Source organism: Garra rufa, chromosome 5, assembly GCF_049309525.1.
Source record: "Garra rufa chromosome 5, GarRuf1.0, whole genome shotgun sequence".
Classification (NCBI taxonomy): domain Eukaryota; kingdom Metazoa; phylum Chordata; class Actinopteri; order Cypriniformes; family Cyprinidae; genus Garra; species Garra rufa.
In genome coordinates, this window is record NC_133365.1 from 54,941,743 (window position 1) to 55,013,831 (window position 72,089).

At 30.7% G+C, this 72,089-nt stretch overlaps 2 protein-coding genes across 2 annotated transcripts; one reads left to right on the forward strand and one right to left on the reverse strand.

Moving 5' to 3' along the window:
• The first annotated feature begins 313 nt into the window (after positions 1-313).
• On the forward strand, positions 314-19,436 carry LOC141335422 (vitamin K epoxide reductase complex subunit 1-like protein 1). Its single transcript, XM_073840873.1, has 3 exons — positions 314-580; positions 14,055-14,164; positions 19,014-19,436. Exons 1-3 carry the CDS (start codon positions 390-392, stop codon positions 19,238-19,240), a joined length of 528 nt encoding a protein of 175 aa, XP_073696974.1. The 5' UTR covers positions 314-389; the 3' UTR covers positions 19,241-19,436.
• Positions 19,437-29,190: 9,754 nt separating this feature from the next.
• On the reverse strand, positions 29,191-54,295 carry LOC141334935 (beta-glucuronidase-like). Its single transcript, XM_073840159.1, has 12 exons — positions 54,080-54,295; positions 51,850-52,035; positions 51,574-51,755; positions 48,465-48,607; positions 48,110-48,297; positions 46,843-46,986; positions 44,329-44,507; positions 42,303-42,449; positions 40,269-40,353; positions 38,013-38,189; positions 33,962-34,097; positions 29,191-31,624 (listed from the first exon to the last, which is right to left on the reverse strand). The coding sequence occupies exons 1-12, from the start codon at positions 54,293-54,295 to the stop codon at positions 31,476-31,478; spliced, it is 1,932 nt and encodes a 643-aa protein (XP_073696260.1). The 3' UTR covers positions 29,191-31,475.
• Between the last annotated feature and the right edge of the window lie 17,794 nt (positions 54,296-72,089).

The following is a 72,089-nucleotide window of genomic DNA, read 5'->3' on the forward strand; positions in this document are numbered from 1 at the left end:
CAAAAACACTGTATATGACCTAACAGCTTTCTTATTCGTATCAGGAAATGGAGGAGATGTATTGTTTTACATTAACAGAAAGTTCAATAAAGGTAGGTTTCTTATTCTGGAATTTCGATTTATGAATGTAAAACTTGGTCAAAACAAAGGGTAAGAATCTGTACCACAATATTGGCCCCCACTGACACAAGAATGGCGAGACGCCCTTTGGACACGCCCCCGTCAAACAGAACACGCCCTTGCCAAAAATCAAAAACGTTAGCCACGCCCCCTCGTGGTGTGACACGTCCCGACGCTATTCCACGTCGCCCGCCTAGCCCAGCTCCCGCCGCGCGCCCAACGGTTGAGGCAGGGGAGGCTGCGCGCGCTCGTGCAAAGGCCGGGAAAAAATGGCGGCGCCCGTCTTGCGAGTGTCCACCCCTCGCTGGGAACGGATAGTCCGGCTGCTTGTGTGCCTCTCAGGAATTCTGATATCCCTGTACGCATTCCATGTGGAGAGGGAGAAGACCCGCGACGCCAATTACCGCGCCATGTGCGACCTGAGCAGCTCCATCAGCTGTTCCAAAGTCTTCACGTCCAGGTGAGAGAGAGTGTCAAAACCTAGTGAGCTCCCTACATAGACAACATCCGCGGCTGTCAGAGGCGCGTCCGAACGCTCGAAAACAACGTTTTGACCTCTTTTGAACGCTTTAGAACATTTTAAGATCGTTCCAGAATTTAAATACGCTTGTAACTAACAGAAAGTACTGTCTAGTTAGGGGGTTCCCTACGGTTTGACACAGAGCCGGAGAGTCGCTCCGGGCCGCTGTCTGACTGAAAATGAACAAAATAAAACATCCGTTATACATTTATAGACTTTTACATGAACGCCGCTTTGTTTGGCACAAGTACAAACATAGAAATGAATGAAACCACGTAGTTTTGAAGCTGTTTTTGAACGTTGCTTTTGTCTTACGAGCAAAAACAGTGCGATAGCAGCTAATGCTAACAGTGCTAATGAGTGAATGAGCTCCATACCAGTGCGCTGTATGTCGTATACGAATACGTAAAATAATAACGCACATATGTGTTTGTTTTCTAATGTACTGGACTGGACTTTTGCTCTCGAGGTGAAATCAAAGCCACTTGTTTATTAGCATCTTCGGCTAGCTGACAGTGACAGCTCATCCCTTATGTGAGTACAACAGGCTGTTTCATACCTGTCAGATTGTTTGGTTTTCTTCTTGTTTTGTGTTTTGAGTTTACCAGCCACTTTGAATGCAGGAGTCTAATACTGTATTGATGGATGAGTCTGAGAGGTGAGCTGAAAAGGGAATTTAAGGAGTTTTGATCAGCGAGGGTTCAACTTTGTTGTAGTAACCTTTGAAATCAGTGTGGTTTATTTGAGACGTCAGTTCCTGATTTTATTACTGAAGGATCCACCCTTTACACATCATCAGATCATTAATGGAGTAATTCAGCAGTTATTTTTAGTACGCAAATTGTCCTGGTGATGTTTAGTAGGCTATATATGAATATATATGTAAACGCACACATGTATGTATTTAAATATAAATTCATATATACATGCATACACCATCTGAAAGCTGAATAAACAAGCTTTACATTGATGTATGGTTTGTTAGTATAGGACAATATGACAACTATTTGAAAATCTGGAATCTGAGGGTGCAGAATAAAAAAAAAATCTAAATATTGAGAAAATCGCCTTTAAAGTTGTCCAGATTAAGTTCTTAGCGATGCATATTACTAATCAAAAATTAAGTTTTCATATATTTACAGAAGGAAATGTACAAAATATCTTCATGAAACATCTTTATTTAACATCCCAATGATTTTTGGCATAAAATTTTTTATAATTTTGATCCAAACAATGTATTTTTGGCTATTGCTACAAATGTAATGTATGTAAATGTTTAATTGTTTTTTACTTGTATTATACGCTATATTAACTTTTGGTTATTTAAATGCATTAGTGAATATATATAGAGTAAAATACGTTACGATGTCCACTTCAAAAGAAATTAATTTACAAAAGTGATTTTATGTCTATAGAAAGCTTATTAAATGTTAGTAATGTGTCTACTATTAAGGTTTCAAATAAGTTTTTGGAGAATAAAATGTCAAAATTTGGTTTAAATAGTGTTGCATTGTCATTCAGTGTAACACAATAATTGTGTAAAAATGCAAACATTTTTATTCTGACTTGTACGTATTAAATTGTATAAAAGAATAAAGGAGCATATTAAATTTGATTGTTTTAAATGAGTAAAAATTCTTACTGACAAGTGGGCAAAACCTAGGATAGTGGCATATTTAAAAAATGTAGAACAACTAATTAGTATTTGGGGTGAAAGCAATTCGTTTTTTAAAAATGTCATAAATTGTCTTTTGTTGTAAATATGCCTGACAAGATTGTTACCCTGAATATCATTTTAGTGGGTGTCTTCTGTAAATAAGGGAAAATGTATAATATTTATTTTTTTGCTCAGAAAAACAAAAACAAAAATGCAGTTAAATTAAACAGAACTTTTAAATATTTTTTTTTGGATTATTTATTTTTGCTTACACCTTAAAAACACATACACACACACACACACACACACACACACACACACACACACACACACACACACACACACACACACACCTATAATAAATAATAATGTAAATCTACAGTTTAAAAGTCCAGTATCTGGTTTGCTTTTGTTTGTTAAAGAACTATTTTTCTCTCTTGAATCGGCAATAACAAACACTTTCACGCAGCTTGTTTTGTTAAAGTGCTTTGAGGGGAAAAAAGAGGTTGATATGGTTTTCAGGACAGTCATGTGAAGTGGAGAACATCATTTAAAGTAGGGATGCTCATATTGACCGTTTAACCGTTAACCGTCAGTAAGAATTTTAACCGATTATTACTATCAGTTAAACGGTTAAAAAAAAAATAATAATAATAATAATAAAATTATATAATATATTTATATAGTTTGCTGCATGGTGAAAGAAAAAATAATGTTTACTCGCGGGCGCGTGTAAAAGTGCGGCTGTCCAGAAATATTTCGTTGAGTAAGCACCTGCTTTACCTTCTCTTAGTTTGTGTAACTCATGTAAGTAGCCTATGCAACATGATGGCAAGTGGCGATATTGGGTTATCAGAGAGTGAATCCATGAATAAATGTATTCAAATTCTGAATGAATTATAGTCTAAAAAGTGCGCGCTCCCCTTACAATCACTGGAAAGCTGTCACTCATACATTACTGTAGTTAATCGCAATCTCACAAAGTTAATAAAAAGTAATAAAATAACCTTTACTCTGTACAATGAATCTCTTATTTACATCATGTCTACACTTTCTTTGTTTTGATGAGAGAGTTCGTGGAGGTATAGAATTCAGCAGAACTGAAACCGGCACTTTGAGTGGTGAGAGGATCGTAACATAGCCGCCTCTGATTGGCCATTGCTATAATGTAATCAACAGAAATGTCTGTGATTGGCTATTGAACGCTGTGAAAACACGTTTCTCCAGATATGACTAGTGGATGAAAAGACCCGAACCGCAAATTGAAAGGATTTTTGTTAAGTGTTTTTATCATGGATCTAAGCGTTAACAGACAGCGTCCCAGTCTATCCGTACAGCATGTCCACATGTTAAAAACTGAGGTATAGGCTGGCCTGCTATATGTTTTTATGTCCGACGAGAAGAACAAGACCGGTACAGTTCTTCAAAGCGCATAGAAGGATTCAGTGTGTTTTAGTTTTGTCATCTTAATTAGGTAGTTATTTAATTTATACATATTTAGTGTAGGCCTATTTATATTATTCCTTTTTTTATTTTATTCTGATTTTCTCTGTTCTCAGAAGCGCTGCTGATGCGTGATAATTTGAGTATATGAATGCAGTTTTTGTAGTTGCTCTGTATGCTGCTGTTTGCACGTTAAAATAAAACATTTGCTTGTATTTTTATGTATCATCACAGATACTCGTGCATTCTATTTTTATTTTAAACGAATTTATTATTCTAATTTTATCAGTTAACGGTTAATGATCGGATAACGAGCAGCGGTTGTCGGTCAGGAAAATTAACCCAAATGAGCATCCCTAATTTAAAGTAATGCTGATGGAAATCAAATCATATGCTTACTGAGATCATATAAGCATAGATCATCTGTGCTAAGGGATGATGTTTAATATTCTAATTCAAGATTATTGAGAAGGAAGGATACAGACGTATGTGTCTTGCAGATCTGGTATTAATAGAGTCTTTATCTGAATCTGTGAATGTGCCCACTCATCATGAAATAAATAGGACAGCGCCATATATCGCACTCACTTATGTTATTACCATTTAAGCGTAGATAAAAAGGCTGTGCATTTGCATGTTTGAGTCTATCAAATTGCTCCGGAAAGCTGCTGATTGCGTTGTTTTCTCACAGAGGGCCGTCTGATAAAGCGGGCGGTCTGCAGGGAAAACAACCAAACAAAACTCCAGCCGGGTGAAGGTTTTCAGGAACGTTGCATAATCAGGCTTAAGGTCTCGCTCTTAAAGGGAACCAACATTTATAAGACTTAACCGTGGAGTAGAACCGACCTCAGATAATCAGACGCTTGAGGTGATCGAGATCCTTTGCTATGGGTTTCTATCTAATTCGCTTACGAACGGTCACTCCATTGGGAAACTGCACGCTACTGATCTTTGAGTCTTGTCTGCGCTGCTGTCTAAAGGTTTGTGAATGATTTCTGAGTGTGTTTTCTGCCCTGTGGAGGAGAGAGATGTTATTTTGTGCTGTAAAACATAAGAGAGTGTTGGTATGTGTGTGTGTGTATATATACAGTAGTCAACATTCGAAGTGGATCAAAACCTTTCATCAAATTTGTCCTAAAACCAAAAAGAATACCCGTTCTTATCTTAGGACAAATTTTGATTAACTTTTTTGATCCACTTCGAATGTTGACTACTGTATATCTCATCTCATCTTGTTTGGAGTTGCCAGACAAACCAAAGATAGAGTCAAGATTCATGCCAGCATCTTGCTGCACGTATGCAGCTTGTTTGATACTGTTTCATAACTTATATTTAAGGCATAATGACATTTTAAATTAAGTATAGAAAGCTTGAAGAAATGCAGACATGCTGACAGTAAAACATAGACAAATACATGGACAAATATTATTTTGGTGCATGTATTGGTATCAGAAATTGAGTTTACTACATTAAAGAGAGCAAAAATCTGGTTCTGAAAGTAAAAGTCACATTTATTTACTTCATTTTATTAATAATGTTTGATTACAAGCAGATATACAATGAGCGCCAAGGCCATTCTATCACACTGCTGATGTTAGAACTGCAAATTAGAGTGATTTTAATGTTCAGAAATCATATTTATAATAGTTCCCCAAAGAAGAACTACATTTCCCATAATCCTGCACAATCGCTGTTACCATGGCATTTAAAATCACTTTAAAAAGCTTTAAAGACCATGCAGTCTTTAATTCTTAGCCTCTCCAGTTAGTTATGCATACTGATTATATGGTTTATATTTGTCTATTTTATATTGCATGGTTTCATATTATTACTTTGCATTTTTTAGAGCTGCAAAATGATTCAAAATAAAAGTTTGTTTACGGACTATATTTGTGTGTACTGTGTATATTTATTATGTATATATATTTGACCGTAGACCACAAAAAAAGTAAAATGTAGTATGGGTATATTTTTGTAGCAATACCAAAAAATACATTGTATGAAATACATTTTTCTTTTGTGGCAAAAATCATTAGGATATTAAATAAAGATCATGTTCAATGAAGATATTTGGTAAATTTTCAGCTGTAAATGTATCAAAAACTTTAATTCATAAGATTTTTTAATTTTATATATATATATATATATATATGTGTATATATATATATATATATATATATATATATATATATATATATAGAGATAAGGAAAAATGTTAGATTCATATTTTACATTTTTTATATATATTATATAATATATAAATTATATACAAGTGATTACATACAAATACATAAAATATATTTATACATATGTGTGTATTTATATATACCTAATATACACAATACACACCTATAGTATGTAAACAAACTTATTTTTTTTAATCAATTAATCAGGACTAATAGTTTAGCAGCTCTAAAATTGTTACAGTATTTCTATACTGTTGATTTTTATTTAGCATTTTTTTTATTGTATGGTTTAATTAAATATACGTTTGCCGGATTTGCATATTGTTTCTGATCAACATTGAGATGTTGTGATTCATATCTGAGCTGGTTGGTTTAGTTGTTGGATGCTTACAACCTAATTATTGAAATGCCAGCAGTGAATGAACAAGAAAATGTTATTGTTCTAGTTATTCTCCCACAGTCCTTTCTTCTTCTTTTTTTTTTTTTTCATGTGTTGCAAGCACCATATATGTCTCGTGAGGTGTTTCTCATAAAAGAGAAGAATTTATTGTGCATGTCAAAATAAGTTTTTGTAGCAACATCATAGAAGAACTGTTTTTGGGTTCCCTTAGTGTAACGAACATTTTAATAATCTAAAGGAACCTTTTGTGAAATGGAAAGATTCCATAGATGTTAAAGGTTCTTTATGCAACCATTGATGGCAATAAAGATACTTTATTTATTTTGTTTGTCATTCAGAAGTCAAACATGGTCATTCCATGTCAACCAGAGGTCCCCGTCTCAAATGTTTGATTATACTAATATTTTTTTCTGAAGAAAGATAGACATGTATAGCGATGAAAGCCAAAATATTAAATGTCATGGATGAATATTTACTGAGTAATGTCTTAATGCCCTTTTAGATATTGGGTCTTAACAAACTGTCCTTTTGGTATCTTTATTTTTAAGGCGCTATATGGTTCAGTTCCAGAGATTTTGGAGTTTCAATATGGCTGCAGGAAGAAGTTGTTAAATTGTACACATTTTCAGTGGTAAAAAACCAAATGTGGGTCACTTTGCAAAAATATCTTTCTTTATCTTTCTTTTAAAGTTGAAAACTGCAATCTACAATTCATACATGGCATTTTAATATTTTGGCTTTCTAATCGTTATACTACAACACAGTTTTAGTGCCACATTAAAAAATATAAAAAGAGTCAATACCACAAGAATAAAGTTGAAGTACTCCAAGAATAGTCAAAATATTTTGAGAATTAATTTGTAGCAATTACGAGATTAAAGTTATAATATTTTGAGAGTATATTAGCTTATTGTGCATGCAAATGGCCCAGATTGGGTGCAGTAGATATTCCAAAGTCTCAGCAACATTTCGACTTTAATTCTCAAAATATTTCGACTTCATTCTCGTAGTATTTCGACTTCATTCTCGTAGTATTTTGACTTTATTCTTGTGGTATTTCGACTTCATTCTCGTAGTATTTTGACTTTATTCTTGTGGTATTTCGACTTCATTCTCGTAGTATTTTGACTTTGTTCTCGTAGTATTTTGACTTTATTCTTGTGGTATTTCGACTTCATTCTCGTAGTATTTCGACTTCGTTCTCGTAGTATTTTGACTTTGTTCTCGTAGTATTTTGACTTTATTCTGGTAGTATTTCGGCTTCATTCTCGTAGTATTTCGACTTTATTCTTGTGGTATTTCGACTTCATTCTCGTAGTATTTTGACTTTATTCTTGTGGTATTTCGACTTCATTCTCGTAGTATTTTGACTTTGTTCTCGTAGTATTTTGACTTTATTCTTGTGGTATTTCGACTTCATTCTCGTAGTATTTCGACTTCGTTCTCGTAGTATTTTGACTTTGTTCTCGTAGTATTTTGACTTTATTCTGGTAGTATTTCGACTTCATTCTCGTAGTATTTCGACTATTCTCGTAGTATTTTGACTTTGTTCTCATAGTATTTCGACTTCATTCTCGTAGTATTTCGACTTCATTCTCGTAGTATTTCGACTATTCTCGTAGTATTTCGACTTTGTTCTCGTAGTATTTTGACTTTATTCTCGTAGTATTTCGACTTCATTCTCGTAGTATTTCGACTATTCTCGTAGTATTATGACTTTGTTCTCGTAGTATTTTGACTTTATTCTCGTGGTATTTTGACTTCATTCTCGTAGTATTTTGACTTTGTTCTCGTAGTATTTTGACTTTATTCTTGTGGTATTTCGACTTCATTCTCGTAGTATTTCGACTTCGTTCTCGTAGTATTTTGACTTTGTTCTCGTAGTATTTTGACTTTATTCTGGTAGTATTTCGGCTTCATTCTCGTAGTATTTCGACTTCATTCTCGTAGTATTTTGACTTTGTTCTCGTAGTATTTTGACTTTATTCTTGTGGTATTTCGACTTCATTCTCGTAGTATTTCGACTTCGTTCTCGTAGTATTTTGACTTTGTTCTCGTAGTATTTCGACTTCATTCTCGTAGTATTTCGACTATTCTCGTAGTATTTTGACTTTGTTCTCATAGTATTTCGACTTCATTCTCGTAGTATTTCGACTTCATTCTCGTAGTATTTCGACTATTCTCGTAGTATTTCGACTTTGTTCTCGTAGTATTTTGACTTTATTCTCGTGGTATTTCGACTTCATTCTCGTAGTATTTCGACTTCATTCTCGTAGTATTTCGACTTCATTCTCGTAGTATTTCAACTTCATTCTCGTAGTATTTCGACTTCATTCTCGTAGTATTTCGACTATTCTCGTAGTATTTCGACTATTCTCGTAGTATTATGACTTTGTTCTCGTAGTATTTTGACTTTATTCTTGTGGTATTTCGACTTCATTCTCGTAGTATTTCGACTTCATTCTCGTAGTATTTCGACTTCATTCTCGTAGTATTATGACTTTGTTCTCGTAGTATTTTGACTTTATTCTCGTGGTATTTCGACTTCATTCTCGTAGTATTTCGACTATTCTCGTAGTATTATGACTTTGTTCTCGTAGTATTATGACTTTGTTCTCGTAGTATTTTGACTTTATTCTCGTGGTATTTCGACTTCATTCTCGTAGTATTTCGACTTCATTCTCGTAGTATTTCGACTATTCTCGTAGTATTTCGACTATTCTCGTAGTATTTTGACTTCATTCTCGTAGTATTTCGACTATTCTCGTAGTATTTCGACTATTCTCGTAGTATTTCGACTATTCTCGTAGTATTTCGACTTCATTCTCGTAGTATTTCGACTTCATTCTCGTAGTATTTCGACTATTCTCGTAGTATTTTGACTTTGTTCTCGTAGTATTTCGACTTCATTCTCGTAGTATTTCGACTATTCTCGTAGTATTTCGACTTCATTCTCGTAGTATTTCGACTTCATTCTCGTAGTATTTCGACTATTCTCGTAGTATTTTGACTTTGTTCTCGTAGTATTTAGACTATTCTCGTAGTATTTCGACTTCATTCTCGTAGTATTTCGACTATTCTCGTAGTATTATGACTTTGTTCTCGTAGTATTTTGACTTTATTCTTGTGGTATTTCGACTTCATTCTCGTAGTATTTCGACTTCATTCTCGTAGTATTTCGACTTCATTCTCGTAGTATTTCGACTTCATTCTCGTAGTATTTCGACTTCATTCTCGTAGTATTTCGACTATTCTCGTAGTATTTCGACTATTCTCGTAGTATTATGACTTTGTTCTCGTAGTATTTTGACTTTATTCTTGTGGTATTTCGACTTCATTCTCGTAGTATTTCGACTTCATTCTCGTAGTATTTCGACTATTCTCGTAGTATTATGACTTTGTTCTCGTAGTATTTTGACTTTATTCTCGTGGTATTTCGACTTCATTCTCGTAGTATTTCGACTTCATTCTCGTAGTATTTCGACTATTCTCGTAGTATTTCGACTATTCTCGTAGTATTATGACTTTGTTCTCGTAGTATTTTGACTTTATTCTTGTGCTATTTCGACTTCATTCTCGTAGTATTTCGACTTTGTTCTCATAGTAATTTGACTTTATTCTTGTGGTATTTCGACTTCATTTTAGTATTTCGACTTTATTCTCATAGTATTTTGACTTGGTTCTCGTAGTATTTTGACCTTATTCTGGTAGTATTTCAACTTTATTTTAGTACTATTTAGTACTTTATTTTAGTACTATATTATTCTGGAAATAATTTGCCTTGTTTCTTCTAATATTTTGGCTTTATTCTCAAAATATTGCGACTTAAGTATTTTGAATTTGTTCTCGTAGTGTTTTGACTTTGTTCGCGTAGTATTTTGACCTTATTCTTGTAGTATTTCAACTTTATTTTCATAGTATTTTGACTTTATTCTGGAAATAATTTGACTTGTTTCTTCTAGTATTTTAACTTTATTCTCAAAATATTGCGATTTTATTCTGGTAATCATAGATTTTTTTTTTTTTTTTTTAATGTGGCATTAAAACACTGTCATACTATTTATGTCTGTCTTTCTTCAGAAAAAAATATTAGCAAAATCTATTTTTCTAATTTGGTTGATTTGACACCGAGTGAGTAAAAATGCGTATTATAAACAACTGATTAACTTCATGATTACATGTTCTAAAGAAAATATGAGTGCAGTTTTTTTGCTTTACTTTTGTCTGGTGCAAAATCTCATTAAAAGGAACGCTGTGTTCAATCATGTTTATTTAGACAACCTGCTGCTTTATTAATTGAACTGTAGCTAGTGAAATGAATGAACATATAATTAAGATAATATCAATACAAGAACCTGAAAATTTGATTCAATACTGTTAGAAACAGAATCATGCATTGTTGGATTATTATTTATTTAATGCACATGTTTTCTGAGCCGAAATGATTTCATTGTGAATGCTAGGACATATGGTGGAGACTGGGCATGACCTCAGGTGTTTGGCAGCATTAGATCTTTGACACATCCATTGGCAGGAAGTTATGAAACGGAAGCTGCTCTCTAGTGTTGGGTTACACACTTTTTCCTCTGCAGGGTTAGTTTAGAAAAGGTTCAGGCTTTCCAAACACTTAGAGACTGATGTAGAAATCTGATTCTAGCTCTACATAAACCATAACTGAAATCTGACAGCTGAATTATATCATTAATTTAATTCATTTAAAAGGCTGCTTCATTCAGGAATAAAGCAAGTGACTTTATGACATTGACTTTATGACATTGTTTAAAAATACATGTTCATTCATAAACGAAACACCGCTGTGTTTGAATGGAGATGTGCAGCGGCTCAGTTGTGACTTGTTTCAGACCATTTTTGACAGTGAAATAGAGCAAATTCAGGCCATAGTGTTATAGTCTGACAATGTAAGTCCTTAATAATAACTTTTTGTTTATTCAACTGTTGTATTAAATAGGGATGGGACAATACACCTACCTCCCGATTCAATACTATCACGATACTTGGGTGCCGATATGATATGTATTGGATGTATTGGCATGATATGTATTGAATGATTCTCACTAGATCTAACTGTGTTGCAAAATCAATTTGGCTTCAGAGTAAAGCTGTTTTGAGCTCGGACAAGTTTGGTTGCTTTGCGGTCCGCGCTGCGCAGCTAAAACGTAGCTCGGTTTAGTTTTACTTTCTTTTAGTTTTGTCGTTAGACGTTTCTCATATGCAAAAGAAATGGCAGTGCTCATAAGTTGAACAACGCAGTGGTCGAGCCAGTGCGACCGCTCACAAAAATTAGTCCCACCGTCAAAAAATAAAAAATGGTCGCAAAACATCTGGAGGGTTAAGAGAGCAGATGGCTCTGCATGCTTTCAGATCACTCTCGCAGTACTTTGAAATCAATATCTCATTTACAAACTCATTGATAATCATTGAAAGCTGTCACTCATCTTAGTTTATGGCGATCTCACAAAGTTCCATTATAATCAGCGCTGCTTTCTGTACTGCACATTCATTCTCTTATTTGCACTCTCTCTCTACGCTTTGTTTATGAAAGGATTTGTGAGATGTGTCCATGATACAGTCGTGGCCAAAAGTTTTTAGAATTACATAAATATTGGAAATGGGAAAAGTTGCTGCTTAAGTTTTTTTTTTAATAGCAATTTGCATATACTCCAGAATGTTATGAAGAGTGATCAGATGAATTGCACAGTCCTTCTTTGCCATGAAAATTAACTTAATCCCGAAAAAAAACTTTCCACTGCATTTCATTGCTGTCATTAAAGGACCTGCTGAGATCATTTCAGCAATCGTCTTGTTAACTCAGGTGAGAATGTTGACCAGCACAAGGCTGGAGATCATTATGTCAGGCTGATTGGGTTAGAATGGCAGACTTGACATGTTAAAAGGAGGGTGATGCTTGAAATCATTGTTCTTCCATTGTTAACCATGGTGACCTGCAAAGAAACGCGTGCGGCCATCATTGCGTTGCATAAAAATGACTTCACAGGCAAGGATATTGTGGCTACTAAGATTGCACCTAAATCAACAATTTATAGGATCATCAAGAACTTCAAGGAAAGAGGTTCAATTCTTGTTAAGAAGGCATCAGGGCGTCCAAGAAAGTCCAGCAAGAGCCAGGATGGTCTCCTAAAGAGGATTGAGCTGCGGGATCGGAGTGGCACCAGTGCAGAGCTTGCTCAGGAATGGCAGCAGGCAGGTGTGAGCGCATCTGAACACACAGTGAGGCCAAGACTTTTGGAAGATGGCCTGGTGTCAAGAAGGGCAGCAAAGAAGCCACTTCTCTCCAAAAAATCAGGGACAGATTGATCTTCTGCAAAAAGTATGGCGAATGGACTGCTGAGGACTGGGGCAAAGTCATAGTCACTTTCCGATTGTTTGGGGCATCTGGAAAAAGGCTTGTCCGGAGAAGAAAAGGTGAGCGCTACCATCAGTCCTGTGTCATGCCAACAGTAAAGCATCCTGAGACCATTCATGTGTGGGGTTGCTTCTCATCCAAGGGAGTGGGCTCACTCACAGTTTTGCCCAAAAACACAGCCATGAATAAAGAACGGTACCAAAACACCCTCCAACAGCAACTTCTTCCAACTTTCCAACAACAGTTTGGTGAAGAACAATGCATTTTCCAGCACGATGGAGCACCGTGCCATAAGGCAAAAGTGATAACTAAGTGGCTCGGGACCAAAACGTTGAAATTTTGGGTCCATGGCCTGGAAACTCCCCAGATCTTAATCCCATTGAGAACTTGTGGTCAATCCTCAAGAGGTGGGTGGACAAATAAAAACCCACTAATCCTGACAAACTCCAAGAAGTGATTATGAAAGAATGGGTTGCTATCAGTCAGGATTTGGCCCAGAAGTTGATTGAGAGCATGCCCAGTCGAATTGTAGAGGTCCTGAAAAAGAAGGGCCAACACTGCAAATACTGACTCTTTGTATAAATGTCATGTAATTGTCGATAAAAGCCTTTGAAACGTATGAAGTGCTTGTAATTATATTTCAGTACATCACAGAAACAACTGAAACAAAGATCTAAAAGCAGTTTAGCAGCAAACTTTGTGAAAACTAATATTTGTGTCATTCTCAAAACTTTTGGCCACGACTGTACACTACTCAACATTTGCAAAAACACGTAGAAACCATTGAAACTACCCTCAGTGCAAATACAAAAATGCTGATCAGGTCAGTCGCACTGGTGCTCCTAAATAATTTTTCATAGTCGCAAATGCTGAAATGTTCATACTGTAGAGCCCTGAACGTCATAAATGGTGTTGCAATGGATTAAATGTTTAGCAGATAAATTGAAATGAAAATTGTCCATTTTACTGTTTAATTCTATTTTAATACTGATCATTTGATCTAATATTTATGTGTGCTGTTTATGTTCATATGCTGGAGTTGGATGTGACTGGAAACCACCGCATCTCTTCTGTGTTATTATAACTTCAAACAATTCGGGTCAGAAATCTCCATTTGCACTGATGAAAGGAAACTGCTTTTTATAAGCTGCTGTCTTGATCATTGTATGATTTGATTCAGGCCAAATATTCTGTCATAATGTGCTTGTTTCCCTCGAGAAACCCAGAGCACTCGCACATAATATTAGTGTTTATTTTTAGTTCCAGTTTCTCATGTTGTCCAATATTTTTTATTTTTTTTTTTTTACCATTTTTCTCTGTTTGTGTTTTCATCTTTTCTGTAGATGGGGTCGAGGATTTGGACTGTTGGGAACCATTTTTGGGAACGACAGTGCAGTAAACCAGCCAAACAGTGTCTATGGAATCTTGTTTTATATCTTTCAGCTGTTACTAGGTAAGAACGGCATCAACCAACCACATTGATCTGCAGATAATGACAGTTTTACAAAGATTGACATTGACAAATGTAAACATGATTATGATTTTAGAATAATGCCTAAGCCCTAATACAGCCTCTCAATCTACATTTACTAATGAGTGAATTATTTTAAAACTGTAAGGTGATAAACTGTTTTCATTTCTGTCTCCATGCAAGTTTATTTGTAAAACACCTGATTGTTCACATCAGTTTGTGCAGTGTACCTTGTCTGGCATTCGCCAGAGATAAATATTAACACGTATCATTTCCTGAGATGGATACTGTAAGGGAGGTGTGAGCGTATTCGGTTATAGTAGGAACATTACTGTCTGTAATCTAAAGCGATCTCGTAGACCTCTGAATTATCACCCTCACTTGTTCATGTCTGTCATCGCTGACAGCTGGAATCTCTTAGCGTTTCAGTGCGATAAAGGCATAGGTCAAACATTCGCAACCTTAGTTTAACCTCATGACTCTCATATCTTCTCTGGACAGTGTTTGAGTTACTGCTGTATCAGATTCTTTTATGTTTGCCATTCCCTACATCTGAGTTATTATTGTTAAAACTATACACTTTTTTTTCTATTTAAATAAAGCTAAAGTGAAAAGTTTAAGTGAAAAACAAGCTAAATCAAAATAAGAAACATCTTGGCAATTAAACTGGAAAAAAAAAAACTAAAATGAAACTGAAATAAATATAAATGAAACCTAAAAAGAAATATAAAAAAGACAAAAACAGAAAAATTACTACAAATTAAACAATTAAAATGAAAACTGAAAATATAAAAATAAACACCAAGTCAAAATATTGTAGTAGTATATTATAAATACTAAAATAACAATAGTCTATAGAAGTAGATGTTTTCAATATTGACTAGTTGTTTTATTTTTTATAAACTAGATCAATATTTTAGGAAGCCCTGTATAATTTATGTTCTTGATCATATGGATGTTAAATGCAACCCTTTAATTTTCAGCCCAAAAGACAAAAGCTTTTGAATTGTGATGTTTATTTTCATGATAATTATGAAATAATTTTAATTCTTATTTCTGTTATGTGAATAAAATATTAAATGTTGAAGCATTTATAAATAATAGTAGTAAATGTGTTTAAGTAAATATATTACAATTTATTATTAAAATGACTTTTTTTGTGTGGTAATTTCAGTATTGCAAATTTGGGGGAAAATATGCTTAATTGTTATTAAAATGATGTCTGTTTTTGATGAAATTTTACACTGAAATAACTACAACCTGGTTTGGCACAAATCTTTAATAGTCTTAATAATTTATCACATTTATTTTAACCTATGTTTCTGTATGGCAAATAAAGTGTGTTGTTTAGGGTTTAAAGCATTTATAAATTGTATAAGCATTTGATGTATTACTTCAAATAAAGTTTTAAATAAAAAAATCATTGTAGTAGTAGTATTTTGTAAAAACAGAATTATAGAGGAAATAACTCACAATTAAAACATCCAAACACATTTCAATAATGAGAATTTGGTGGAAATTTGCTTAATTGTTATGAAAATGACAATGATCCTAATAATCTAATAATAATAATCTTTTTTTTTTTTTTTTTTTTTTCTCCATAAAATGTGACCAGGACATGTTTTTGTGAGATCCACTGAAATAACTACAACCTGATTTTACACAAAAATAAGTCCTCACAAACCAAAAGATGTGCGTGTTATGTTTGATAATAAGAGCATGAAATGTACTTTGTAAATTCTTCCTCCTCATGACACAACCAAATAAGAATTAGGCTAAATACACATTTATAGAAACTACTCAATCTCCGTAACTGGTTTGACTGGTCAACCATCCTGACCTATCCCTGCATGCATATCTGCCTCAGAATTTCCCCCTGCTTCGTTCCTCAGCGGTCATGTAGGCTTTGCTGACTCAAGTTCTTCTGCGTGTTTGGCTCTGCTGATCTGTCCTCAGGTTCATTGTGCTTCTAAAGCTGGACACAGTCAAGTCTTTCTTCACACTATTGCAGCACATTTGCATAATGCCAGCGTGCAGTTCGCTCTCAGAGCGATGGACGGCTGAACCCATGGAACCGTTTTGCACTTCCTATAATCTGTTTTACATTTTACTGTGCAGATTCTCAGCTAATTTCCTTATCCATGCTTGAATGAATGGACATGCTCTTTATTTTATTACTCCAGTGAAAGGCTCTGGTCTTTTATCAACCTATTGAGCTGCGTTCTAAGGTGGCGGTTTAAGATGGCATTGTTGCACTTCTAATGTGATATGGCCAGTAAGGTCATAAAGTCAGTCCCTGATTCTGTGTTTTCTGTTTACATTTTTCTGGCCAATTCACTGGTCAATTTTCAGATTTTCCTTTCATAAATTATCTTCCTTCATGCTAGTGGAATGCAAATGTACAAAATACACATTTAAGTGTTTATTTGAATACACTTTAACAATTTGAATTTAAATTTCAATTATAATACATCTTTTAGAGTTTTTTTCTCTACTTAAGCAGTACTTACTTGCACCAAAATTTACAGTTTTATTTCTAGCTATATTCTAAAGGTTTTCTCTGAAGGGTTTGTTCATATGTAATTCATCTGATTTTATTATTGCGTTCTTTTATCAGTTCGCGTCTAGATTTCAATTACAATACATATCTTTAAAGAGTTTTTTCTCCAATTAAGCAGCACTTACGTACACCAAAATTTGCAGATTAATTTCTAGCTATATTCTAAAGGTTTTCTCTGAAGGGTTTGTTCATATGTAATTCATCTGATTTTATTATTGCGTTCTTTTATCAGTTCACGTCTAGATTTCAATTACAATACATATCTTTAAAGAGTTTTTTCTCCAATTAAGCAGCACTTACTTACACCAAAATTTGCAGATTAATTTCTAGCTATATTCTGAAGGTTTTCTCTGAAGGGTTTGTTCATATGTAATTCATCTGATTTTATTATTGTGCTTTATCAATTTGCGTCTGTAGATTTCAACTACAATACATGCCTTCAAAGAGTTTTTTTTCTCCACTAAAGCAGCATTTACATCTAAATTTAGAATTTTATTCCTATTTATATTCTGAAGGTTTTTACTGAAGGGTTTGTTTACATGTCATTCATCTGATTTCATTATTGCACACTTTTATCAATATGCGTCTGTAGATTTCAATTACAGTACATATCTTTAAAGAGTTTTTTCTTTACTTAAGCAGCACTTATATACACCAAAATTTACAGTTTTATTTCTAGCTATATTCTGAAGGTTTTTACTGAAGGGTTTGTTTACATGTCATCTTTTTTTATTATTATTGTACTTTATCAATTTGCGTCTGTAGATTTGAATTACACTACATATCTTTAAAGAGTTTTTTCTCCACTAAATCAGCACATATATACACCAAAATTTAGTTTTATTTCTAGCTATATTCTGAAGGTTTTTACTGAAGGGTTTGTTTACATCATTCTTCTGAGTTTGTTATTGTACTTTATCAATTTGCGTCTGTAGATTTTTAAGTACAATACATATCTTTAAAGAGTTTTTTGCCACTAAAGCAGCATTTATATACACCTAAATTTACAGTTTAATTTCTAGCTCTATTCTGAAGGTTTTTAATGAATGGTTTGTTCATTTGTCATTTGTCTGAGTTTGTTATTGTACTTTATCAATTTGCGTCTATAGATTTGAATTACAATACATATCTTTAAAAAGGTTTTTCTCCACTAAAGAAGCACTTATATACACCAAAATTTACAGTTTTATTTCTAGCTATATTCTGAAGGTTTTTACTGAAGGGTTTGTTTCCATGTCATCTTTTTTTATTATTATTGTGCTTTATCAATTTGCGTCTGTAGATTTCAATTACAATACTTATCTTTAAAGACCATTTTCTCAAAATTTAGAGTTTTATTTCTATCTATATTCGGAAGGTTTTTACCAAAGGTTTTACCAAACTTTTTTTGGTGAGTTTTTGTGTATTTTCCATCAAACATGTTCTGTGTATTTATTGTCAAAAACAGTGGTAATCTTTTTTTTTTTTTAAGTAAAAATATAGCAATTTCTTTACAACAAACAAAAAAACAACAACTACTGCACACCATAAGTTCACTTTATGAATTAAAACATTTCAATATATTATTATTAGTAGTGTGGTGGTAGTATGAAAATAATAAACAATAGTTTTTAAATACACTTAATCTCAAACTATTATTACTACTACTAATAATATAAAATTAAATAATACTAAAATGTAATTTCGAGCTTAACCAAACTTGTTTGGTGTCTGTAGAGTTTTTGTGTGTATTTTACTATATATTTTTGATCAAATAAAATAGTAAAATGTTCATGAACAGTCATGGCCTTTAAAGGCTGCCGTCTGTGTAGACTGCACTAGGTATTGGAATGGATCCCTGTCAAGCCTTGAACCAACAGACACTCAAAGATGTTTTTAATTTCAGAAACCTTGGCGTATTGCTCGTTTATGTTATTTATCTCCATGACCCGAATCTCAGATCTGTCCTTGTCTGCACCGTTAAGTGTGTGGTTTGTTTGTCCCGCTCTGGCCTAATGAAATTTCATGACTATCAATAGCAAGACTGTGCCAGCGTGTGTTGAATGCCCTCTGTTCTGAAGAAACGCTCCCTTTTCTGAAGGGCTCGAGCGAGTGATGAGTAGAGGAAAGGTCAAGCCTGAGTCAAGCTCCGCCCCCTGTACAAGCCACGCCCACCTGCCATTTCTACACTGCTGCTCGTTTCATCATGTCTGAAGTGTATTCATGTATATTTAATGTAGTGAACTCTTGGCAGTTTCTTCAGTGCATTAACCGCTGTGTGTGTGTGCGCAGGTTTGACGGCCAGTGCGATGGCTGCTCTGATTCTAATGACCACCTCCATCGCGTCAGTGATGGGCTCCCTCTACCTGGGCTACATCCTGTACTTCGTCCTTAAGGACTTCTGCTTCATCTGCGTCACCACGTACGCACTGAACTTCATCCTGTTTGTGCTCAACTACAAGCGACTGGTTTACTTGAACGAGGCCTGGAAGCAGCAGCTCCAAGCCAAGCGGGACTAGACACACATAAAAACAACAACAGCAGCAACAAAAGCATAGAAGGATAACAAATCATCCAACACGTGGGGAAAATGTGACCTCTGAAAAATTTGTGACTTGCCACCAGGAGACCTTGCTTCCAAACAAATGTTCATTCTGTTGTGTGTGTGTGTGTGTAAAACGAAACAAAAAATTAAACAACGAACGAAAACATGTATCTTTAGGGGCCACAGATCACAGGTTTATTGCATTGCGTTGCAAGGAAGGATTGGAAAACAGAAACACGAATCTTTGTCCGCTTTGATTTCTCGTTGGTTTTCTTTGTTCCCCCCGAGATGAAAATGAGGTTTGCGCTTTGGTCGTGAGAGGGAGAGAGCAGGCAGAAAGCACTTATGAAACAAACAGAAGAGGGTGTCCTTTCCCTGAGGAATAAAATAATGGAGCAAACAATGTGAGAAATTCTGTTTACTTGAATCCACTGGGAAAGTCGCCGCTCTTTCGGAGCAGCTGATTCCAGCGGGACTGAATTTAAGGGTTTATAAAGGGTAAACACGAATGATCATGAAGCAGAGATGATTCCACGAAAATGACGGATTGCTATCATTGAAAACACAAATAAAGTGTAATTTTTTTTTTTATGTTTACAGTTTTTTTTTTTTTTTTTTTTTTTATTGTTGTTTTGGAAGAGGACCACTCATAAAACAGAAGAATGTAAGCTGTATGTGTGTAGATCAGATTTGTCTGTGACTACTTTTTTTATTTGTTTGTTTTGCAGTTCTGTAAATAGCTGCCGCAAAGCAATATTCCAGACTAGTTTGTGTTTTACCGTTGAAACATTAAAAAAAAGTCCCAATCTACGGCATGTCCGTCACTTCCAATGAGTGATTTCAACAGCGATTGTGCGAGTTGTTCTTCGTGCAAGTGTTTTAGCGTTTTACTCATCTTATGGGGGTCTTGATCCAGATTAAATGCTGCATTTGTCTTGTTGGAATTACTGGAATTGAGATGAAGTTGTAATGTTGTCAGACTCAAGAATTATTTATTTCTACATCAGCGCTCACCAATTCAGGAGTTGTTCTTCAAGGAATATAATTTGTTTCTTCATTAGATTTGGAGACATGTTTCATTCCATCGCTTGCTCACCAATGGATTCTTTGGAGTGAATGGGTGCCGTCAGAATGAGAGTACAAACAGCTTATTAAAAACATTACAATAATCCACAATGCCACATCACTCCAGTCCATCAGTTTTTACATCTTGAGAAGACAAAAGCTGTGTGTTTGTAAGAAACAAATTCATCATTAAGACGTTTTTAACTCTGTGCATATTTCTTTCCTGATTCAGACCACTTTTTTACTGGAGAAAGCAATGTTATGTATGGAGTAAAACTTGTATTTAGCTGGAAGCAGCGGTTTGACGTTAAAAACGTTTCAATGATGATTTGGTTTCCTGCAAACACAGTTTTTCGCTTCTCAAGATATTGATTGATGGACTGGAGTGAAGGATTTCTTGTTGATGATTATTGTGATGTTTAATCCGCTGTCATTCTGATGGCACACATTCACTTAACATCTTGAGAAGACATATTTGTTTACAACTGTTTTGAAAAGTTTTCAGTATTTGATCTGTGCAAATGTCTTTCCTGATTCAGACCAAAAAAACTTTTACACTGGAGAAAGAAATATTATGAAGAGAGAAAACTCGTTTTTAGCCGGAAGCAAGGACTTGACATTAAAACGTTTCAATGGTGATTTGGTTTCTTGCAAACACAGTTTTTTGCTTCTCAAGATGTTAATTGATGAACTGGAGTAAAAGATTTCTTGTTGATGATTATTGTGATGTTTTTCCAGCTGTTTGGACTCTCATTCTGACGGCACCCATTCACTTAACATCTTGAGAAGACAAAAGCTGTGTGTTTGTAAGAAACAAATCCATCATTAAGATGTCTTTAGCTAAAATATGAGTCCATAATCCATAATAAGACTTCCTCCAGTGAAAAAAACATCTCACATTAACCCACATATTTGTTTACAACTGTTTTAAAACATTTTCAGTTGTAAACCGTGTTTGATCTGTGCATATTTCTCTCCTGATTCAGACCAAAGGACTTTTCTCTGGAGAAAGCAATATTATGAAAAGAGAAACTTCGTATTTAGCCAGAAGCAGTGGTTTGACGTTAAAAAAACGTTTCAATGATGATTTGATTTCTTGCAAACACAGTTTCTCGCTTCTCAAGATGTTAATTGATGGACTGGAGTGAAGGATTTCTTATTGATGATTATTGTCATGTTTTTATCAGCTGTTTGGACTCTCATTCTGACGGCACCCATTCACTTAACATCTTGAGAAGGCAAAAGCTGTGTGTTTGTAAGAATCAAATCCATCATTAAGACATTTTTAACTAAAATACGAGTCCACCTCCAGCGAAAAAGTCCATCTCACATCAACCCACATATTTGTTTACAACTGTTTTAAAGTGTTTTCAGTTGTAAACAGTGTTTGATCTGTGCATATTTCCCTCCTGATTCAGACCAAAGGACTTTTTCACTGGAGAAAGCAACATTATGGATGGAGTAAAACTCATATTTAGCCGGAAGCAACGGTTTGATGTTAAAAATGTTTCAATGATGACTTGGTTTTCATGCAAACTCACAGTTTTTTGCTTCTCAAGACGTTAACTGGTAAACTGGAGTGGTGTGGATTATTGTGATGTTTTTATCAGCTGTTTGGACTCTCATTCTGACGGCACCCATTCACTCCAATGGTGAGCAACTAATGGAAAGACACATTTCTCCATGAAGAAGCAAACTTATTGTTAACAAACTCATGATTTTGGTAATTCCAACAAACCCTGATTGAAAGGACCATTTGAGATGTTTGTCAGTGTGTTTCTGGATATGTCAAACGTCACCTTTAGACTGTTTTTATTGTTAGTTTCACACGTAAACTGAGAGGTTTCACCCTCTCCCAGGTTTCCACACTTTGTTCTTGAGTTTTTAGATTCATGTTGTCTTTGTGTCAAGTCCACCATACTCAAAACTACAGTTTCTTAGCATTTTTATGTTTAGCTAGTGATTTTCACGTGAATAGTACGAGAGACATTACATGAGCTGCATCTACTGTATTACATCTGTTACCCAAAAACCCTCAACCGCTTTGACCTTCCCATGAAATTTACAAGTACCCACAATTCTTGTTCCCCTTCACCTCTACCTCTCAGTATTGTCTCTAGCTGTTATAATGTCAACGGATGCAACAGAAAAGTCCAAACCTGCCAGTTTCAGTCTCTTTAAGTTTTATTTCAGTGCATGCATTTGGATTCACAATCTAGGTTTTTATTGGCATTGGTGGTTTCTTAAAGAACCTTTAACGTCTATAGAATCTTTCCATTCCACAAAAGGTACTTTGAAATATTACAATGTTCTTCTTTTATTTTTTGAAAGGTTCTTTGGGGAACCCAAAAATGGTTCTTCTTTGCTGTGAAAACCCCCATTTGAAATCTTTATTTTTACGAATCAGTCGTATTAGACATTGAACATCTTTATTTTTTAATTCCCACAATGAAAACTTGATCTGAATTGACCAACTACCCAACCCAGTATTGCACAAGTCAAACTACTTGTCATCATGATCAATATTTTCTAGTGATTTTGAGCTAATTTCAGTCTTCAAACAGCCATCAGGTTGGCGATGGGAGTTACTGGAACATGCAAATGTGATGAGTTGTTACAGTTAAGATAAACAAATTGAATTGGCGTAGTGAACTTGAAACAACATGAGTGGAAGTGAATTTGTGAGCGATTGATCTGCAGGCTGTTAGTGTAAATTTAAAAATGGTTTCTATCCAATCTAAACTCTATGGCTTGGTGATGTTGAGTTATTCCTTGACCGGTTGCTTTAATTTATTGACTTTCTTTAGTTGATGATGCTTTTGTGAAGCACAATGTGCGGTTACTGTCTTTGTCTGTGTGGCTGAACTGGGAACTTTGTAAAGCGTTTTCGGCCAAACTTGCGAACAAATCGAAAGCTGGTTAGAGTTGATGTGATTTGTACATTAGTTGCGTGTGACTTCTGTTGGTTTTATATTTCGCACAGACTAATTATGATGCCATAAACATAATTTCTCCAATTAAAGTCAACATGAAACAGCTTGCAACCCTTTTTACTTGGAAAATGCGATGTTTTAGATTGAAAATGGATATTTATTGTGTAAATATTTTTTAATAACCAATAACATGAGCAACATGATCTTAAAAGCAATTTTATGTGCATTTCAAGATGAATGTTGGTGAAAGATTGGTGTTATTGTGAATTGTTAGGAACATTTTCACTGCAAACAAATTATTTTTTTTACTCTGTCACTGAAAAAAATGATTGATTGAATTTACTCATTTTTTAAGGTTATTGGTTGCACTCAATAAATTAAGCTACATTTAAATAAATTTAGTTTAGTAACTTTTAACATTTTTTACTTAAATGCAGCTAAAATAATTTGACTGCAACCACTTACCTTAATTTTTTTAAGTAGATTCAATGAATAATTTTTTCAGTGCAGTGAAAATATCTAAACATTTATAAATCAAGATACATTTATTTTAAATCTGAAGCTTTTATTTCATTGGATTTACTAAATTTTTTAAGTTAAGTGGTCGCAATCAATTTATTTTAGCTACATTTAAATAAACAAATTTAGTTGACTAACATTCAACATTTTTTACTTAAATGCAGATAAAATTAATTGATTGCAACCACTTACCTTACTTTTTTTAGTAAATTCAATGAATCATTTTTTTTCAGTGCAGTACAAATATATGAACATTCATAAATCAAGATACATTTATTTAAAGCTGAAGCTTTATTTAATTGAATTTACTCAATTTTTTAAGTTAAGTGGTTGCAATCAATTTATTTTAGCTACATTTAAATAAACAAATTTAGTTGACCAATTTTCAACATTTTTTACTTAAATGCAGTTAAAATAAATTGATTGCAACCACTTTAATTCTTTTTAGTAAATTTACATTTATTTAAAGCTAAAGCTTTATTTCATTGAATTAACTCAATTTTTAAGGTAAGTGGTTGCAATCAATTTATTTTAGCTACATTTAAATACATTTAGTTGACTACCTTTCAACTTTTTTTACATAAATGCAGTTAAAATAAATTGATTGCAACCACTTACCTTACTTTTTTTGTAAATTTACATTTATTTAAAGCTAAAGCTTTATTTCATTGAATTTACTCAATTTTTAAGGTAAGTGGTTGCATTCAATTTATTTGAGCTACATTTAAATAAATTTAGTTGACTACCTTTCAATTTTTTTACTTAAATGCAGCTACAATAAATTAATTGCAACCAACTTACATTACTTTTTTTTTAGTAAATTCAATGAATATTTTTTTCAGTGCAGTACAAATATCTGAACATTGATAAATCAAGATACATTTATTTTAAATCTGAAGCTTTATTTTATTGGATTTACTAAATTTTTTAAGTTAAGTGGTCGCAATCAATTTATTTTAGCTGCATTTAAATAAATTTAGTTGACCAATTTACAACATTTTTTTACTTAAATGCAGTTAAAATAAATTGATTGCAACCACTTACTTTAATTCTTTTTAGTAAATTTACATTTATTTAAAGCTAAAGCTTTATTTCATTGAATTTACTCAATTTTTAAAGTAAGTGGTTGCAATCAATTTATTTTAGCTACATTTAAATACATTTAGTTGCCTAACTTTCAACTTTTATTTACTTAAATGCAGCTAAAATAAGTCAATTGCAACCACGTATCTTACTTTTTTTAGTGCAGTACAAATATCTGAACATTGATAAATCAAGATACATTATTTAAAGCTGAAGCTTTATTTCATTGGATTTACTAAATTTTTTAAGTTAAGTGGTCACAATCAATTTATTTTAGCTACATTTAAATAAACAAATTTAGTTGACTAACATTCAACATTTTTTACTTAAATGCAGATAAAATTAATTGATTGCAACCACTTACCTTACTTTTTTTAGTAAATTCAATGAATCATTTTTTTTTTCAGTGCAGTACAAATATCTGAACATTCATAAATCAAGATACATTTATTTAAAGCTGAAGCTTGATTTCATTGAATTTATTCAATTTTTTAAAGGTAAGTGGTTGCAATCGATTTATTTTAGCTGCATTTAAATAAATTTAGTTGACCAATTTTCAACATTTGTTTACTTAAATGCAGTTAAAATAAATTGATTGCAACCACTTTAATTCTTTTTAGTAAATTTACATTTATTTAAAGCTAAAGCTTTATTTCATTAAATTAACTCAAATTTTTAAGTTAAGTGGTTGCAATCAATTTATTTTACCTACATTTAAATAAACAAATTTAGTTGACTAACTTTCAACTTTTTTACTTAAATGCAGCTAAAATAAATTGATTGCAACCACTTACCTTATTTTTTTTTTTGTAAATTTACATTTATTTAAAGCTAAAGCTTTATTTCATTGAATTTACTCAATTTTTAAGGTAAGTGGTTGCATTCAATTTATTTGAGCTACATTTAAATAAATTTAGTTGACTACCTTTCAATTTTTTTACTTAAATGCAGCTACAATAAATTAATTGCAACCAACTTACATTACTTTTTTTTTAGTAAATTCAATGAATTTTTTTTTCAGTGCAGTACAAATATCTGAACATTGATAAATCAAGATACATTTATTTAAAGCTGAAGCTTTATTTCATTGAATTTACTCAATTTTTTAAGTTAAGTGGTTGCAATCAATTTATTTTAGCTACATTTAAATAAACAAATTTAGTTGACTAACATTCAACATTTTTTACTTAAATGCAGCTACAATAAATTAATTGCAACCACTTACCTTACTTTTTTTTTTAGTAAATTCAATGAATATTTTTTTCAGTGCAGTACAAATATCAGAACATTCATGAGTCAAGATATATTTATTTAAAGTCTATCAAAATGAAATTAGCTTTTGATTATTTCCTGATAATTCTTTTTTTCCGTTTTAAGCAAAAACTCTTTACTTTGGTACTTTGTTCACAAAACAAGACTCATTTTGCTTCTAAAGTAAATGTATCTTAATTTAAAAATGTTTTGTAATCAAAATGACAAAATACGAAGAAATTCTTTTTTGCAGTTAATCTGTTTTGATTTTGTGTTTATTTAAACGATGACATCTAAGGATTTTATTGCATGCTAAATTGAAATGACATTAAATGATAGGATTCCCTACAAATGATATAAAAGGGTTGCCTTCACAACGTTAAATTCATTTAAAGTGCCTTCTGTCCACTGGGCCTTGGAGTTTGGAGTCAAAACTGGTTTGGTTAAAGTCTTTCTCGCCTCTATGTGGGTGAGTTAAGATCATTGGAATATCTGCGGTGTTATTGTCTCATAACTCACCTTTAAACAAAAGCAAAAACTGTACACCTAAATCCTGATGTGTTTCATAAAGCGGTTTGGTTGTTCCTTCAGTCATCTTGTGTTATTTCTCAATAGTTTTCTGCAAACACAACATCTGTCCTGAGAATCCTACCTTTGTGAGTTTGTAGTAAATAGCATTTTTTTAGTTCATTTTATTTCCTGCTGTAATTATCGGGGCGTCTTGATGAGGATGAGCCCCTGTAGATGTACAGACTGTTAACGTTTTAGCTATTTGAGTAGATACACGGACATGAGAAACCAGAAACGGACGGATTGGAGAATTCATGTTTGGCGTGGGTTTTTATTTACAGTCGTACCTTTTTGGGGAAAATAAAGTGTTTGGGTTTGCTTCTGTATTTGCCAAATCTAAGTGAAAATGCTGTATTTTCTTACGTGGATGAGGTGTTTCGGAGAAGGCCGTCGGAGGGATTGTGTGTCTGGGAATCAGCTGGAGGAGACACTGCAGTGAACATGAACGTGTGTCATTGTTGTGTGGATTTGAGCTGCCATTAAAACATTCCCCCAGACCTCTCTGAGCCCTTCTGTCCTTTGACCTCATGGAAAAGCATACTTTGATACTACTCTTTTCACATTAAGTGTGCAGTACAGCAGGATGTTTGCATGCAAATTATTTTGAATGCATGAAAAATTTCTTTTTTTAATCTCGTTCTCAACTCAGGTTTTATAAAGCAAAGAAAATGCAATAAGCAACATATCAGTATGGTCTATTTAAATGTTTAAAGAACACACAATCTTTCCAAAGTTAGTTTTTTTTTTACTGTTTAAGGGCAGACACTGCAGGCAAAAACGCTGTTTTTTCATGCACCTATCAAGTTTGATATTTTGGGCTTTTTGGTGTTTCATAAAGTGTTTTTTCAGACTAGAGGAAAGAAAACACCCAAAAGACACTGTTACGTGCTTCTTTTAAAGCACTTTATCTATTTGTGTCAATAGATTTTAATTACAATCCATATTTTTAAAGGCAGTTTTCTCAAAAAGAGTTTTTTCTCCTGCACTGAGCCATAAATCTCCACTTCAGTAGCACTTACACACACCAAACTTTACATTTCTATTTATGTCTATATTCTGAAGGTTTTTACAGAGGGATTTGTTCATATATAATTAGCCTTATTTTATACATTTTATTCACCCAAAAATGGTAAAAAAAAATGTTTTCTGTAGTGTTTTCTGAATTATGGAGTGACAAAATGAGACCAAAACCCCTCTGTAAAAACATTTGACTCTAATATGTCAAAAAAAATTGAACAAGAATTTTGAATCCAGTGTAGATTTCTGTATTAGAAATGTATGCAAATTAGCACATATTTCATTAAATAATACCTCATTTGCATATTTAGAAAACTTGTAATACAAAAAATGTTTGCAATTATTAATGTAATCAATCAACTGAGTAAGGTGATAACTATTAGTTAATTTTTTTCTCCTATTCACCTGCAGTGTCGTGTTCCTTATGAAACACATCAATATGGTCTCTATATAAATGTTTAAAGAACAAACAATGATAGAAATGGTACTTTTTTTTCCAAATTCCAAATATATTTTTCTGTGATTAAGTATGTCTAATTAATTGTGACCATGACACTTGTGCAATTTAACAATTTTTTTAAACAGCCATTTATTAGCCCAAAACTTGATCAAAAATGTGTTTTGTTTTGTTTTGTTTTAGAACCGTATGCAATATTTTAATAATTTAATCATTTTTCCCAAATGTAACTTTAATTTCTTTTTTTATTTTGTTGGTTTGTTTGTTTACCAAATTGTGTTTTCTGTTTTAACTTTTCTGATTCATTTCATTTCATTAATGGTTTAAATCAATTTTAATAATCAAAAAGCATTTAATTAATTGGATTCCTAAAAACTTTTTGTTAAACTATTTGTTTAATTATTTTACAATAATAGGGCCCTACTATAGAGGATTTTTGATCCACAGAAATGTATTTTAATTATTCTGGTACAGTAAATTCCATTCGATTAGGACTGATTTATAAAAAAAACAAAAAAAAAACTTTAACCACTAGAAAAAAGTAAAATGTTAATTTAAATTTAACATATTTTTGTTTTGTTTTCTAATGCAAAAGATACTTAAATCAAGATGCAAAGTGACAAAATAAGTCTTGCTAGACCAAATGAAGTGAGTTTATTTTTAAACCAAGTACAAATATCTGAGGGTGCAAAAAAATCAAAATATTGAGAAAATCACCTTTAAAGTTGTCTAAATGAAGTTCTTAGCAATGCATATTATAATCAGAAATGAAGTTTTCATATATTTATGTTACAACATTTACAAAATATGTTCTTGGAACATGATCTTGATTTTAAAACATGATTTTTGGCATAAAAGAGAAATCAATAATTTTGACCCATACAATGTATTACAAATATAATCATGCTACTTAAGACTGGTTTTGTGGTCCAGGGTCACAAATGAGATGTGCTTTAACAGCCAGTCTCTGTTTCAGAAAAAAAGATCTAATGACAATAATATGAAAATGAATGAATCTCAGGAACGATCTTGTGGAATGTTGTTTATTTTGAAGACATTGCTGATGAATGTCTGGAATGTCCACAAACACAAAGGATTCATTAAATTTCTGTTCAAAAGTAATTAAAGTACATTCTGCCATCGTCACACACACAAACGCATCAACATTAGACATTTTTGTTCATGAAAGACTGGAGCCAATTATTAAAAGTTGATTAAAATTCATAGAAAATGTCCAGTGCTAAAACATATTCTGGTCACATTTCACCTCAAAAAGAAAAAAAAAAGCCCCAAGAAGATATGTATTTTGTATATTTATTTTGACTTTTTTAAATGAAAATTAAGCACATTTTTCCCCCTCAAATTCTTCTTGTATTAAATCAAAATGCCCCCCCCCCCTTCCTTTTTTCAATGTTTATTAGATTCACATTAGATATTTCTATTACTCCAATGCAATTATTTTAAAAATTAAATTAAAGCATTAAAGCAGTACAATTTAAATAATATAACATATAACAATAATATAAGGGGCTTTTACCCCTTTAATTCTTGTTGTAAATATTCAATGCTTTTTATTAGCCTTATTACATTCTCATTAAATATTGTTATTATTCTAATGCACAATTTTTTCAATGATGATCCTTATTAGATTTTCATTATATAATATTATTACTGTAATGGATTTATAAAAATGTGACCCTGGACCACAAAACCAGTCTTAAGTAGCACAGGTATATTTGTAGCAATAGCCAAAAATACACTGTATGAGTCAGAATTTTTGATTTTTCATTTATGCCAAAAATCATTGGGATATTAAGATAGATTTCCTACTGTAAATATATCAAAACATATTTTTTTATTTGTAATATGCATTGCTTAGAACTTCATTTAGACAACTTTAAAGGTGATTTTCTCAATATTTCGATTTTTTGCATTCTCCAATTCTAGATTTTCAAATAGTTGTGTCTCAGCCAAATATTGTCCGAACCTAATAAACCATATATGATTGAAAAGCTTATTTTGACCCTTATGACTAGTTTTTTGGTCCAGGATCACATATAAATATGCATTAAGGCAATACAAAAAATATTACCATGATATAAAAACAGTGATGGGGAAAGTTACTTTTAAAAGTAATGCATTACAATATTAAGTTACTCCCTAAAAAAGTAACTAATTACGTTACTTAGTTACTTTTTATGGAAAGTAATGCGTTATTTTTTAAATCTGGGCAGGGCTTGCTTGTTTGTTTTTAATCTAAAAAGTTATATTTTTGTCAAATGTAAAAGCCTTTTCACACCAAAAGCCTCAGGCTTAGAGAAAAGTAAATTGACGTCTGTACAGTAGACCGCAGAAGAAAAATGGCAAACCTTCAGCAATAAAAAAGGAAAATAAATGTTAGATTATCTTGAGTAATTTTTGTTTATTAGTATGGATGAATTGAATCATCGAAGGTCGGCAGCAAAGACATCGGTTAATAAAATGGGATTAAATACATAAAGGATATTTGTATTATTTAACATTTAATTGCGTTGAATTTCAGTTTTTTATTCATTTTGAGGAATACTGTATCTTTTTTAGTGAGTGAGATGAATTAATGCATGTTCACATTTATTCTAGAACTAAAGTAACATCTTACAATTTCTCTCAACATGGGGACCGGAGAGCTTTTAATCAATAAATGGGGGAAAAGTAACTGGCGTTACTTATTTGAAAAAGTAACTCAAATATTTTCTTGTCAATTAAAAAGTGATGCGTTACTTTACTAGTTACTTGGAAAAAGTAATATTATTACGTAACTTGCGTTACTTGCAATGCATTACCACCAACACTTGTATATAATTATGTGTTTTTGCATTACAGTAATGAATTTTGTCTTAACTGTAATGTAAATGATAACGCAAAATAAACAGGTGCAGCTCCTAAAACAGGCTTGATTTTCTTTAAACCGATAGTTTCTCTTATTTGTTTTTTGAGGTGAAATATGAGTCAGACACGCTCTCGACAGATTTGAATATCATTGTAAACATTCACAATATAAATCCAGGAGGCTGAACACCAGAAAAAGACACATTTAAGGAAAAACATTCATGTTCCACTTTAATAGTGTTACTGCAATTCAGGACCTTTGCCATAAAAACCTAAAAATAAAATCTTGAAAACAACCAGCATGTGGATGGATCACTCAATCACATCCACTGATCTGCGTTTCACAGGTGTGATTGTCATAGATCATAAGGCACTTCCACTTGTTAAACAGTCCATTTTCACCTGGTCTTCCTGTTTTCCAGCGCTCAGGAAGCTGCTAATCCGGCTCACTGGCAGGGATACCTGGCCCAGGTGGGCAGCACACCTGTCTCATTGGCGATCCTCCAGTAACGCTCTCGCAGCAGAAACGCTCCGGGTTTGGGCTGCCGCTGCCGAGTGAAGACTCCCTTCTTATTCCCAACCACTCGAGTGATAGCTAAAGACGAGAGAGAGATTAATGCATGCTTTCCTCAAAGAAACAGTCCACAAAAATGAAAATGAGCTCGTCCAGATGAGTTTGTTTCTTCATCAAATTTGTAGAAATGTAGCATTGCATCACTTGCTCACCAACGGATCCTCTGGAGCGAATGGGTGCCGTCAGAATGAGAGTCCAAACAGCTGATAAAAACATCACAATAATCCACAAGTAATCCATACCACTCCAGTCCATCAGTTAACATTTTGAGAAGACAAAAGCTGTGTTTTTAAGAAACAAATCCATCAATTTTATCTTCAAACCGTTTACTAAAATAAATGAGTCCATAATCCATAATAATGCTTCCTCCAGTGGAAAAAGTCCATCTCATGTTGTCTCTCACATCAAAATCCAGCCACAGATTTGTTTAGAGCTGTTTTGGACTGTAAACGGTGTTTGATCTGATTCAGACCAGACCACTTTTTTAACTGCAGTAAGTGTTCTTATAAATGAAGGACTCATTTTTTAGTCAAAAGCATCTTAACAATGGATTTGTTTCTTACAAACATGCAGCTTTTGTCTTCTCCGGATGTTTACCGATGGACTGGAGAGGTGTGGATTACTTCTGGATTATTGTGATGTTTTTATCTGCTGTTTGGATTCTCATTCTGACGGCACCCATTCACTGCAAAGGATCCATTGGTGAGCAAGTGATGCAATGCTGCATTGCATAAATTCTCATTGAGAAACAAACTCATCTACAGTTGAGGTCAAGTTTACATCCCCTGTTCAGAATCTGCAAAATGTTAATTATTTTACCAAAATAAGAGGATCACACAAAACGCATGATATATTTTATTTAGTACTGAACTGAATAAGATATTTCACATAAAAGACGTTTACATATAGTGCATAGTTGAATTTATAAAAATGACCCCTGTTCAAAAAGTTTACATCCCCTTGATTCTTAATACTGTGTTGTTCTCTGAATGATCCACAGCTGTTTTTTGTTTAGTGATAGTTGTTCATGAGTCCCTTGTTTGTTCTGAACAGTTAAACTGCCTGCTGTTCTTCAGAAAAATCCTTGAAGTCCCACAAATTATTTTGTTTTCCAACAATGACTGTATGATTTTCAGATCCATCTTTTCACACTGAGGACAACTGAGGGACTCATTTGCAACTATTACAGAAGGTTCAAACACTCACTGATGCTCCAGAAGGAAAAACCATGCGTTATTAATACTTTAAGGGGGGTGAAAACTTTTTGAATTTGAAGATCAGAGTAAATTTAACTTGTTTTGTCTCCTGGTAAACAAGTATCGTCTATAGCTTCTGAAGGACAGTACTAAAAATGTGATATTTAGGCAAAATAAGAAAAATGTACATATCTCCATTCTGTTCAAAAGTTTTCACCCCCGGCTCTTACTGCATGGATTTCCTTCTGGAGCATGATTTTGAGATGCATCTTTTCACACTGAGGACAACTGAGGGACTCATATGCAACTATTACAGAAGAAAAAACATGCAGTAAGAGCCGGGGGTGAAAACATTTGAAAAGAATGGAGATGTGTGCATTTTTCTTATTTTGCCTAAATATCACATTTTTAGTACTGTCCTTCAGAAGCTATAGAAGATATTTATTTCCCAGAAAACAAAACAAGTTAAATTTACCCTGATCTTTAAATTCAAAAAGTTTTCACCCTCTTAATGTATTTATTATTGTTTTCCTTCTGGAGCATCAGTGAGTGTTTGAACATGAGTCCCTCAGTTGTCCTCAGTGTGAAAAGATGGATCTCAAAATCACACAGTCATTGTTGGAAAGGGTTCAAATACACAAAAATGCTGAAAAACCAAATAATTTGTGGAACCTGAAGGATTTTTCTGAAGAACAGCGGGCAGTTTATCTGTTCAGGACAAACGAGGGACTCATGAACAACTATCACTAAACAAAAACACAGCTGTGGATCATTCAGGAAACAACACAGTATTGAGAATCAAGGGGATGTAAACTTTTGAACAGGGGTCGTTTTTATAATTCAACAATTATTTTGTCTTGCAGACTATAAATGTCTTTTATGTGAAACATCTTATTCAGGTTAGGGTTAGAAAAAATAATCAACATTTTGCAGATTCTGAAAGGGGGGTGTAAACTTTTGACCTCAACTGTTCATCTTTTAAACTTTAAAACTGAGTTGTTTTTATTCATCAGAGCAGAAAATGTGCAAATAGAGATCTGTCTGACACGTTTCCATTCTCTTATCAAAGCGTGCATGAGTGAATAGTATGCTAGTTAGTATGCTCTATGTGTTCTAGAAAAACCTGTTCGGAGCAAAGGAAAAAGCTGTGGTCGTTTCCTACTTTGAGCCGTCATGAAGTCGGCAAAGTTCCAGATGAGTTCTCCGATCACGAACTCCTTCCTCTTCTGGTCGAACACGTTGTGGTAGTTCTGCAGGACCGTCTTTTGATACTCCTCTGTGAACATCATGGGTGGATCCTGCAGGACGACAAACATGTGAGCTTCACTTTTTCCCACAGCTGTCAATGCTGGGTAAACAGAAAAACTACCGTAATATTTTGTGTGTGTCTGTGTAAAAAATGATGTACGTATATGGGCCGTTCACAACCAAAACACATTTAAAAACATTTAAGTATTCAAATCTTAGATGTTTACTAAGATCCTTCTATTATCTATTGAAACCCATAATAGTATTTGAAATATCAGTAAGCTTAATATATATAAAATCATCATTTATTGGGTACTTTCAATTGGGAGGTGGCTGTCCCGAACCCTAATACCAAAATTTTTTACCAAATTACCAACTTTCAAAACAATACTTTAAAAGTATCTTTTTGATTCTTTTAAAAAGTGAAGTAAAAATAAATAAATAAATAAAATAAATAAATTATAAATTATATATATGTGACCCTGGACCACAAAACCAGTCATAAGGTTAAATTTGACAAAACTGAGATATATACATCATATGAAAGCTCAATAAATAAGCTTTCTTTTGATGTATGGTTTGTTAGGATAGGACAATATTTGGCTGAGATACATCTATTTGAAATCAGAAATCTGAGGATGCAAAAAAATCAAAAATACTGAGAAAATCACCTTTAAAGTTGTTCAAATTAGGTTCTTAACAATGCATATTACAAATCAAAAATTACATTTTGATATGTTTACAGTAGGAATTTTACAAAAAATCTTCATGGAACATGATCTTTACTTAATTTCCTAATGATTTTTGGCATAAAAGAAAAATCAATAATTTTGACCCATACAATGTATTTTTGGCTATTGCTACAAATATACCCCAGCGACTTAAGACTGGTTTTGTGGTCCAGGGTCACATATATATATATATATATATATATATATATATTATATTATATTATATTATATTATATTATATTTGCTTTGTAAATTATGAAACTTCATGTAAAAAAAACAAGTGTTTTGGAAAAAGACATTTTGTTTGCCAAAAAAAATTACAAAAATTGCTTTGAATAATTCCTTTAGTGTAGATTAATAAAGAAAATAAACCAATATTTAAAAAAGATATTTATGTGTTAAAATTATACATTTAAGCAAAATATATGACAAAATATCTTATTTGCATAATTTATTAATAAAACACAAAAAACATAAATAAAATATATATTGATATCAACTCTATCCATCAACCCACACATTAACCATTAATAAAGTAACAAAGTATATTCATAAATATCTAAACATATAACATGAAAATTTTTATGACAAAAATGATTTGCATAAATCCTATATATACTATATTCTTATTACAAAATATCTAATATGTGTTATTCCTTTAGAAATACTAGTAAGAAAAATAGGTATGTATACTAGGGGTGTGCTCAAAATATCGATTCTTAGATACATACCGATATAAGAAAAAAAGATACAGTATCGATATTCTAGCCCTTAGTATCGATACTACGCCCAGCCATTAGGGGGCGCAGCGGCGCCCGCGAATTTAAAAAAACTCACGGAGTAACAGCACAGAGAAGTGTACTAAGTTCAAAGCATGTTGACCAACTTCTGTTTTTGAACAAAAATCTTAAGTCATAGGATAAAGCTAGCATTACCAAGAGAATCCTCAGGTTATTGTTTTGTTGCTGCAGTGATTTTTGTTCAACCTGCCTTTTTGAGGACAAACCTGGTTTAGACGTAAGATTTTAAAAATCCATCCTGTTATGAGGTAGATTTGTTGTTGTGCCAAATGTTAAAGCAAGATGTAGCATTTAAGTGATTTCATAGTGAAATATAAGAAGATTTAATAAGAAGTTAAGAATAATAAGAAGATTTTGTGCTTGTGTGAGCTCAGACTGTACCCTTGGAAAGTTAAATGTTGACTTGTGGTAATTTCCAGAATAAAACAATTTGTGTACAATTAATCAGAGCACTTAAAGTTGCAAATATTTAAGCAAAATGCACTTTGTTATAATGCACTTTTGTCTTCAATAAATTGAAGAAAAATGCAGAGCTCTGTTTGTTGAGTAAATGTGTTCAGCATTAACTAATTGGCTCTGGCTCATGTATTTTTATTGAATCGTATCGAATCGTGTCACATTGTATCAAATCATATCGAGACAGCTCTGTATCGAGGTACGTATCGAATCGAGACCTGTGTATCGAGGTATGTATCGTATCGCCAGGTTCTCCAAGGTATACAGCCCTAATGTATACACTGCTGCTCAAAAGTAAAAGATCTGTAAGATTTTTTTTTTTTTTTTTAAAGAGACTTTTCTGTTTATCAAGGCTGTGTTTATTTGATTAAAAATATAAAAAAAACTGTAATATTGTAAAATGTTAATGAAATTTAAAATAGTGGTTTTCTATTGTAATTTCTTTAAAATAGAATTTATTCCTGTGATGCAAAGCTGAAGTTTCAGCATCATTACAACAGTCTTCAGAAATCATTCTAATATGCTGATTTAATATCAATAAAAAAATTGTGCTGCTCAATATATATACACTGCACAAAAAATAAAGGGAACACTTGGAGTTACATTGTGTTGTTTAAGTGTTCCCTTTATTTTTTGATCAGTGTGTATATATATATATATATATATATATATATATATATATAGATAGTTAAAACTTGTGATACTTTTCTAGAATCTTTGAATCTTTAAATAAAACGTTAAAAAGAGCAACATGAAATCATTTTTAACAATAAAAACCTTAATGTTTTCTTTCTTTCTCTTTAAAAGAAATGAATACTTTTATTCAGCAAGGATGATTTAAATTGATAAAAAGTGATAGTAAACACTTTTATTGTTAGAAAAAAAATCTATTTTAAAGAAATGCTGTTCTTTTGAACTTTCTATTCATCAAAGAATCCTGATAAAAGTATCACAGGTTCAAAAACTATTAAGCAGCACAACATTGATAATAAAAGTAATAAATCAGCATATTAGAATGATTTCTAAAGGATCATGTGAGACTGAAGACTGGAGTAATGATGCTGATGAAAATACAGAAATACATTTTTATTTTAAAGTATAATAAAATAATAAACTGTTATTTTGAATTGCAATAATATGTGACCCTGGACCACAAAACCAGTCATAAGGTTAAATTTTACAAAACTGAGATGTATACATCATATGAAAGCTCAATAAATAAGCTTTCAATTGATGTATGGTTTGTTAGAATAGGACACTATTTGGCCGAGATACATCTATTTGAAAATCTGGAATCTGAGGATGCAAAAAAATCAAAATCCTGAGAAAATCACCTTTAAAGTTGTCCAAATTAAGTTCTTAACAATGCATATTACTAATCAAAAATTACATTTTGATACATTTACAGTAGGAATTTTACAAAAAATCTTCATGGAACATGATCTTTACTCAATTTCCTAATGATTTTTGGCATAAAAGCAAAATCAATAATTTTGACCCATACTATGTATTTTTGGCTATTGCTACAAATATACCCCAGCGACTTAAGACTGGTTTTGTGCTCCAGGGTCACATATTTCATAATATGACTTCTTCCCTGTATTTTTGATCAAATAAATGGAACTTTGATGAGCATTAGAGTTAAAAAAAAAAAAAAAAAAATCTTACTGATCCCAACTTTTGAGCGTCAGTATGTGTGTGTGTGTGTGTGTGTGTGTGTGTGTGTATATATATATATAAATGTGTATATTATGACAAAAGACTTAATTTGCATAATTAATTTAGTGATTGAAGTGTTAAATAAATGCACACAGCGCATGTAAATAAATGATCCCCTCAGCATCTGCATTTCATTCTCACCTTGTGTTTCCAGACTCAGGCTAGACATTTACATCTAAAATGAGGTCTTGTGCTGATTTGTTTATTCTTATTGAAAGCATTATTAATAGCATCTGTGTGTGTGAATGTGTGGACTTACGCTGTGTAAGCCGGGCACCGCGTCGGCTCCGTACTCGCTCTGGATGATGGGTTTCTGGTATTTGCCGTACCAGTTATCAAACTGAGTGTTGAGCTGAATACTGATGATCTCTGTGTGACCCGGGTCATGATACCACGAGAAATAGCTGTTCACACAAATAACATCCACATACGGCGCCTGATGACCAGAACACAGCAAATCAGCAAAAACTCCCAAATTGAGATTTATATATCAGCTCAATAAATAAGCTTTCCATTGATGTTTGTTAGGAAAGGACAAAATTTGGCTGAGATACAACTATTTGAAATCTGCAATCTGAGGGTGCAAAAAAAAAAAACTAAATATTGAGAAAATCACCTTTAAAGTTGTTCAAATTAAGTTTTCAGCAATGCATATTACTAATCAAAAATTAAGTTTTGATATATTTACTGTAGGAAATTTACAAATTGTTTTCATGGAACATGATCTTTACTTAATATCCTGATGATTTTTGGCATAAAAGAAAAATCTGTCATTTTAACCCCTGCAATGTATTCTTGGCTACTTCTACAAATATACTTGTGCTACTTAAGACTGGTTTTGTGGTCCAGGGTCACATATGCATTACATTTAGCACTGAACTAAACATGAAAGTTTAAAGATAAAAGACAAGTAACAATTGTATCAATAATATCTAAAAAAAATAAAAAAAATATAAAATAAATTTGAGTGGCAGTATGTGTGTGTGTGTGTGTGTGTGTGTGTGTATATATATATATATATATATATATAATAAAATAAATAGTTAAAAAAGTTTAAATAATAAATAAATAAAATGAATCTCAATATTTCAAAATATAAAAATCTATCTTAATATTTCAAAATATTTCATTATGCAATTTTCAAGAAATTGTATTTTGTACTCCAATAATCTTTATTTATATATATATATATATATATATATACACATACATACACACATACATTTATTTATTTATATTTTTTCCTTAATATTTGCTTAAGATCTGCTTTACGTAATTCCTTTAGTGAATCACAAATTTAAATGTTAAGTAAATAATAATAAGTAATTAGTAAAATAATAAAATAAATAAATAGTTACAAAAGTTAAAACAATAAATAAATATATCTCAATATTTTAAAATATTTCATTATGTAACTTTCAAGTAGTATTTTGTACTCCAACAATCTTTATATATATATATATATATATATATATATATATATATATGACCCTGGACCACAAAACCTTAAGTCGCTGGAGTATATTTGTAGCAATAGCCAAAAATACATTGCATGGGTCAAAATTATTGATTTTTCTTTTATGCCAAAAATCATTAGGAAATTAAGTAAAGATCATGTTCCATTAAGATTTTTTGTAAAATTCCTACTGTAAACTTATCAAAATGTAATTTTTGATTAGTAATATGCATTGTTAAGAAATTTAATTGGACAACTTTAAAAGTGATTTTCTCAGTATTTTGATTTTTTTGCACCCTCAGATTCCAGATTTTCAAATAGACGTATCTCAGCCAAATATTGTCCTATCCTAACAAACCATAAGCTTATTTATTGAGCTTTCATATGATGTATACATCTCAGTTTTGTAAAATTTAACCTTATGACTGGTTTTGTGGTCCAGGGTCACACACACACAGATATATATATAATCATTTTAGTAATATAATATTATTTTTTCCTTAATATTAGCTTAAGATCTACTTTGCATAATTCCTTAAGTGAATTACAATTAAAATATGTAAGTAATAAGTGAAAGTAAAAAATAAAAAAAATAAAAAATGAATACATCTCAATATTTCAAAATATTTCATTATGCAATTTACAAGAAATAGTATTTTGTACTCCAATAATCTTTTTTTCTTCAGCGTAATAAAGATGACTCTTTTCAGCAAGAAGTCACTGAGATATAGTCATAGGATTTGTTACGAAACACTCACTGCCAACGAGAGTGAAAGTTGAAATAAGGTCTGTACGGCATGAGGAAGTTTGTGTTTTATCTACTAGAGAGTGAAGTGTGTGAGTGAAAACGGTTAACCAAAGTACATTTGCAGAATGACTGACTGTATGTGAATGACGCAGATCTACTGTAGATCAACTCAACTCATGATAGAGAGAAATAGAAGATAAGAACTGTTCGAACTACTGGAATAAAAACATCAGTAGGTGCAAGGTTGTGTAATGGACATTTTGCAACACCGAAACTGCTCAAAAATACATGTATAAAATGTCAAATCTCACCCCTTGATCTCTGGCATAGTTACTGTCGGTGATGTATGTGACCGCTCGAGTGGAATCCAGAGACTTCGTATGAGACACCAGTTCCCTATGGAAAAAAATACATCAGAAAAAAAAACAGTTTGAGATGTTTTTGACACTACGAAACAATAATTACTTTACCAGATGGTAAAATAAACCTTTTAAAAAAGATTAATCTATTCCCAGTTTAAAAAAAAAGGATTCGGACACTTTTTACCCAATATTTTTGTCAGTTATTTATGAATATTGCATAAGGATGTATTATTTTATTATTTAAAATAATTATAACAAATATGAATAAATATATGAATAAATATACATTTTCATTGATTTCCGTAACTTTCCCCAGATGTTTATTTAAAAATAAAATTGTACTTATTATTTATTTGTATTAATTTTACTCACTGTGCTTTAATTTAACAATTTATTCATTTAATTATTTTTTTAATTACTACTTAAAATATTTATTATAAATTAAAATTGTTTAAAATTAATTTAAATAAAAGCTACTTTAAAATATTAAGAAATACTACAAAAGTATATAAATAATAAAAAAAGAAAAAAGTAGCAGTCAATGATAAATAAGTCATGGCTGTGTTCTGAGATGCTCAAAAACCATGAGAAATCACTTTCATAAGATTTTCAACTATTATTTTTCAACAATAACAGTCACCACAAATCATTTCTGGCTGATTGAATAAGAATTATCATTGATTTCCATGACTTTTCCCAGGATGTTTATTCAAATTTAATTATTATTTATCTTCATCAATTTTATTCACTGTACTTGAACAATGTATTTATTTGATTTATTTTAAAATTATTATTTTAATCATTTTTATTCTTAATTATTTATTTATTGTAAATTACAGCTAAATGGAAATAAAAAAATTATAAAAATAACACAAGAACCAAACAAAATAACTAAACCAACTAAAATTAAAATAGAAAATGCATAAAATAAAAAGCTAATTTAAAAAAAATTATTAAATGCTAGTAAATAAATAATAAACAGTATATAAATAATACAAAAAACAACAACAATGTAATGTAAGTCAACCACAAATAAGTCATGACTATGTTCTGAGATGAGAAAAGCTTAAAAACCTCTCTCAAGATTTTCAAATATTATTGTACAACAATTTCAGTCACCGCAAATCATTATTTTATTAGGGTTAAAATGTTTTTTTAATATTATTTATTTGCTGCTGTAGTGTTTATTAATATTTTAAATTAGCTTTTATTTTATTAATTTTATTGAATGTAATTTTAATTTTAATTTTAAAGATTGTCAAATTTGTTTACTATTTAAATATGAATTTTCATTGATATCTCTGACCTTTTCAGCATTTTTTATTATTACTTATTTTTATCTATTTTATTTATTGTGTATTAATTTTATAATTATTTATTTCATTTATTTTAATTTTAATTTTTTATTTATTTTTTATTCATAATTAATTATATTATATATTTTATTTTTCCAAGCCTGGAAATCACCAGTTTAACGTCAGGTTTTCCACAATCATTGCAAAGGGAACAAGAACTTTTAGTCAAAATCAGTGAAGCGGACAGGTACATTAACATCATGACATTACATTTAACATGCTTTTGCTGTTCTAGCTAGCGTTAATAACTCAAACGGACGTTATTTGCAACTAAATCTCCCTTCAAGAGCTCAAGCTGTTGAGACTCAGACCATGAGAAGTTTCCGGTGTTTTGGCCCGCGGCGTGTTTATGATGCTCCGGTATGTTAATGAGGCTCAAAGCAGGTGTTTCTACCTGAAGACATTCATTACAGCTGCTGAACAGGACTCAACATATGTGCACAAACCACTGATTATGATGCATTGCTGTCAAAACAACTTCACATGAACACAGAGTGACGAAAAACTGAATTTCTGCTCTTTTAAACTACTAAAACAGTGTCTTGTGGTCCTCTTTTAGGTGTAAACATGCTGTCATCTGGACCACTAAAGCTATTAATGGGAGTCATTCATATTCAGTTTGACTCACTTGAAGTAGAATCCGGCGGGCGGCCATTCAGAAGCCGGTTCATTGGCCACAGACCACATGACCACAGACGGATGGTTCTTATCACGCCGGACCAGCTCCTCCATAACCGTCAGGTGATGAGCCAGAGAAACGTTCCCAAAACTGCGTCTGAGGACCACACAAACCCAGTTTATTGATTATCTGATATAGATATGACAATAAAACCACCTCAGATTAAAACACTTTAAACAGATGGAGATTAAACATGAATCAGGGCTGTTATTATTGACTAAAACAATTAAAATTGTTATTTACACAAAGCTGAAATAAAATGTTAATTAAATAAAATGTCAGATAAAAAAACTGTTAAGATGAAGAAATAAGATGAAGTACTAACTAAACTAAAATAAAAAATATAAACCAAAACGTAAACTAAAATTAAAAAGAAACTAGAAATATTTCATATTTTTCTAAACTAAAACTATTAAAATTGGGTTTAAGTGAAGCTGAAATAAAATAAAGTATAAATGCTACATGATGACTTTGAAAAACAAAATTTAGAAATTAAGTGAAAAATGGTTAAATAATAAGGTTACTTAAATTAAAAATGGAAATAAATATAAAGCTATATATAAATATAATTTTTTTTTTAATTAAATGAACTATTAAATATTTAATATGTTTAAATATTGAAATAAAAAAACAAGATATATATAAACGTCAGGAGAAACCTAAATTATTATTATTTTAAAATCTTAAAATAAATAAATAAAATATGTTTACATAAATGGAAATTAAAATGGAAATAAAAATAAATTAAAGCTATATGTAAATATTAAGAGAAAACTCAAATTTAAACTATTGAAAACTAACAAAAAATAGAAATTACCTGAAATACATTTAAATAATTAATTACTGAAACTAAAATTGAAATAAAAATAAATAAAAAATATATATATTAAGAAAAAAATAAAACGTAAAATATTCCCCCCAAAAAATGGGAAATTAACTGAAATATATTAAAATATTAAACCAAACAAATAATGACAATGAATAATAATTTCAATTAATTTTAAACTAAGAAAAATTAAAAACTAAGTGAAATACATTTAAATAAGAAATTACTGAAACTAAAATTGAAATAAAAATAAATAAAAAAATATGTAAATATTAAGAAACAACTAAAATATAAAAAAAATATTTTAGTTTTATTCAAAATTCTACACTAAAAAAATGAGAAATGAAGTGAAATACATTTAAATAACAAATTACTGAAACTAAAATTGAAATAAAAATAAATAAAAAATATATAAATATTAAGAAAACAAATATAACAAATTCATTTAAAATTTACACTAAGAAAAATGAGAAATGAAGTGAAATACATTTAAATAAATGACTGAAACTAAAATTTGAATAAAAATAAATAAAAATATATATAAATAAGAAAAAAGTACAATTAATTAATTAATTACAATTAAAACTCTAATATAAAAAATATTAAAAAAAATTATTTTAGTTTTATTCAAAATTCTACACTAAAAAGTGAGAAATGAAGTGAAATACATTTAAATAATAAATTACTTAAACTAACATTGAAATAAAATCAATAAAAATGTATATATAAATATTAAGAAAAACTACAACTTAAAATATTGAAAATCCGCAACAAAAACAAAAAAATTAACTGAAATATATTCAAAAATAAAAAAATTACTACAACTAAAATGAACTTAATATTTATTTATAGCTAATTGATTAAGGGGAAAAAATACAAAAATGTTAACTAAAATTAAATTGAAAACGAAAAATATGAAAATAAAACCTAATTCTAAATATTAATAAATACTATAATAGCATATAAATAATATTAAAACAACAACGTGGATTCATTTCCTACAGGCTTGTAACCTTGACATCATTTCCGACAGACAAAATATACAAAAAGGGATGAAACGGGACACTAGACACTGTTTTTGCACCACACTTTGGCAAAAACTCCTCAGTAAAAGCTGAAGTGTTTGTGTTTGTTGGGACGGCGTCTCACATGTCTTTGATTCCCACTCCAGGACACTCGTCTATGATGACGATGCCGTGCCGGTCGGCCATCTGCAGGATCTCCTCGGCGTAGGGATAGTGACTGGTGCGGAACGAGTTGGCTCCCATCCACTTCATCAGGTTAAAGTCCTTCACCACCAGAGGCCAGTCGAAGCCTTTCCCTCGGATCTGGAACACAAACCCTGGGTCTCAGTCAGGTGACCGACACTGAAATCTGAAATGCAGTGTTTTACTCTCATAGCAGCTGCGTGAGGATCAGCAAACATCAGCTATAATAACACAAGTATGAGAGGATGCGGTTGTGTGGGTAAGCGGTCGAGTTAATAGCTGAAATCAGCTGCTTTTACCGCGATTATGCTTTTAAAGCTGTCAGCATTTACTCTGTAATATTGTCTTTTTAAACCAGTATGACTTTCTTTCTTTCTTAGCAGAATGTTAACACTAATATGTGTTAACATTCGACTAAGGAGACCATAAAAACAAAAGCAAAAGCATATAAAAAAAATGACTAAAACCAACAAATTAAATCGAAAACTGAAAATAAAATAAAATCTCAAATTAGAAATAAATATAAAAGAATAAATAGAAATTTTGCCTAAAATAACATAAAAAGTTAAATAAATTATAGAAATGCATAAAATAAAAGCTTACAATATTAATAAATATAAAGAAAAGACCATGTGCATATTCATGCAATCACACTGTAATTAGTATAAGAAAAAAATTGAATACTAATATTACTAAAATAATATTACAAAATATTTAAAGAAATAAGCTTAAGTACTAACATTACTAAAACTAAATCTAAAAAAGTTAAATAAATTAAAGCATTTATGGAAATGCATAAAATAAAAGCAAAATATCAATGTTATATGATAACTTTGTACAAAAAAAATTAGTTATTAAGTGAAATGTGTCTAAATAATTACATTACTAAATATAATTCTAAATTAAATCTATATATAAATTGGCAAAAAAAAATCAGCTGTTAAGCGATTAATGAATAAAATTTAAATAGAAATAAAAATAAAATAGGTTTTATACAAAAATGTAAAAAAAGAAATATGTTTAAATAACAAATTACTAAAACTAAAATGAAAATAAAAATAAATTAAAATATGTTATTACATTTAAGAAAAAACTACAACTTGTACTAATAAAAATATTAAACTAAACATTTTAAATGAATCAAAAATACATTTAAATATTAACATTTTTAAAACTAAAATAAAAATCTAAATAAATGAAAGCTACATATATATATATATATATCTATATATATATATATATATATATATATATATATATATATATATATATATATATATATATATATATAATCTCAAATGAACAGAATTAATTAGAAATTAACTAAAATACATTTAAATAATAAATAACTAAAATAGAAAAAAAAATACAACTATTATAATCTTAAACTAACAAAAATTAGAAATTAAATGAAATACATTTAAATAAATTACTGAAACTAAAATGGAAATAAAAATACATAAAAAAATATGCATGAATGTTAAGAAAAAATACAACTTAAAATACTGAAAATCTAAAATAAAAATAAATCAAAGCATAATTAAAGCAGTTATGGAAATGCATAAAATATTAATAAATATAATAGAAAAGACCATGTGCTTATGAATTCAATCACACTGTAATTCTGTAATTCAATACTAATATGAACTAAATCTAAAATAAAAATAAATTAAATCAAAATTAAAAAGAATAAAAATTTAAAAAGCACATCAAATTAGCAAAAATGTATAATAGATAAAATAAAAGATCAATATATTACTACTACCACAACCTACTACTAATAACAATAATAATAAAAAAACATGTGCATGTTCATTAATTTATTTGCACTGTTTTGCAACTGGAATTTGAATATATTCTAAATATTTTCTTGGCAACTAATTATAATGAAATAAGTTGAAGTACTAAAATTACTAAATTTATATCTGAAAAATAAATTAAAATGAACATAAAAAAGCAACAAAATTACTTAAACCTAAACTAAAATTAAAATCAAAACAGAACAAAAGGTCATTTAAAATGTTGAAAAAAGGCCATGTTCATATTCATTCAGTCGCAGTGTGATCAGCACACAGGAACTAATGCATTACTTGATGCGTTTCGTCTGAAAATGTGAGATTTCAGATATCTGATTATTGATTTTCAATGCATTTTTCAGTCTGCTTCACACGCAAAGCTATCATATGATTTCAGACCACTCTGAAGATAACGCATGAGTCTTATCAAACTACTTTATGAAACTTTATGGTCTCTGTTTGTCATTTTTTGAAGCCTGACAGCATCAAACCTCAATGACTTAAAGACTATTTTTAATAACTTTTGCATTACACAGAAGAAAGAAAAGTCATACAGGTTTGCATTAATGTAAGCGTAAGTATATTAAGGCAAAATATTAATTTCCAGGTGTTAGTTTCTTCAGTAGCGTGTGGTTTTGCTGCCCTCTGGTGTCACTCACGTCTGCGTCCTCGTGTTTGTTGACCCCATGGAAGTAAAACGGCTTGTTGTTGATGAGAAACTGTGTCTTGGTGACTTTAACGGTACGAATTCCCACAGGAAGAGTGTAAACGTCTGTCTGTCCGTCCTCTGCTGTCGCCTGAACCTACAAAACCAGAACAGACAGCTTTTCATTAGTCGCATTTTAACAGTATATAGCAATCCACGGCAATATTTACCAACAATATTTTAAACTAAAACATGCATGAAAAATACCATGCTAAAACAACTGTTAATATTTCTGATGAATGCTGTGCTTTTTTGTTATTTGTCAAATAAAATAAATGTTGAATGAAAAAAAAGTTACATTTTTTTTGTATTAAATCAAACTAAAACAGTAATAAAAATATATAAAAACTATATAGACATATATAATTTTATATAATAAATATATATTAGTATATGATAAATTACTAAAATGAAAACAAAAGTAGTGATACTATTAAACTGATTAATGGAAATTAATTTCATTTTTAATAACTTTACAAAGTATTTATTTACTAAGTGTTTGCAGGGTTATAATAGTTATCTCAAACATTTTTGTTATTTAAAATAAATAGTTAATTGAAATAAAGGCAACATTTCTCGTTTTTCTTTTATATTACCTTGATGCACTAAAATAATCAAAACCTAAACTTAAATAAAAATGAATTAAAAAATTCAATAATTTGTTTTAAAAACTAAATAAATTACTAAAACTTTAACAAAATTTAAAATGAAAATGGAAAATATACAAATAAAAACTAATTCAGCCTATTAATAAAAACTACAGTATCTCATTGATAATAAAATGACAACTGAAATTGAACTGAGAAATGAAAATTAATTTCTAACTCAGTATTGCTTTACAACAAGGTTCCTTTTGTTGACATTACTTAACAAAAATTCCTGAAACAATTATTAATTCTAGTTCATATTTAAATATTAATGTCAGCATTTACTCATACATTATTAAAACAAAAATGATCTATTTGTTCATATTATTTAATGCACCTGAACTTACATTAACTAATGGGACCTTCATTGTCTAATGCAATTTTTACTACTTAAGTGTAAATCAAAAATGCTATTAAAACTAGTCTAATTACAAAATATTGGCAAACAAACAATTATAATCAGTGCAAACTGAAAACACTTGTGACTTGCTTGTGCATTTCATTTGTTCAGTTCATGCATTCATGCATAGCGTCAATATTAGACCCAATGGGAAACTGTTCTAGAACACTGACCTCCATGGAGTAAAGATAAGCTGGGTTTTCGTGCATCAGGTACGGCCACCACAGGTTGACGTCTGTGATTTTAAGGACTCCTCTGGTGCCATCGGCTGAAGCCACGCATCTGCCGTCATGTGCTGACAGAGTCACTTTCACAGCGGGTTTAGAGCTGCCCAACACGGACACGTTATAACTGACCAGCCCTAAAACACAGGACAGACAGTAGATGCAGATTCTGACTTTTGACCTCAACTATATACCCCAATAATGACTGGAAGCAGATAACACTGGAAGGACGTTCAAGTTACAATGCTCCAAGTCTGCTCTTACGTTAAAAATAAGCGACACATTGGATGCTTAGGATGTTTACCGATGTTATCAGAGAACGTCGTCTCGACTGTAATGTCATCAATGTGCGCCTTCGGTGTGGTGTAGAGCAGGACCGACCGGTGTATTCCAGCATAGTTGAAGAAATCAAAGTTAATGTTCTGAACAAAGTAGCCAGAAGGGTATCTGAGAGGAAAACAAGATGGCAAAGACAAAAAGGTTTGTATTTATCCATCTAGGACTAAGACAAGAGATCATGTTAATTACTGGTTTTGGCGTTCAATTTAAATGATAATTAATGTTCAGTTGAATTATCTAAACTGAATATGGGGGAGTGCTGGAATCTTTGGAAATGTTTAAAAGTAATGTTTAAAAACTTTTACAAAATAAATAAATAATAATACAAAAATACATTTTTAAATATCACAAAATGTTTACAAATGCAATAATATCATGGCTTAAGTATTGTGATAATACTTTACCGTGGAGCCCCCGATACATATAAAAAAAAAAAAAATAAAAAAAATCAGATTAAAAAATAAATAATCAAACAAATGAAAAAATGTTTTTTTTTTTTTTTGTTTTTTTTTATTAAAATAAGAATAAAATATGTAAAAATAAATAATATTTTTTTATTAAAAAAATAAAGGGAAAAAATAAATAAAAACATTTAAAAATAAATAAATAAATAAACAAAAAAAAGGGAAAAATGAAAATATGATTAAAATAAGATTAAAATATGTAAAAAAGTAACATTTGGGGGGCTGTAGCATCTAAAATATTGAAAAAAAAATGTTTTCAAAAATAAATAAATAATAAAAATACCAAATTAAAACAGAAAATAAAGATAAAAAATACATTTTAAAACGTATTCAAGTAAATAGGGTCTGTAGAATCTAAAATATTGAAAACAATGTTTTCGAACATAAATAATAAAAAATACAATACAAAATAAAAAAATGAAAAAGAAAAAAATATTTAAATAAATAAATAGATAAATACAAATGTGATTAAAATAATACAAAAAGTAAATAAATAATATTTGGTGGTCTGTAACATCTAAAATATTTAAAAAAAATGTTTTCAAAAATAAGTAAATAAAAGGACCAAATTAAATAAATTAAATAAATACATTTTAAAAATAAATAGGGTCTGTAGAATCTAAAATATTGAAAAAAATGTTTTCAAAAACAAATAAGTAATAAAAATACCAAATTAAAAAAGAAAAAAAAAATTTAAATAATAAATAGAAATATACAAATTTTATTAGATAAATTAAATAAATACATATTAAAAGTAAATAGGCTCTGTAGCATATAAAATAAGACAAAAAGTATATAAAAAATATTTGGGGGTCTGTAACATCTAAAAAAAAAAAAAAAAAATGTTTTCAAAAATAAATAAAAGGACCAAATTAGATAAATTAAATAAATACATTTTAAAAGTAAATAGGCTTTGTAGCATCTAAAATATTGAAAAAAAGATTAAAAATGTTGATTTTAATTAATAAATAGATATATACAAATTTTATTAAAATAAGACAAAAAGTAAATAAAAAATATTTGGAGGTCTGTAACATCTAAAATATAAAAAAATATATTTTCAAAAATAAATAAATAAAAGGACCAAATTAAATAAATAAATTTTAAAAGTAAATAGGCTCTGTAGCATCTAAAATATTGAAATAATAATAATAAAATGTTGATTTTAATTAATAAATAGATATATACAAATTTTACTAAAATAAGACAAAAAGTAAATAAAATATATTTGGAGGTCTGTAACATCTAAAATATAAAAAAAAATGTTTTCAAAAATAAATAAATGAATAAAAGGACCAAATTAGATAAATTAAATAAACACATTTTAAAAGTAAATAGGCTTTGTAGCATCTAAAATATTGAAAAAAAGATTAAAATGTTGATTTTAATTAATAAATGGATATATACAAATTGTATTAAAATAAGACAAAAAATAAATAAAAAATATTTGGAGGTCTGTAAGATCTAGAATATATATAAAAAAAATGTTTCTAAAAATGAATAAATAAATAAAAGGACCAAATTAGATAAATTAAATAAACACATTTTAAAAGTAAATAGGCTTTGTAGCATCTAAAATATTGAAAAAAAATAATAAAATGTTGATTTTAATTAATAAATAGATAAAAACAAATTTAACTAAAATAAGACAAAAAAGTAAATAAAAATTATTTGGAGGTCTGTAACATTTAAAAAAATATTTTCAAAAATAAATACATAAAAGGACCAAATTAGATAAATTAAATAAACACATTTTAAAAGTAAATAGGCTTTGTAGCATCTAAAATATTGGGGGAAAAAAAGAATAAAATGTTGATTTTAATTAATAAATAGATATATACAAATTTGACTAAAATAAGACAAAAAGTAAATAAAAAATATTTGGGGGTCTGTAACATCTAAAATATAAAAAAAAGTTTTCAAAAATAAATAAATAAATAAAAGGACCAAATTAGATAGATTAAATACATAAAAAAAGTAAATAGGCTCTGTAGCATCTTAAATATTGAAAAAAATAATAAAATGTTGATGTTAATTAATAAATAGATATATACAAATTTTATTAAAATAAGACAAAAAAGTAAATAAAAAATATTTGGAGGTCTGTAACATCTAAAATATATATATATAAAAAAATGTTTCTAAAAATGAATAAATAAATAAAAGGACCAAATTAGATAAATTAAATAAACACATTTTAAAAGTAAATAGGCTTTGTAGCATCTAAAATATTGAAAAAACTAATAAAATGTTGATTTTAATTAATAAATAGATAAAAACAAATTTAACTAAAATAAGACAAAAAAGTAAATAAAAATTATTTGGAGGTCTGTAACATTTAAAAAAATATTTTCAAAAATAAATACATAAAAGGACCAAATTAGATCAATTAAATAAACACATTTTAAAAGTAAATAGGCTTTGTAGCATCTAAAATATTGAAAAAAATATTAAAATGTTGATTTTAATTAATAAATAGATATATACAAATTTTATTAAAATAAGACAAAAAGTAAATAAAAAATATTTGGAGGTCTGTACCATCTAAAATATTAAAAACAATATTTTCATTGAATGATATGGACACATTAGTTATGTTTGTCATCTGACCTGGTGCGATCATTCATATACTGGATGGTTCCCGGTGGAAGTGTCTCTAGAGTTAAAGTGTTGTTCACTGCGATGGTGATCCGACACGGATTTGCGTTGCTCTGCCGCAGCACGCCGCTGATGTCCGCCTCAAACGGGAGATGGCCGCCCGCGTGTTCGGTCATCTTGACCCCGTTCACCCACTGCAAGATGGAGACATCACAGAACCGCATGTGAGTCCTGAGACTGTGACTAATCATGAGTCAAAAGACAACCTTCTAAATCCCACAGACTTACAAGCACAGAGTAATAGTGAGCACTTCCCACTCGGAGCACGATCTGCGTTCCTCTGTCCTGGATCCAGCGCGCCGGCACCCATACGTCCTTCTCATACCACACCCAGCCAATGAAATCACGGATTTTGGCATCTTGTGTAATGTCGTTGTAGCTGGATGGCACTGGCATGTCAATAACAGGCCCTGTCTGGAATTAAAAATGACACAAAAATACACTCAGTATGCAAAATATGAATGATTGCATGGTTAATATGCAATATTACGCAATTATGTAAGTTGGCTGACAATAGCCTCTAAAATAATTGACAGCATTTTGAGGAATAAACAACATGTCTTTTTATTTTAATTAAAACGTTTGATACTGTTCTTGATAAAGAGGCTGTTTCTTCTCAAGAAGCATTGCAAAACACACACATTGCACATCGGGTTATTGTGCAAAAAGGGCAAAAGAGAACTGATGAGGAAATGAATGCAAGGGACTGTGTAAATAAATAATAAGACACTAGATCAAATTTAAAAAATAAATGTAGAAATCAATTTAAAATGATTTTAATAATAAATGATATATTATTAATAATATAACAATAAATAATACATTATTTAATATAATATTACATTTATTTATTTTAAAATATTATATGATATTAATTTATTATTAATAAAAAACATTATTTTAATAAATGTATAATATGTCATATAACCTTAACACTGCAGTATTAAGTAGAAAACAAGTATGAACAAATTAAAAATAAACATTAAAAAAAGACACTAGATTAAAATATATAAATTCAATTAAAATAATTAAATGAATAACATGGTACATAATCCTAACTGTACAGTATTATATGAAGTAGAAAACAAACGTAATGATAAAGCATTATGGGTGCCCGTGGAAAATATTACAGAAAAACTATATCAATTAAAAATTAAATTAAATTAAATAAACCAAAATCAAACGTAAAAATAATTACAATTATTTACTAAAAAAATTATGTGGTACATAATTCTAACAGTACAGAAAACGAACATAATAATGCAGCATTATGGTCCATGGAAAAACTGTATAAAATAATAAATAAATAAATAAATAAGACACTGTATTAAATTGACTAAATATATTCAATTAACAATTTAAAAAGAATAAAAACTAAGTAAATAAATAATATTTGGGAGTCTGTAGCATCTTAAATATTAAGAAAATGTTTTCAAATATAAATAAATAATAAAAAGTCCAAATTAAAAAAGAAAATACATTGAAAAAAATAAGGCAACAAAAAAAGGAAAAAGAAAAATTTGATTAAATAAGAATAAAATAATTGGGGGTCTGTAGCATCTAAAGTATTGAAAAATGGTTTTAAATAAAATAAATAAATAAAAACATTAGATTAAAATAAAAAAATACTAAGTAAATAAATAATATTTAAAAAAAAACATGTCAAAAATAAATAAAGAAAGAAAATAAATAAATAAATAAAAAAATTATATATATAACTAAATATCTTCCAAATAATATTAATATTATTTAATAATATATTTTTTTATCTTTAAACATTACAATATAAGTTAAATTTTAGGATGGGGGTATCTGCTATCTAAAAGACTGAAAACAACCCATTTTTTGTTTTCATCTACAGTGGGATCCGAAGGTCTGAGATTTTGTATTGTATTGAAATCTAAAATGATGGAACTTCTCAAATCGATTGATCATTCAATGACTGACGTAACAATAATAAATGATTTCAATAAATGTATAATATGCTACTGAAGTGTTAGGGTTATGTGCCATATTATACATTTATTGAAATAATTTATTATTAAATGTCTGTGGAAAATGCTAGAGAAAATTTGTATTAAATATAAAAATAAATAAATACAAAAGATACTACATTAAACTAATTCAATTAAAAAACATTTTTAAAAGAATTAATATGGTACCTAACAGTACATTATTATAATAAGTAGAAAACAAAAGTAATAATGAAGCATTATGGGTGCCTGTGGAAAAATACATAATAAATAAAATAAACAATAAATAATAAGAGACCAAAGGTCTGAGATTTTTGTTTTGTATTGCATTTAAAACAGAAAATGAATCTAAAATGATAGAACTTCTCAAATTCAAACTTTTTTTAAATGGCTGATAATTAAATTTGTACTGAAAACATTTGTTCAGACTTCAGACTTTTGGACCCCACTATAATTGAGCTAAAGTTCTTTATATCTCACGTGACCTCCGCCAGCGGACTCTTGTACCACTCCTGCTCAAAGCCGCGGTTCCTGTCCGGAGAGAGATCCGCTCTGAATCTCCATAAACCGCTCACGTCTTTCACTTCTCTGGAGGGAGACTCTGTGGGAAAGAGCATCCCGCCCTGCAGAGCTTGACACACGCTGCAAAGAGCGGCCAGAAACACATATTTCGCCGCCCGCTCCGCTCCGGTTGAGCCCATCATGCGCTGCTCGACGGTCTGTTTACACTGAAGCACATCAGCGACGGTCCACTTCCGCTGCGCGCGTGACGTCGGCGCGTCACGACGCTTCCTCAATTTTCCTATTTTTTTTTTATTATTATTATTATTTTTACCTTTGCATCTTTATTTTACACTGTGTGTACTAGGCTTTTAATTTTAAAAACAGAAGATCAACAATATCTAAAAACTATTTTATGTTATTTCTAAAAAAAATTTGATTCGATTTTTTTATTTTAAATACTATAATCACTTTTTTGTTTATTCTGTTGTATCCTTACTGTATTTGTAATTCATTAAAATTAATAAAAAATACATAGTAGTAGTAATAATAATAATAATAAAACATGCATTTAAACTTAATGTTTTAAAATATTTTACCATGTGTTTTATTATATTTGTATGGTGCATTTTGTGTTACATGTTGTACAAAAATATCTTATATACAAGAAATCAAGGGTTTTTGAAAGGCCTGTATAATATCAGATAAATAATACCCCACAGACTGAAACATACTCAATATTAAATTAATTAATAAATGTAACTAAAATAATTAAAATAAAATAAAAATGACTGAAGTAACAATAATGAATTATTTCTATAAATGTTTAATATGGCACATAACCCCAACACTGCAGTATCAAAGAGAAAACAAATGCTAGAATGTTAGAGAAAAATATATAAAAATAAATAAATAATATGACACTATATTAAACTAATTTAATTAAAATTATTCATTTTTTTAAATAAATAATATGGTACGTAATCCTAACAGTACAGTATTATAATAAGTAGAAAACAAAAGTAATAATGAAACATTATCGGTGCATGTGGAAAATATTAGAGAAAAACTGTGTAAAAAATGGAATAAATAAATATGAAGACACCAGATTACCAAACAAAATTTATTAAAATATTTTTAAAATATAGTTATTAAAATATGAAACATAATTAATTATTAAATGCAATTATTAAATAATATTAAATATTAGTACGTAAATATGGTAAAAACACATGAGTAAAAAACAAAAGTAGCATTATAAAAACTAAATATCTTCCAAACAATATTTTATATATATATATATATATATATATATATATATATATTTTTTTTTTTTTTTTTTTTTTTTGTCTTTAAACATTACAATATAGAGCTGTAATATCTAAAAGACTAAAATCACCTGAATCTACCTATTTTTGTTTCCATATACAAGGTCCAAAGTTATGCAATTTTGTTTGGTATCGTATTTTTAAAAAAATTACTAAATTTATTATACATAAATATAAACTGGAAATAGTTCTGGAAATATCTCAAAACAATTTTATGAATTTTTGAAAAATAAAATGTCAAATAACTTTATTTCTATTATTATTATTACTTGATTGATTTTTTTGTTTATATTATAATATAATATAATATTTTTTGTTTATTCTATTGCACCCTTGCTGTACTTTTAATTATTTAAAATCAACAAAAATATAACTACTACTAATAATCATTATCATAATAAGAAAACATATTATTTTATCATGCGTTTTATTTACACTATAGGCCTACATCCTATATTTATAAGGTGTATTTTGTGTTATATGTTTATGGAAACAGAAGAACTATAAGAAAATATATATTTTTTATAATACTCCACAGAGTAAAAAATTGAAATACACTCAAAATTACATTGAACTGTATCTAAATTAAAATATAAACATGCAGGAGTCATTTTGACCACAAGGGGGAGACAATATATCACTCTCTAGATTCAAGATTCGCTTTACTCGCAAACGGTTCACACTGCCAGCATCTACATGGTAGCCTATATTAGTACAAACACGCTGAATAATGATCCATAATAGATACTATGGCTACAGAAACAAGTAAGCACCTATAATAAAACTAATGTCAAACTCGCATTAAAAAAGGAATAGGATTCGGAATATTGTACATTATATTGCACTTTATACTTAACCAATCAAAATATGTTCAGATATATTTTTCTCCAAAAAAATCTTGCTGCGTCCCAATTCGTCTACTTATACTATGCACTAAAAGTATGTAGTCTTTTTGTGAAGAAAAAGTACATACTTTTGAGTATGTAGCAGAATAGCAGACAAGCTTTGGGACGTACTACTTCGTCATAACTGCTTCTTAACGGACGCTCTGTTGCTTAGTTACCTGAATCCTGTCACTGACTGTTTAAACTGCCCTGTCAATCATCACAGTTAATATTTATATACATTTTGTTTAATTTAATTTCCTACCGTATTAGAGAGAAATGGAGAGGCACTTTCTTTCACGAGTCTTTCATACCGAGAACTCTGCTCTTGTGTTTGCATATTTATGCATTTAAACGTTAATGACCAAACCTATCATTATAAAAGTTCATAATGTTGCTGCACATGAAAATATAACACGGATAACATTAAAAAATATATTTTTATCAGGTTACACATTGATTATTTATCACTCACCCCTTTCTCAACCTGTCCGTTGGTCGCGCATATCCGCCATATCTGTAGTTTTTAAACACTTTTTATGCGTGTTTGTAGTTCTAATCGAATCCTCGTTCACCGCGCAATGTGTTGTGGGCAATATTAGCCGTTAGAGTGTGCATTGATCCGCACTTCGAATTCTGAAGTTAAGTAGTAGACCATCCGGGAATCTTTGGAATATTGTTTTAAACATACTACGATTTGGGACATACTAATTCTATTTTCGAATACTATTTAGGACGGATAGTATGCGAATTGGGACGCAGATTTCGAACGCAGGTGTTTTATGTTTACGTTGCAGTCTGCTCTCTATCGCTCCCATCAGCTCTGGAGGAAGCATACGAATTTTACCTCAGGTCGACAGGTGATGATACCTGGAAAATTTCCCACAAAGTTTGAGGTAAGTTCTTCTTAAATTATTTAAATTCGTTTATTAAATAGATCGAACTGCAAAAGGTAGTCCGTTTGAGTGAACGCAAAATGGCGGCTGCCATGAAGTGGCGACCCGCGTTTTATTGAAAGTATTGCTATAGGCGAATAAACGCGCAAATATACGTCAAAATCATATGAATAATGTGCGGTACATGTTATATTATGAAATACTACGCAAGTTTTGGTATACAGCACGTTTTAGGGGATGTTTTATCTGAGGCGGCAAAAGATGCAGTGCCAAATTTGGATAATAAAATGAGGAAAAGTGCAAACAGTACAGAAATTAAACGTGAAATATCAGAGCAAATAATGTATAAAGCACTCAATTTTTTCTTTTAAGCTCTTTGTGTTCTCTTTGTGTTATAAAACTGAGTAAATGCTTGTTTCTGAGCATTTAAGTGAAACTAATGGGTTTGCTGTATTTTTGTAGTTACTGTTTTTGAAGCAGAAGAAAATACATAAAAAAAGGAAATTGATTAAAATAAGAATGAAATATGTAAAACTAAATAATAGGCCTATTTGGGGATCTGTAGCATCTAAAGTATTAAAAAAAAATACAAAATGAAAAAAGAAAATAAAAACAAGTTTGTTTATACTGTACATTTATGACTTTGGACCACAAAACCAGTTATAAGGGGCAGTTTCTGGGAATTGACATTTATAAATCATGTGACAGCTAAATAAATAACCTTTCCATTGATGTATGGTTTGTTAGGATAGGCAATATTTGACCGAGATACTACTATTTGAAAATCTGGACTCTAAAGGTGCACGTCAAATAGGTGCAAGTTTTGATATATTTACTACATAGAAAATTTACAAAATATCTTCATGGAACATGATCTTTACTTAATATGCTAATGATTTTAGGCGTGAAAGAAAAATATATAATTTTGTTGTCTATTGCTAATTATAACCGTGCTACTTACATTTTGTGATCCAAGGTCACATTGTATACAAAATGGTGATTCAAAATGCTTTGCAAAAAAAAAAAGGATTAAAAAAATCATCATTAAATAATCAAAACATGCATATAATAAAATAAATTCATATAAACAATAATAAAATGTAATTAAAATGTATTTAAATCATTAAGATGCAACACAGTGCTCATAAACTATATATATATATGATGCTGGACCACAAAACAAAATAGAGGGACAACATTTGGCCGAGATAGAACTATTTTGAAAATCTGGCATCTGAGTGTGCAAAAAAAATCCAAGTATTGAGAAAATCACCTTTGAAGTTGTCCAAATTAAGTTCCTAGCCAGTGCGTACTACTACTCAAAAATGAAGTTTTTATATATTTGCAGTAGGACATTTACAAAATATCTTCATGGAACATGATCTTTGCTTAATATCCTAATGATTTTTGGCATAAAAGAAAAAATCTTGACCCATACAATGTATTTTTGGCTATTGCTTCAACTATACCCGTACTACTTAAGACTGGTTTTGTGGTCCAGGATCACTTATAGTAGCTTAAACATAAAGAATTATTACATTATTGCATATAAGTGTGTGAAAAATGTGTTTCACAAGCCTTTAACCTGAACACTCTGCAAACAATAGTTGCATTTACATTGGACCAAAAACACCCAAATGCAGATGGGACTTTGTCTGCTTGTTTCAAAAGTCCAACACATTCACTAATACAGTATATAAACACAGTGATACCGTGATACAGTACAGACAGAAAGCGCCCTCTATAGTAATATCAGAGGAACGGCCCTTGATAATCACAGTGTTTGCGTTTTCAGTGAGGTCACATCTTCTGAAATACTGAGAACACAATTAAATCCGGCCGTCATGTCATAGACAAATCCACCATTAATTTCCTGTCGTGTTTTCCCCGCAGTGCTCTGTGAAAACATTAGATGGTTCTCTGGAGTCTCTCTCATTATATGATTGACTCAAGAGGTCACTTTCTAACATTTTTACCCAGTGACGCTATATCTTGTATAACACATTCCATATATATATGATACCCCAATGTTCTGTTGCTTCTTAAAATCACACATTTCCAGCTATTTGTTTTGGTTCTTGTGGTAAGAGGGCAAAACTTTCATTTAAAGCATTGCACTTCTAGCATCATAAAAATGTAGATAGATGGATGGATATATTGATATGGCATGCAGTCAGATACCAAATTTGATCACCTTTTAAGTTAAAGTAGGTATACATTTATTCATTTATCAGATGGTTTTATGACTCTCCTGATCAGACATAAATTGCTGTAAATCACCTTCCACAATACGGTAAAAAAATATATTTTTCCTGGCCAAAATATATTTTAAATATATGGTAAATATATGTTGTATCTGTAATGCTCAATAAAATATATTTTAGAAGTAGAAAATATATTTCATTTCAACCAAAATATATTTTAGATTTCAAAAATACATTTCCAACCTTACAGAAAAATGTGGATGGAGATCAAATCCATTAATTAAAATGTATTGTGTTTTAGACATCAAATAAAGATTTTCTTAAAAAATGTTACATGTAAATGTATTTTGTTGGATTGAAATATATGGAGAGCAAATTATGTTTTTAAATTATTTTAAAATATATTTTAAAAAATATACAAAAAATGGCCAAAAAATGTATTTGTAGAAAATATATTTATATAAATATATTTTTGCAAATATATTTTTTGGCCAATTTTTGTATATTTTGAAATATATTTCAAAATATATTTTTTTATCGTGAAAAATTGACATGAAATTGATTTATTTTCTTAGTCCGTGTTCGCATCAGCCATTGTTTTTTTCCTCCAGGCAGATATCAGCATTGAGTATTAAAACTCAAGAGGTGATGTTTCTAAGGTCTGAATTTACAGCAGGTCCTAAATGATCATTGATTTTTTTGGGTGACTTTTGAACTTCCAGTCAGGGATTTTATTATCTGCTATAAAACAGGAAAATTGGCCTTCAGTTTTTTATAACCCATTTTTTTTTTTTATTTAATTCGCCAGACCTTGTTTTGACTGGTCAGATGACAGATCTCTGCCATCATAAGAACAGAGATATTGCAATCATAAAAATGCATGACATTGAAAGAAACAGCTTATTTAACAAGGCTAAATAAACAAACATTTATTATTTATTTCGACCAATCATCTGTTCATCTCTAAACTGTAGTCCTCCTACATTGTTAGATTTTATTTTGTGTACACACGTTTCTTATCACATCTCCCGTTTTGACGTTATGAGACCAGGAAGAGAGATCATTTCCTTCAGATTTCTATACATCCTTCTTGGAAGATCCTAAAGTTCTTGTCTTCCGTCTGTCGGCGTCCCGCTGCGAGTCTGTGCCGCGTCTGTTCTCTGTGACAACGTGCTGCTTCTTTTGGACACATTTATTGACTTAATCACTTGAAACTCTCTCACAATTGACTGATGCAGAATGACAGAGAGTGTGTGTGTGTTTGTGGACTGACGTAATGAGAGTTGCTTGCGACAGCGATCTGTCTCTTAGATGACAAAATCATATGAGGATGAAGTGAAAAGTGCTTCTTGATGCCTGTCATCAAATCTCAAACGCTCACTTGTGTCTGAGTCACAGAAGATTAAAACCTCAGCTCGTTCTTCAATCGTGGTGTGTACTTTATTAATTCAAACTAGAAATGTACTAAATAAAAGGTCTTTTCATATGGGTGAGGCCTGAAATATTTGCTCTGTTTAAAGGAGAAGTTCGCTTCCAGTACAAAAATTTACAGATAATGTACTTAACCCTTTGTCATCCAAGATGTTCATGTCTTTCTTTCTTCAGTCATAAAGAAATTGCTTTTTGAGGAAATTCAGGATTTCTATGGCGCCCTGATTTTCAGCTTCCAAAATGTAGTTTAAATGCTCCAAAGTTTCTACATGTTTTTGCAATGTTGAGTAATGCATCACAGAAATATCTCACAAATCCTTTTATAAGCAAAGTGTAAAGAGCGTGTTAATAAGAGATTGATTGTGCAGTGGAGAGAGCTTCATTGATTATATTGGAACTTTGTGAGATTGCAACTAAGATGAGTGACAGCTTTTAATCATTTTTTGGGGGGTTTGTAAATGAGATATTGATTTAATACAACAGTCAAATAAGTACGAATTTATTATGAAGTGACTTACATTGTCTGACTATAACACTATTGCCTGATTTTGCTCTATTTCATCGTCAAAAATAATCTGAAACATGTTAGAACTGAGCCTCATTAAACACATGGAAATACAGCCACTTTTGTGTTCTTCTGTTCCACCTCTGTTGTACAAATAAATTTTGTTAATACTGATTTTATTTGATTGGTAACTTATTCGTATCCTTCTTGTTCTTATTATAAAATTTTAATTAGAATATTATAAAGACTTAAATATATATTTTTAAATGTGACATAAAAGATAACATACTTTTAATAAAGTTACTATTACAAAGATAAAAACTAAATTCCCTGTAAATCACTTTAAGGAGTCAAATGTCACCTTGTAATGGGACGGCTTTAAATATTTCTTTAATAAAATAAAATTATATATAATAAAATGATAAATAAAATTCAATTTTATTAATGACTTGAATTGAATTAATAAGAAGGCAAATTTTTTTTTATCAGATTTTTTGATCATTGTTTAGAATGTGCTTCTAAAATTTTGACTGTGCTCCTAAACAGAAAATAAGTATAGAGCCCTGTTATTTTCTCCCTCAACTTCAAAAATCTTTTCGAAATCGTCCTATATGTCGCTGCAGAAGTACCGACTCAGTGTTTGCAAAGTGAACATGCAAAGAAGATTAAACGCCCTTAACAAAAAAGGTAAAACAGTGATGTAGGACGATTTTGAAGTTGAGGGAGAAAATATTAATTATAAGAACTGTAATGTAAAAAAACAAACAAAAAAAATGATCGTTTCACTAGATAAGACCCTTCTTCCTTGGCTGGGATCGTTTAGAGTCTATTGAAGCTGCATTTAAACTGCATTTTGGAAGTTCAAACTTGCAGGCACCATAGAAGTCCACTATATGGAGAGAAATCCTGAAATGTTTTCCTCAAAAAAACATTTTTTTTTGTGAAGAAAGACATGAACATTATCTGTTTATTTTTATGGACAAAGTGTTTAAATTCAAAAATGTGTCTCCGTTGGATGTGTCACTAGTGACTGATGATCTACTCAAGGAAAGGAAGTCATTTGAGTTTTTTTCGGCACGCGTGTCCCATTAAGCCCCAGTGTCCTGGCATCAGTGCCAGCATGCTGACGCATCGTTCTGCTTCACTCTGATCATCAGCTCACTTGAGTCAGACTTGGCCAGCGCTGGCACTGCAAATGATACAAGAACTAGATGTGAAACATTTCTCATGCCCAGTTTCAAAAAAGGCCTGATTACTGATCTTCATCCTGGTGGAAATGCACTTGAGCACAGCACTGGGAGAGCGAACGCCCAGCGAGACTCCAGCTGGCGGCAGATTGTGTGTGTAGGCGCAGTTGTGACAGAAGGAAGCGATCTCTTAAGGCCAGTAGTGCCACCTATGCTGTGCCAGAGCCGGGTGCCAAGACCATCGTTCTCCAAGTCTCTGTCCCTGGGAAATAATAGTGACACTCTTGAAACACCACATGATATCCAAAAAGTGAGATTTGTGGCTTTTAGTCCATGTGAACAATGGTTTATACAGTTGAAGTCAAAAGTTTACATACACCTTGCATCAAAATAAGAGGGATTGTACAAAATGCATGTTATTTTTTATTTAGTACTGACCTGAATAAGATATTTCACATAAAAGATGCTAATAATAATAGTTGTATTTATGAAAATGACCCTGTTTTGATTTCTAATACTATGTTGTTACCTGAATGATAGTTGTTCATGAGTCCCTTGTTTGTCCTGAACAGTTAAACTTCCTCCTTCAGGTCCCACAAATTATTTGGTTTTCCAGCATTTTTGTGTATTTGAACCCTTTCAAACAATGACTGTATGATTTTGAGATCCATCTTTTGACACTGAGGACAACCGAGGGACTCATATACAACTATTACAGAAGGTTTAAATGCTCACAGATGCTCTAGAAGGAAAAATAATGCATTAAGAGCCGGGGTTAAACCTTTTAAACAGTATGGTTATGTGTTTATTTTTCTTATTTTGGCTGAATATATTATATATTGCTTTAATTTAGTGCTGCCCATCAGAAACTACAGAACAAAGTTACATGTTTCCCAGAAGACAAAATAAGTTAAATGTACTAGGTCTGGGAAAATAAATTGATGCATGGCGAATCAAGAAATGATTCTGCATCGTTGCTGAAATTTCCTGAACGCATCTTGATTTTTCTTTAGAATCAATTCTGAGCTTAGTTTTTAACTGCAGGTGGCACCGCATGCTTTAGAAACAGCCGTACCATACAATTCCAAAAAAGTTCCAAAAGTCTGAAGCGAATTACAAGGGAATTTATGTTAATCTTGCATCGTATAATCATTCTGAGTGTGTGGTTAAAAACTAGATTAGTATGGCAACTACACTACTGTTAAAAACTAAACTTTGAATCGATTCCAGAGAATTGGGATGCATTCGGAATTGATTCATGATTCATGATGCAAATATTGTCGCAGCCCTAAAATTGATCTGAATCTTTAATAGACCTTGGCTCTTAATGCATTATTTTTCCTTCTGGAGCATCAGTGAGTGTTTGAACCTTCTGTAATAGTTGCATATGAGCACCTCTGTTGTCCTCAGTGTGAAAAGATGGATCTCAAAATCATACAGTCATTGTTGGAAAGGGTTCAAATACACAACAATGCTGGAAAACCAAATAATTTGTGAAACCTAAAGGATTTTTCTAAAGTAAGGGCAGGCAGTTGAACTGTTCAGGACAAACAAGGGACTCATGAACAACTATCACTAAACAAAAAAACAGCTGTGGGTCATTCAGGTAACAACACAGTATTAAGAAACAAGGGGATGTAAACTTTGAACAGGGTTATTTTTATAAATTTAGCTATTATTTTCTCTTTTGGACTATATGTAAACATCTTTTGTGTGAAACATCTTATTCAGGTCAGTACTAAAAAAAACAATTACATGCATTTTGTATGATTCTTCTTATTTTGGAAAAATAATTAACATTTTGCAAGGGGGTGTAAACTTTTGACCTCAACTGTAAACTTGCAATTCTAAGAAGAAAAGTCAGAATCGTTGGATAAAAAGTTGCAATTATCACTTTGATGATTTTTATTCCATAGTTGCTAGGGAGTTGCTATGCAGTTGCATTCATTGTCACATCTGGTTGTATCAGAAAACAAAAGAAGGCATTATGCAATTATATTATATTCGCAAGTGACATGAAAAACATCCTGCAAAAAATCTAGAGTCACAACACAATTAGAAGATTCACTTTGCATTTGGTGTGCTCACAGCGTTATTGAACTAGTGTGTTCTGGGTGGTTATTAGGGTTACATAAGTGGCTTGCATAAAATGTTGCATCATTTACGATACATTATTCATTATGCTCATACAGGGTTAGTATACTCAGCTAAAAGTAAAACTAGAAAAAAAATGTAAGCTTATTTTTGCCACGGGTAATTTATGCTTTTTATCTCAGAATCTGGACTTAGACTCAGAATTGAGAAACAGAACTGTAAACTGACCATTCTGAAAAAAAAAAAAAAAAATTGTCAAATTGTGAGATATTAATTCACAGTTGTGAGATAAATTGTGAAATTATTTTTTAAATAAAAATAAATAATTTTAATGAAATAAAAGCAACTTTAACTACAATAAAATAAAATACTTAGAAACTTATTTTATTTCAGCTAGTTTCCAAAGCAGCAATTGTCATTTTCATTCAGTTAATCTTGATTTACTGAAATAACTTAAACTAAAACAGAAACATAATAAAAATGTGAAAAACTGTATAGACATGTTTTATAAAGAAACGATTCTGCTCTTTTTATTTATTTATTTATATGGTCTCATCTGCTTTCAGCTGTTTTTAGCTGTACAAAACAGCTTGTTTTGCTGCTTTGTATTGCAAACTGGTGTGTCTTACAATATTATTTTAAAGTTTTATTTATAAACAATGGTTTGTACACTCTTAAAAATAAAGGTGCCTATAGAAGAACCCTCTTTGTCCAAATGGTTCCATAAAGAACCTTTAACATCTGAAGAACCTTTCTGTTTCATAAAAGGTTCTTTGTGGCAAAAGAAGGTTCTTCAGATTATAAAAAAGGTAATAAAGAGATGGTTCTTTAAGAACCTTTGACTGAATGGTTCTTTGTGGAACCAAAAATGCTTTTGCTTCACGATGCCATAGAAGAACTCTTTTTGTCCAAATAGCTCCATAAAGAACCTTTAACATCCGAAGAACCTTTCTGTTTCTTAAAAGGTTCTTTGTAGCCAAAGAAGGTTCTTCTGATTATAAAATAGTAAGAAAGAAATGGTTCTTTAAAGAACCTTTGACTAAATGGTTCTTTGTGGAACCAAAAATGGTTCTTCTACTATGGCAACCTTTTAAAGCAGCTTTATTTTTATTTAGTGTACTGCAAACAGTTTTTTCATTTACTGCACTCCATCAGAGCAGAACGAGCAGCACATGATGAGAACGGGACGACGGGTGACAAATACCACCCCCATATGGAGCCGCCGCGTGTTTGAGCGACAAGAGCTTTCCTCCTTGACATCAACATCATCTGTGCTGATGTTTCAGATCTAGAGAGACGACTGGATGATTGAAATATTCCATTAGTTTTCATTATGTAGGCAGAAAGCTATTCCGCTCTCTTCCCAAAGAGTAAATGTTAGTTCAGTGACGTGATTCCCAAAGCGATCTGTGAGCTCCACAATGGTTAAATCCAGGACCTGAAATGTCCATTTGAAAATGATGGGTGCGTTTTATTCTTTTAGAAAACCATCTATAATCAGCTATTTTAAAGGGATGGTTCTCCCAAATATGAACATTTGCTGAAAATGTCTTCATCCTCAGGTCCTCCAAGATGAAGATGAGTTTGTTTCTTCATTAGATTTGAGAAATGAAGCATTCCGTCATTTGCTCACCAATTGATCCTCTGAAGTGAATGGGTGCCGTCAGAATGAGAGTCCAAACAGCTGATAAAAAACATCACAAATAATCCACACCACTCCAGTCCATCAGTTAAAATCTTGAGAAGACAAAAGCTGTGTGTTTATAAGAAACAAATCTAGCATTAAGCCATTTTTAACTAAAATACGAGTCCATAATCCAGATAATGCTTTCCCTAGTAAAAAAAAGTCTATCTCCTGTTGTCTCTCCCATCAAAATCAAGCCACGTATTTGTTTACAGCTGTTTTGGCTTGTAAACAGTGTTTGATCTGTGCAGATGTTTTTCCTGATTTAATACCAAACCACTTTTTCACTGGAGAAAGCATTATTATAGATTATTTAGTTAATTTAGTTAAAAACGTCTTAATGATGGATTTGTATCTTACAAACACCCAGCTTTTGATTCAATGACGTGATTCCCAAAGCGATCTGTGAGCTCCGAAATGACATGAGGTTAAATCCAGGACCTGAAATGTCCATTTGAAAATGATCGTTGTGTTTCTACTTTTAGAAAACCATCTATAGTCAGCTATTTTAATGGAACGGTTCTCCCAAATATGAACATTTGCTAAAAAATGTCTTCATCCTCAGGTCATCCAAGATGAAGATGAGTTTGTTTCTTCATTAGATTTGGAGAAATGAAGCATTCCGTCATTTGCTCACCAACGGATCCTCTGAAGTGAATGGGTGCCGTCAGAATGAGAGTCCGAACAGCTGATAAAAAACATCACAAATAATCCACACCACTCCAGTCCATCAGTTAACATCTTGAGAAGACAAATGCTGTGTGTTTGTAAGAAACAAATCTAGCATTAAGCCATTTTTAACTAAAATACGAGTCCATAATCCATATAATGCTTTCTATAGTAAAAAAAAAAAAAGTCTATCTCCTGTTGTCTCTCCCATCAAAATCAAGCCACGTATTTGTTTAGAGCTGTTTTGGCTTGTAAACAGTGTTTGATCTGTGCAGATGTTTTTCCTGATTCAATACCAAACCACTTTTTCACTGGAGAAAGCATTATTATAGATTATTTAGTTAATTTAGTTAAAAACGTCTTAATGATGGATTTGTATCTTACAAACACCCAGCTTTTGGTTCAATGACGTGATTCCCAAAGCGATCTGTGAGCTCCACAAGGGCATGAGGTTAAATCCAGGACCTGAAATGTCCATTTGAAAATGATGGTTGTGTTTCTACTTTTAGAAAACCATCTATAGTCAGCTATTTTAATGGAACGGTTCTCCCAAATATGAACATTTGCTAAAAAATGTCTTCATCCTCAGGTCATCCAAGATGAAGATGAGTTTGTTTCTTCATTAGATTTGGAGAAATGAAGCATTCCGTCATTTGCTCACCAACGGATCCTCTGAAGTGAATGGGTGCCGTCAGAATGAGAGTCCGAACAGCTGATAAAAAAACATCACAAATAATCCACACCACTCCAGTCCATCAGTTAACATCTTGAGAAGACAAAAGCTGTGTGTTTGTAAGAAACAAATCCATTATTAAGCTATTTTTAACTAAAATACGAGTCTATAATAACGTGTCCCCCAGTGGAAAAAAGGCCATCTTCTGTTGTCTCTTACATCAAAATCTACATATTTATTTAGAGCCGTTTTAACAGTGTTTGATTTGTGCAGATTTTTCTCCTGATTCAGACCAGACCACTTATATTGGATTATGGATGCGCATTTTATTTAAAAACATCTTGATGGATTTGTTTTCTTACAAACACTGGTTTCACAAGGTGTTAACTGACGGACTGGATATTATTGTGATGTTTTTATCAGCTGTTTGGACTCTCATTCTGACGGCACCCATTCACTCCAGAGGATCACAGTTAGTGCCTAAACAGAAATAAGATCAAATGTAGGCAGATATTTCTTCTGAGAGAAAATCCCAGTAATCGCACATCTCCTCTAGAGTTGCAGTAGAAATTGCATCAGATTCTGCTTATCCACAATGATTTTGCTTTTATGCATTTGACAGATGCTTTGCATTGCAATGAAGATGCAATATGTATTTTCTCGCATTCAGACTAATAACTTGTTTATTTCTCCTGAGGGATTTTAGTTGATGCTGTGATGAACCGTAACTGAGAACTCAATTAAATCTTTTCAGCCCTGAAAGATCAACCCTAAGTTGCAATTTAAGACTATATCAATGCAAATCGTAAGATACGGAACAAAATAAAGGCATGGACTCTTCATGACATTGACTCCACATCGTGCTCCATAAACAAGCAGCTGCATCTCATGCATGCCATCAGCGAAGCTTTAAAACAGCGAGGAGTGTCGTCTCAATCTCATTAACTCCCCATCAGCATGTGTGTTAGTGTGTGAGAAAGTGTGTGTGTGTGGGCGGCTTATGCAAATGTGGCTCTGTTGATGGAAAGCAGAACTAATTGAGTGAAACTGAAGCAGCGGTCCTGAGAGATGGGCTGTGAACGGCTGTTTTGTGTAGCGTTTTTCAGCCTCTTCACACTCTCTCTTCTTCCCTGTGAACGGATGATTGGCAGCAGAGCAGGATTATGGGACACCTGATGTAAAATAGTGTTTGGTGACGGACCGGTTTTCCCAATGAGCTTTGTTTGTTATTTTTGTCTAGTTGGATGTAAGGTGTTTAAAATAAAGTCAGGTTTAAAATAACTATATATTTTTAGCATTTAATTTATTTATATTAAATAGATTTTTGATTTAAGGTTTTATATATTTAACAAATATAGTTCACATATTATGTTATGTTAAATTTATTTTGTCCAGTATTTAATCTTTTTTTTTATGACTGACTTCAATATTTAACATTTTTTTCAGCAGGTTTGTAAGGTTTATATTTAAGATTGACAATAATATTTTACTTTTTTTTTTTTTTTTTACTGTTAATTCTTTTTGGATTTAATATTTTTTATGTAAGACTGACATTTTTTTTATTTCAATTATTATTTTTGTCATTAATATTTAACATTTAAATATTTTATGTTAATTCTTTGTCCAAAACTAACTATTTTATTGTGTTTATTATTTTTTCCCAGTAGGTTTTAGTGTTCATATTTATATTATCATTCAGTTATTTTATTGTTAATAATTTTTTCTTGTTGGATTAAATATTTTTAATTTAAGATTGACATTTATTTATTTATTTTTTGTCATTAATATCTATCATTTAAATATTTTGTTAATTTGTTTTTGTCTAGTATAAGTTTCTAGTTATTATTATTATTTATTATTATTATTATTATTATTATTATTATTATTATTATTATTTTATTGCAGTGAGGATTAAAGTTTTATATATTTAACATACATGGTTAACATTTAATATTAACTATTTATTTATTTTGTCTAGTAGTATTTACATTTTTTATATATTTACGATTGTTATTTTATTGTTCATTTTCTTTTAGTTTAAGATTGACACATATATTTAATTGTTTAAACATTTAAATATGTTGTTGTTTTTTTGGTCCAGTATAGATTTATAGTTTTTTTTTGTTTAAGATTATATATTTAACAAAACAAGTTAAATATCAAAGTTTTTTTTTTTATATTTAACATATATGGTTAACATTTTATGTTAATTATTTATTTATTTTGGATTTTATTTTGTTTACATAAATATTTAATATTAACCTCTTTCATTATGTTTATAATTTTTACCCAGTAGAATTTAATATTTTGTTTTAATTGAATTTATTTTATTAAAGTTTTTTAGTTGACATATCTATTAAACATGTTAAATACATTGTTAAATATATATATTTTTGTTCAGTAGGCTTTAGGAGTTTATATACTTAAAAATATATAAATAACATTTTATGTTAATTATTTATTTTGTCCAGTAGAATTTAAGTTATATTTATTTATTGTTTTTTTTTTTGTTCAAGATTGACATTAATATTACCATATTACCATTATTTTAATGTATATTTTTAAATGTTTTTTGTATGTAGAATTTTTAAAAGTTTAAGATTGACATATTTGTTTAACATTTAATTATTTTATTATGTTAAATATATATATTTTTTCAATTTATTTTTTTTTATTTAAAATGTATGTTTCTATTTAATTATTTAGAAATATATTTAATACAGGACAGTTACAGTTTATAGATGGAACCAATCAGTTGCTTTTTTTTTTAGAATGCATAAATTAAGCTGTTTAGTGTCTGAATCTGTCTTTTTTTAGCACGCTTTTGTTTACAATCAAAGAAAGACAGAATGAAGGACAAAAGAGGATAAAAGCAGAAAGATGCTGTCATTTAGAGCCGAAACGATGACAGGAGAGACTCTGGCAATCCCTCACATTCTCCTTCCTCTGTGCGGAAATGTGACTGATGAATAATTCATTCCGCCGCGGCCATGAATAATGAATGAGCCCGTGTGATTAAAGAGAGGTATGCTAATTAAGAGAGAAAGCGAGTGTGTGTGTGTGCTATAAAGTCATCAGCCAACACATTCAGTAATGTTAATGTCATTAGCTTTAGACAGACTTGGGAAAAACAGCCCTGTTTCCTTCAAAAAACAGCTTGCAGAAAGCAAGTAGCCTATCAAGTTGCCTAAAAACTTCGTCAACATCATTTGACTCTCCTGAGTGCAATAATGGCCACGTTTGCAGGATCAGAAACACTGTTTGAGTGCTGAATGAGGAAAATGTTCTTTCTTATCTTTGTTCAGATTCTGTTACAAAAGTACTTAAAGAACAGGATTTTTTAAAATGTAATTAAGCATATCACATTTGCAATTCATAAATCAAGATATGTTTACTTAAAAAGCAAAAATGTCACAAAATATTAAGTGAGTTATAATATCTGCCAGTGGGTAAGAAAATAATCTTGTTTTCACTTTATTATTCTTGATCCATCGACATTTGCAAATGCCCTTGTTTTAAGCAAAAACTCGGACTTAAATTTTTTTTGTGCATTTTCAGAAAACAAGCATATATGTGACCCTGGACCACAAAACCAGTATTAAGTCGCTGGGGTATATTTGTAGCAATAGCCAAAAATACATTGTATGGGTCAAAATTATTGATTTTTCTTTTATGTCAAAAATCATTAGGAAATTAAGTAAAGATCATTTTTCATTACGATTTTTTTGTAAAATTCCTACTGTAAACCTATCCAAATGTAATTTTTGATTAATATGCATTGTTAAGAACTTAATTTGGACAACTTTAAAGGTGATTTTCTCAGTATTTTGATTTTTTTGCACCCTTAGATTCCAGATTTCCAGAAGCTTATTTATTGAGCTTTCATATGATGTATATATCTCAGTTTTGTAAAATTTAACCTTGTGACTGGTTTTGTGGTCCAGGGTCACATATGTCATTTTGCTTCTTCAGTAAATGTATGGAAAGCAGGTAAAAAAAAAAAAGAAAAACTAAGTATTAAGAATTTTTTTTTTTTTTTTTTTTTTTTTTTTTTTTGCAGTGTGTGGGATTTATGCTCCAGCAGGTGGAAATTATGCCTCTAGTAAAATAACAGCACACACATTTGGAGAAATCATTGATGTTTTTTCATGTGTGCATTTGTGAGAGCAACTGTTTTGTTGTGCATGTGTGGGAAGACTATGAATATGAATGTGTGTGTGTGTGTGTGTGTGTGTGTGTGTGTGGGTGGTAAATAATGTATTCGTGTGTGGATGGGTTTCCTCACGACCGCAGGAGGAGGATAAAAGAGAATCTGCTGCGTGTGTCAATAAATCTACGTCAGGTCTCAGCGTGGGTTTTCTTCCTCAAGTGTTTTCATATCTTTGTGTGAATATGGGTTATTGTTACAGTTTTTGTTTACAATTATTGTTTATTCGTTT

Coding starts and splice junctions, on each gene's coding strand:
- LOC141335422 (XM_073840873.1), top strand. CDS start 390: ATGGCGGCGCCCGTCTTGCGAGTGTCCACCCCTCGCTGGGAACGGATA. Junction 581..14,054: donor TCCAAAGTCTTCACGTCCAG/GTGAGAGAGAGT, acceptor TCTTTTCTGTAG/ATGGGGTCGAGGATTTGGAC. Junction 14,165..19,013: donor TATCTTTCAGCTGTTACTAG/GTAAGAACGGCA, acceptor GTGTGTGCGCAG/GTTTGACGGCCAGTGCGATG.
- LOC141334935 (XM_073840159.1), bottom strand. CDS start 54,295: ATGGGCTCAACCGGAGCGGAGCGGGCGGCGAAATATGTGTTTCTGGCC. Junction 44,508..46,842: donor ACAAACACGAGGACGCAGAC/GTGAGTGACACC, acceptor TTTGTGTTCCAG/ATCCGAGGGAAAGGCTTCGA. Junction 40,354..42,302: donor CCCGCCGGATTCTACTTCAA/GTGAGTCAAACT, acceptor TTTTTTCCATAG/GGAACTGGTGTCTCATACGA.